At 35.3% G+C, this 72,089-nt stretch overlaps 2 protein-coding genes and 2 long non-coding RNA genes across 7 annotated transcripts; 1 reads left to right on the top strand and 3 right to left on the bottom strand.

Moving 5' to 3' along the window:
• The first annotated feature begins 245 nt into the window (after positions 1–245).
• LOC136211026 (uncharacterized) lies at positions 246–3,753 on the top strand. Of its 4 annotated transcripts, none has more exons than XR_010678282.1 (5): positions 246–451; positions 685–770; positions 2,283–2,355; positions 2,673–2,801; positions 3,622–3,750. It is a non-coding gene; the product is annotated as an uncharacterized lncRNA (long non-coding RNA). The 4 variants fall into 4 exon arrangements; XR_010678281.1 differs by having other exon boundaries at positions 3,616–3,744; XR_010678283.1 differs by lacking the exon at positions 2,673–2,801 and having other exon boundaries at positions 3,616–3,753.
• On the bottom strand, positions 1,648–3,769 carry LOC136211027 (uncharacterized). Its single transcript, XR_010678285.1, has 2 exons — positions 3,630–3,769; positions 1,648–1,793 (listed from the first exon to the last, which is right to left on the bottom strand). It is a non-coding gene; the product is annotated as an uncharacterized lncRNA (long non-coding RNA).
• A 49,346-nt stretch (positions 3,770–53,115) lies between these two features.
• On the bottom strand, positions 53,116–59,626 carry LOC136211025 (RING-H2 finger protein ATL20-like). Its single transcript, XM_066002522.1, has 2 exons — positions 58,814–59,626; positions 53,116–53,927 (listed from the first exon to the last, which is right to left on the bottom strand). Exons 1-2 carry the CDS (start codon positions 59,493–59,495, stop codon positions 53,383–53,385), a joined length of 1,227 nt encoding a protein of 408 aa, XP_065858594.1. The 5' UTR covers positions 59,496–59,626; the 3' UTR covers positions 53,116–53,382.
• Positions 59,627–61,246: 1,620 nt separating this feature from the next.
• On the bottom strand, positions 61,247–65,501 carry LOC136211024 (RING-H2 finger protein ATL20-like). Its single transcript, XM_066002520.1, has 2 exons — positions 64,765–65,501; positions 61,247–61,826 (listed from the first exon to the last, which is right to left on the bottom strand). Exons 1-2 carry the CDS (start codon positions 65,423–65,425, stop codon positions 61,318–61,320), a joined length of 1,170 nt encoding a protein of 389 aa, XP_065858592.1. The 5' UTR covers positions 65,426–65,501; the 3' UTR covers positions 61,247–61,317.
• Positions 65,502–72,089: the final 6,588 nt, after the last annotated feature.

The raw sequence follows: 72,089 nt of genomic DNA, 5'->3' as shown, positions 1-72,089 counted from the left end.
AGCTTGCCAGGGCGTAGCTCTCGAAAAGTTACCCGACTTCAAAAAAAAATTCACCCCGATTGGATAACCGAGCTAAAAGTTACGTACTTCTAAAGGTTTTTGTTGACAAATTTGACTTCCCTTGACCTTTGATCTACACTCTTTTCATCTACGGTGGAATTAGTTGTGAAATCCCTACTTTGCCCTTAAAAAATACTAATGTAAAACCCTGCCTATTCTTTCTAATTTAGACCGAAATCCCCAAATTCAAAACAGCTCTCCTTCTCTCTTCCACAAGGCTGGCCGAATAATTCTCCGATCTCCTGCTCCAAAAACTCCGACTCAATTTATTCTAAGAGATCTGACAATCCGACTCGTTAGATTCTTGTCTCCCCTTCTAAATTCGGATTTCTGTAAATGGCATTAAGCGTAATCGGTCATATAATCTGAAGAAATCTGAAGAACAACAGAGGTAAGATTTCTTCTACGATTTGTTTTGTAATTTCTTTTTATTTTTGTTATCTTTCGATTGAGGTTTCAATTCACAATTTCAAGTTTTAAAAGCAATTGGTGTTATCAATTGGAAAGGTTCATCCATCAGTTTCTATGTCCATGAGAATGTGCTTGACATGAATGTCATATACATGTATATGTACTTTGTGTTTTTGTTAAGTTAAGCTGCTAAGTATGGATTCAAAATTGCAGGAGGAGAAACGCCTAACATCAGTGGACAAACAGGATGAAAATGGCCTTAGGCGTTGCAAAAGGAATGGCATATTTGCACAAAGATTGTGAGTCTTCTTTCTTCTTCTTTTTATTTTTTAAAAAATTGGAGAAGGGGTGATTTTGGAATAGGTTAGTATTCAATTAAGAGTTTGCCTTGCTTGTAGGTAACTAGTTAGTAAACATTGCTAATACCACTGTTCAAAACCAAGTCTAGACCGTCATAGTCCCGTCTAAACGTTCGAAATCGAAAATCCACTCTCATGTTTTTCCGATTAGTTTCTGTAGACGTTTTTTTTAGCTCATAAGTGATTTTAAGCTGTCTAAACGCCGCCTAAACGACGATGATCAAAAGTACTTTTTGTTACTATTTTTTTTTTAGCTTTATTATAATTTATTTTTGAACATTATCGCATGGTTATTCGTGAATTTTGTTTATTATTTTCATATATTTTGGTTTAATTACGTTCTCTAATTATTTTCATGATATGCTTTAAGATTTTAAGGACATTGTTGCATAGCTTTTGGTGAATTGTATTATTTGTGTACATTATATTTAATTTTTTTTGAGTTGTTTCAGCGATATCGTTGTTGAAATTTTGATGTTTGCACATTTTCAAAGATATATATTATAAATATGCGTGTTTTTCTATATTAAATAATTTTATATTGTTATTTTTAGATAGTATAATATATATTTTTAATTGAATTTATATAAAAATTTATTGATTAACTTATAAAAAATACAAAAATAAAAAAATAAAAATCTTACTAATCCTTGAACTTGTGTGACGGTAATATAAAATCACGGTTCGATTTTTTCTTCTGTAAACACGTGAATAATCTATGCTACAAGAGGTAATCCGGTTACCCATTTAATTTATTCGAATTTATATATGAATAAATATACCAATTTTATTTATAGACACTGATTCATCTGTAAGGTTAAACAATATAATAGTATTTCTACTTTCATATATTATATCATGTAGAAAAACATAATTATTTGAACTTGAACATTTTATGGTATAATAAGCAAACATCTTTTTTGAAATTATATGTAAATTCCTTGTTTGTCTTCTTGTCATGCCCTGAAGAGAAGAAAAAAAAAACAAAAAAGTTAATCAACTACTGGCAAATTCAAAATCAATAGAAAAAAAAAACAAATTTCTATATTTTTCATACAATAATCCCATTTTTTTTAAATAAGATCGAGTTAAAATATTTTCATCATCAAGACAACTTATTGGAATCTTAGAGTGAAGATTCAAAATGTCTGTTAAAAAAAAATATACAAATTTAATGTTAGATTCTGACATTTAACACTATCGTTTGAAACACGTGTATCACGTGTTAGATGTCAAATGAATCATATATTGATATTTGACATCTGTCACTGAAATGTGTAATATGATCGTTATGTTCTTTCCGTTTGATTTTAAATATTGGTTTCGTGATCCACTAACACGATTAAGTGTAAGTTTGTTTTCAATTTTTGAAATCGGTTTTTTGCCTGTACATGAAAAATTCAAAACAACTACTTTTTACAGAAAATGTAACTAATATTTACTATGTATCAGTAACAGCAAACAACAAACAGCTAACAACAGCAACAAACAACAAAGAGCTAACAACAGCAGCAAAAAGGAACAGGTAAAACAAATGGTCCCTAAAATTAGTATTACAATCCCTTAGATTTGAAAATATTCGGGTAAATTAAACCGATGACGCTTCAATTTTGGTTTTACTTTTTTTTTTTTTATAGCTTTTAAACTTTAAAACCGGATATAAAAATCAATGTATTTTATCATTTACTAATAAGCTAAACACATGAGTAGCCTTTTGAATTTGGTCTAAAATGAAAATTGGTTATCTGAACTTGTTTAAAATGGCATGATTTGCTTTCTAACAATATTGGATTTAGATAAATTGAAATTTATTGCGCATTCTCCAATTCTGGATTTTGTCAGGCTCGTTAAACCTTTACCGAGTTCCACGAGGAAGGTCCGATCTCAGCAAAGAAAGACGAATTGGATGAAGTTTGGAGGCAAATCATAAGCAGATTCAGGGAGCCAATACACCACTTCAAATAAATTAAGGTGGTTAATATGTCACTTTAAGCAAGGTCGGAGTTAGGCGAGACACTCTGTCAACTTTTCTACGGAACCACCAATTTTATGAAAAAGTCCAAAAATTGAAGTTATTTAGAATCATATTTTCTATGGAATCACTAATTTTATGAAAGTAAACGATATCAAAATTACCGAGGACAACATCAAGATGAAAAAGTCCAAAAATTGAAGTTATTTAGAATTATATTTTCTATGGAACCGCCAATTTTCTTTTTCTAAATAACCAATTTTTCGTAAAATCTAAATAATTTCAAACATAAAAGTTCAAGAATTAAAATTGTCTAGATAATTATTTCCATCACCTTAATAATAGAAGGTTATTTACATGGGCGAAATTACAAAGGGTCACATAGGGTCCGGCAACCCCCAACTTGTCTAAGATTAAATTTCACAACAGAAATATTTGTGATAAACATAAATATTCCGTCAGTAATTTTATTGTCTACAGAATCTGCGACAATTTCCGCGGTAGTTAAGGATGGCCTATTCCGTCGTACCTCTTAAATCTAAAAAATATGCCTTTAGTCACTAAATTTTTGTACATTAACCCCGAGTTTTTGGTTCCAGTTCCGCCACTAGTTCCTTACTATTTGAGTGGTAAAAAGTTTAAGAGATTTCATGTTAATAGAAAACAGTTCAGGAATTTTTATATCCGATTTTGAAATTAATAGCAATGATAAAAAAAAAACAGAGAAAGAAATAGAGTTTGAATTAGACTCTGTTCTTTTTTACTAAAATTAAGTAAACCGAACTGAACGAAATGTTACTGAACTGAAATTAGTGATAGGGCCTTACTTGGAGCAGTTGAACGATACAGAATCAATAGGAGGAAGTTTCAATCCCAAACCACAGCTACGAGGAAGTTGAGAAACAAGAGAGATATCAAGTTGCGGAAACATTACTGCAGATCGCTCGAGGCAATGACAAACACTGACCCGATCCGCCTTAGTTTTCGTGTTATTCGCCAGAAATTTCACGCTGTTGCAGCACTGCTTGGACGGGCTAGTGGCTGTCCGCATCATGTAAGAAACGCAGACTAACAGCTGGGAGATAACTTGATTACAAGGTATTGATGATGATGGAGTTTGATTCTGTCTTGAAAATGTGGCTGTTGTTGTTATCATTAGCATCAGAATGGGAAGAACTAGAATTGCATACTTCATGTTTGATAAAATGTCTGACTGATTTTTTTGGTGAATTTATAGTAGGTGGGTGGGTGGGTAGATGATGATCAGCAATGTCGATGGAGATTTCATGCCCCTGAGAAGATGGGATTATTGTTGGTAATTGATTGATTTTTTAATTGAAATCATAATCTTGTTGTGTTTGCAGAAGATTTGAACAATTCTAGGCAGGAAAACATGTTTGTGGCGTTCTTAAAATTGGGTTCAAAACAATGGTGTCAAATTGGGGGAAATTATTAGCAACACTCGGTTCTGTATGTCAAACGGAGAATCTTCCATATATATTTTGACATGTGTAATATGGACCCTACACATATTATAAGAGACCCACGATTTTATTTATTCAATGGAGTCGTAATACACGTGTCCAAATGTGAATTGGAGATCTTCCAAGTGACATGAAAGACTAAGTGTTCAATATAAGAACTCGTCAAATTGACATTACTGGCTAATTATTGTGTCAAAATTATGTTATATATGTATATATAGAAAAATATAAAAATAAATCATGTGGTTTAATCCATTTATAAAGACAGTTCTCATAGTTTAAAAGTTTGCAAACTAGGATGTGTACTTTGTGCTGCTATAAATCTAGTCATTTCATTAAAAATTGTTATCATGATAGTTTACCATAAAATAGTGCAATTTGGATCAATTAAAAACACAAACTTTATAAATTACCCAAAATACAAGGTTCGACTTTGCAAATTAATTAAACTACGAATATTGTAAACTTCTTTTTTTTCCTTGATATCTCTGCATTTATGTTTAGTGTTATGTTGATGTTTATGAATTACAATTTTTCAATCAAATTAATATTCAAGTGTTATTCATTACTACATAAATTCAATTACAGAGTTTTCTTGTATGAATGTTTTCAATCTTTTCATATATTGATATTCTTAAGTTAGGAAACACATTGAGAGATTGATCCTAACTAAGATTATAAGGAATTAAGAGATCGGGTTTAATGAATGATTGATGTATGTTAACTTGTATACTTGTGATTTCATATGACAGTGAAATTAATTCTCTATATGAGAACTAGGAATTAATGTTTCATATGAACTTATAAAGGACTCTGATTTATGTCGCAAGAGTAAATTGGAAACTATAATTAACTTATCCTGTAATCTGAGAATAAATATTTATAAAAACATACTTTAAGCAAATCCATTCCATTTCATTTTGTTGGGCTTGGCCCAAATTTAATTTGTGAAAAGAGCCCATACACTTGTTTTTTTTTTTTTAAGATGGAAAGTATCTCACATTGCTTTCAAAGCACTTTGTGGAGATATTTATTAAGGAGGTCCTCACATGCTTGGGGTGTGCCCCAAGGGGTACCCACTTTTGTGAAAGGGTGAGGACCTACCTTCTTGGTTGACCACCATACACGCGCGCGCACCGCCCGTCCGACCGGGCCGAGTTGGTGTGGATCCTAATTTTTATTTAATTAAATACTCTGAATTAGTCAGTCTTTTCTGAACGTCTCTTTTTAGAACGTGTCTCTCTCACAAACCCAGTCTTTCCCCACCTTCCTGATTTTCCTCCCACCTTCTTCTCCTATAAATCAAAGCTCAACAGCTCTATTTTTCTGTATAAATAGGAGGTGTGAGACTGCCATTACACACAATTATTTTTTATTCATTCAGTCTGTATTTACGAAACTATTCATTATGCGTTTTTTGATACTGAGCAATTGAGAGTGTAGAAAGAAACGATTTTTGTACGGTGCAATACAACATCGTATTTACAGAGGGTTGTTTTATCCTAGAGGCGACCGGAGTTCATACTGTTTGTAATTTTCCGGCAGTTCCGCGAACGTCTTAAAGAAAGCGACATTGTCCGCGACTCTGCCCATTTATTTTTATTCGGTCTATTCCTGTTTTCTGAGTTCCAGTTACAACAATTTTAAGACGAATTCGATTACTGCTGAGATGGCTACCGAACAATCAAATGGGATTGCTGAAATCAACAAACCATTCCGGTTTGAATGAGCTCACTTCCGAAGATAGAGACAGAAGATGTTGTTCTACCTCACAACAAAGAAGGTAGCTTCTGTTCTGACTTCTGAAAAGACGATTGTTCCTGAAGATGGTGATGAGGCAAATGTTCGTGCTGGTGTTCGTGCTGTAGAAAGATGGACAGAAAATGATTTTTTGTGCAAAAACTATATTCTCAATGGGTTGACAGATGACCTATATGATTATTACAATGCTGAAGAAAAAACTGCCAAAGAAATTTGGGAAGCTCTGCAGAGGAAGTATGACACTGAGGAGGCTAGATCGAAAAAATATGATGTCAGCCGCTACCTCAAATTTCAAATGACGGATGACAAATCAGTGGAGATTCAATCTCATGAATTGCAAAAAATAGCACATGAAATCATTTCAGAAGGTATGCCTCTAAATGATCAATTTCAAGTTGTTGTCATTATTGACAAATTGCCTCCTTCGTGGAAAGATTTTAAAAATGTTTTGAGGCACAAAACAAAAGAATTTTCGATGGAAAGTCTGATTACACGCCTCCGAATTAAGGAGGAAGCTCGAAAACAAGATTTAAAAGAAGAAGTGCTTATTGTTTCTAATAGCACTAAAAGGTCCACTGCGGTTCTGAAACCTACTCAAAAAAAATTTAAGAATCAAAACCGCAAACCAATCCAAAATCGCAACACCCGAGTTAATTTGAATTGGAACCTTCAAAGGAACCAAAATAGGCCACAGCAACAACCACCTAGAAATGATGATGCTTTCCTATGCTTTAATTGTGGGAAACCAGGTCATATGGCACGTAAGTGCAGGAACAGGCCAAACACTACTCCTAGTGTTAACCTGACTGAAGAGCAACATAATTTTGTTGCTATGATTTCTGAGATCAACCTCATAGGTGGATCAGATGGGTGGTGGGTAGACACTGGTGCTTCCCGCCATGTTTGCTATGATACAAGTATGTTCAAAACATACACTGCTGTGACCGAAGATAAGAAAGTGTTATTGGGTGATTCCCATACCACTATTGTTGATGGAATTGAACTTCACATCTGGAAAAACCTTAACTTTGAAGGATGTGATGCATACTCCAGAAATGAGAAAAAATTTGGTTTCGGGCTATCTTCTCAACAAGGCTGGTTTCACTCAGACTATAGGAGCAGATTTATTTACTTTGACTAAGAACAATGTGTTTGTAGGAAAAGGCTATGCTACTGAAGGCATGTTTAAGTTGAATGTTGAGATTAATAAAGTGAATGATTCTGTTTACTCCTTGTGTACTTTTAATGTTTGGCATACTCGTTTTTGTCATGTTAATAAGCATATCATTAAAAATATGAGTAACTTAGGATTAATTCCAAAATTGAATTTGAATGAGTTTCTTAAATGTGATTATTGTAGTCAGGCAAAAATCACAAAAACACCTCATAAATCTGTTGTTAGGGATTCTGAACCTCTAGATTTAATTTATTCTGATATATGTGAATTAGATGGAAAGTTGACTAGAAATGACAAACGGTATTTTATAACCTTTATTGATGATTGTGCTGACGTACTTTTGTTTATTTGGTGAAAAATAAAAGTGAAGCGTTTGACATGTTTAAGTTGTTCATAGTTGAAATAGAAAATCAATACAATAGGAAAGTCAAGAGACTTCGTAGTGATAGAGGCACAGAATATATTTCTAGCCTGTTTATTGATTTCTATAAAACACATGGCATTATACATGAAACCACAGCACCTTATTCACCAGAAATGAACGGAAAGGTTGAAAGGAAAAATAGGACACTTACCGAATCTGTAGTAGCTATTATGCTTAGTTTAGGTGCTGCCTCACATTGGTGGGGAGAAATCCTTTTGACTGTTTGCTATGTGCTAAATAGGGTCCCTAAATCAAGAATCAAAATATCTCCTTATGAGATCTTGAAAAATAAAACACCTAGCCTATCATATTTTAGAACTTGGGGTTGTTTGGCTTATGTTAGGATTCCTGACCCAAAGAGAGTCAAACTTGCTAGTAGGGCTTATGAATGTGTGTTTATTGGATATGCTGTGAATAGCAAAGCATATAGGTTCTATGATTTGAATGCAAAAGTCATCTTGGAGTAAAATGATGCTGACTTTTATGAAGATAAATTTCCTTTTAAATTGAGAAATAGTGGGGGTGCATCATCTAGTAGCATACCTGCTGTTAGACCTATAGTGCAAAAACAGATTGAGGAATCTGAACCTAGGAGAAGTAAGAGACCTAGAGTATCTAAAGACTTTGGTTCTGACTTTTATGCTTTCATAGTAGAAGAGGATCCACTTACTATACAAGAAGCCTTAACCTCATTAGATGCTGATTTATGGCAAGAAGCCATTAATGATGAAATGGACTCACTTGAGTCAAACCAAACTTGGCACTTAGTAGACTTACCACCAGGTTGTAAACCAATAGGATGTAAATGGATCCTTAAGAAGAAACTGAAACCTAATGGTTCAGTAGATAAGTATAAGGCTCACCTTGTAGCTAAAGGCTTTAGATAAAGAGAAAATGTTGATTTCTTTGATACTTATTCACCTGTTACTAGGATTACGTCAATACGTGTTTTGATTGCTATTGCTTCCGTGCACAATCTAGTGGTGCACCAAATGGATGTTAAAACCACGTTTTTGAATGGTGAATTAGAAGAAGAGGTTTATATGGATCAACCTGAGGGCTTTGTAGTTTTTGATCAAGCCCACAAGGTATGTAAGTTAGATAAGTATTTATGTGGGCTAAAACAAGCACCTAAGCAATGGCATGCAAAATTTGATAACCTGATTATGTCAAATGGCTTTAAGGTGAATGAAAGTGATAAATGCATCTACTACAAATTCGAAAAAGGTCTTTGCACCATTATTTGCTTATATGTTGATGACTTGCTTATTTTTGGATCTAATATTCATGTTGCGAATGTTGTTAAGTCAATGATGTGTGAAAACTTTGACATGAAAGATCTAGGAGAAGCGAACGTCATTCTTGGCATAAAGATAACTAGGTCTGAAACTGGAATTTCTTTAGATCAATCTCACTACGTTGAGAAGATTCTAAAGAAATATAACTACTTTGATTGTAAACTTGCATGTACACCTTATGAACCTAGTATAAAACTTTTTAAGAACACTGGAGACAATGTAAGACAATCAGAGTATGCTAGCATAATTGGCAGCCTTCGTTATGCCACTGATTTTACTAGACCCGACATTGCATATGTCGTAGGATTGTTATGCAGATTTACTAGTAGACCTAGTGTGGAGCATTGGAATGCTATAGAAAGGGTCATGAGATACCTTAAAAGAACCATGAAACTTGGATTACATTATCAAAGGTTTCCAGCAGTCCTTTAGGATATAGTGATGCTGACTGGAATACCTTATCAGATGATTCCAAAGCTACTAGTGGCTATATTTTCAATATAGCTGGTGATGCTGTTTCATGGAAGTCTAAGAAACAGACTAGCCTAGCTCAATCAACCATGGAATCAGAACTGATTGCACTAGTTGTGGCTAGTGAAGAAGCAGGTTGGTTGATAAGTCTGTTAGCTGAGATTCCCCTATGGGAAAAACCGATACCAGCTGTATTGATCCACTGTGATAGTACCGCGGCTATTGCTAAGATTCAGAATCGTTATTACAACGATAAGAAACGACAGATATGTCGTAAGCATAGCACTATGAGAGAGCTACTCACTAAAGGAGCTGTTAGAGTGGATCACATACGCTCAGAAGAGAATTTAGCCGATCCTTTGACGAAAGGATTAGCTAGAGAGAAAGTCCATAATACGGCAAAGAGTATGGGACTTATGCCCCTACAGTGATGAGTTACACACAATGGTAACCCAACCTATAGACTGGAGATCCCAAGAAATAGGATCAATGGGTAATAACAAGTTGTGTTGTAATATGTGTCAGATCATGCAATTTGAAGCATGAATATCCTGAAGCGATTTGAGGTTGAGATAATAGAAACTCTTAATGAAGTCTGTACTCCATTTGGAGTGAAGTACATAGCTACAGGAGTACTTTTGATAGACTCACCTATATGAATGTGGAAGTGAGGCCGCTTCCTATGAGTTTAGGGCAAAACTCTAGAGCATTCATTAAACTGGGATAGACGTGCATGGCCATAAATGCACGGGCTACTAGAACTACACTCTGAAATGGTTATGGCGTGATATATATCAGAGATAGAGTTCAAGACTACGAGTCACTCTAGTAAAATCTGAACTATACTCACTACGCAAAGGTTCAAATCGAAAGATACCTCTGTTTATGTCTGATCCTATGTAACTGCTCAGTAACACGTTTTTCAAAAATTCTAGTGGGGGATTGTTGGGCTTGGCCCAAATTTAATTTGTGAAAAGAGTCCATACACTTGTTTTTTTTTTAAGATGGAAAGTATCCCACATTGCTTTCAAAGCACTTTGTGGAGATACTTATTAAGGAGGTCCTCACATGCTTGGGGTGTGCCCCAAGGGGTATCCACTTTTGTGAAAGGGTGAGGACCTACCTTCTTGGTTGACCACCACACACGCGCGCCGCCGCCGTCCGACCGAACCGAACTGGGTCGGGTTGGGTTGGGTTGGTGTGGTGTAAATCCTATATTTTTTTATTGAAAAAACTAATAATAATTTATTATTATTATTTTTATTAATTTCGGATTTAATTTTTATTTAATTAAATACTCTGAATTAGTTAGTCTTTTCTAAACGTTTTTTAACGTCTCTTTTTAGAACGTGTCTCTCTCACAAACCCAGTCTTTCCCCACCTTCCTGATTTTCCTCCCACCTTCTTCTCCTATAAATCAGAGCTCAACAACTCTATTTTTCTGTATAAATAGGAGGTGTGAGACTGCCATTACACACAATTAATTTTGATTCATTCAGTCTGTATTTACGAAACTATTCATTCTGTGTTTTTTGATACTGAGCAATTGAGAGTGTAGAAAGAAACGATTTTTGTACGGTGCAATACAAAATCGTATTTACAGAGGGCTGTTTTATCCTGGAGGCGACCGGAGTTCATACTGTTTGCAATTTTCCGGCAGTTCCGCGAATGTCTTAAAGAAAGCGACATTGTCCGCGACTCTGCCCATTTATTTTTGTTCGGTCTGTTCCTGTTTTCTGAGTTCCAGTTACAACACATTTCTATAAAAATAATTTATTCATCAAATTTGTTCTTAGTTTATTGTAGTTTAGTTTAGTTTATTAGAATCAGATGTTTTAATCCATTGAAATTCAGATTTACTATAAACAAAAGAAACGGATAAAAGTGATAGTGAGTAATAACTTTGTTCTTCATGGAATCGATATCTTTTATTACTACAAGAAAACCGTGCACTTGCGGAAATTCCTCATCATATAATAATAATAATAATAATAATAATATAACATCATTTATAATTGAAATAAACATCATTGTAAGTATAATATTTCAATATCTCTTTAATTATTTTCTTCAATATGTCTCCAACTTCAGTGAACAACTATTGTATTAAACTTTATATCTATTCATACTAAAATGTATTTGTTGGCGATATTTTTGAGTAACAAAAATATTCCCTTTACAACCTTGACTAGTGTGGAAAAATGCGGGCGTGCCAGAGAATTAGGTTCTCAACCTACGTTTAAGAAAACGGTTTTTTTATAGATATGCGCCTATATCTAATGGAAAAATGACTAATAATCAAACAATTGTGAAAATGTTTCCCTAGGTTCCTAGTTGCCGTCAACACAACTTTAACTAGAATTAGACCAATAGTTTTCAGTAATTAAAAATGTAAATATAACGAAGCAAACACCAGAGTTTTGGAATTTTTTCTTTTATATTTACTTTAAAATGAGAGTTTTGGGTTACAATCAACCGAATGGAAATAATTACAACTAAGACAATAGCAAATTAATATCCACGATGTCAAAAGCAATAATAATTGAAATTGAAATGAACAATTGAAATGAATTAATCGAAGCGGTGAGCCGTTGCGTTGAAGCGTCGCGTTGAAATGTTGTGTCTCCCTGAGGTCGTTATCCCAAGACCGATGCTTGACTTGAGTAAGATGCGTGTTTAGTGGGCTTAATTGATTGGACTTGAGTATAGGTAAATCAGAATTGACGTGATAAAACTAATATTTTGGCTAGGAAGTTGAGTCTTTGGATGTGAATCTGAGTAGAAAAATGAATTGGATTTGTGTTTGATCAGAAAAGAGCAAATTATACCGAATCAGGAACATAGAGGGACGATTTTAGTGGCTAAAATCGGACAAAGGGGGCTGCTGAAAATTGGTGTTCAAATTGATGAACAAGAGTTGGAAATTGTAGAGATTGTAGCTAAAATTGATGATAAGAATGAAGGATTAATGATTGGAATTAGCTCGGAAGCTTGAGAATTCTATTTAGTGATGAATTTGGACCGAAAAGGGACCGGATATGGCTAGAAAGATATGAATAGACTGAATATATTTGAGAATTGGATTGATATGTGTTGTGTATTTGTTGTATTTGATTTGTTGATTAATTATTTTTGTTGTTGATTTGGTTGGGGGGGCTTTGAATTAAGATGAAGAAGGTTATTTATAGGTGAGATTTGTGCCCACTAAGTACACACTTAACCACTACTCATGTCATGACTCCACCTTGAACAAAATGTAGTTGTGCTTCCTTGATTTTAAGCCTCAACTTGGTTTGTGTAGCTTTGACCCGAAATTGTATTGTGTTTCTGCAGCTGACTTTGCAAAATTCATGCTCTCTCTGTGTTCGTCCTATGATGATGCTGAAGATGGATCCAGAAAGCTGGGGACGTCTATTTTCTGGATCCGAGCTCACTTCTGATGTTCTTGAACGTTTAGCTCCCCGAATAATTCGATCAAAAGTGGCCAGTGGCCTATTTCGGATTTCTGCACATTGAAGTTAGTTTAATGCCATTTTCCACTTTTTCACCTACTAACTCATGTTCTCTTCTTCTTTTGACTATTTCTTTTTTATTTTTTATTCCTTTTCTTTTATATTCTTTTATTTCCTTTTTGTTTTTCTTTATTTTTTTACAACAAAAATAATAAACATAAAAACTATAGGTTATCATTATAACCTATGGTTTAAATGTGAATAAATGTAAAAATTGACAAATTTAGGTTATAATTATAACCTATGGTAAAATTGTAAATAAATGTAAAAATTACATTTACCCCCAATAGTATTAAAATAAAAAATACAATCTATATCAGTAAGATAAATTCAAATTAAAAAAAATATCCATATTAGTTAGATAAATTTAAATAAAAAAATAATGGACTTCACCATGTTCTGAATTTGAATTGAACCTAACAATTGAGTTCATATAAAGCCGAAAATCTAAATTTTAGTTAGAGTTAATAATCGAAACAATTCCATATATCATCATATACTAAAAAAGAATGCAAAGGTACAAAATCTTTATTTTAGTTATTTTGAAAAAAAAAACAGAAAAAAAAACATGGAAAAGGTAGCGAGAGGTATGGAACATGGGTAACGACAGAAATGGAATTTCATCTCTGAAAGATGAAGCTATAACAACTATTGTTTTATAGAAATAAAGCAACAACACAAATGAGAACAAAATAACTACAACATATGAAAAAAATCGAATAATTACCTTTAGAAACATGAGGATTTGGATAAGGTAGCGAGGGGTATGGAACTTGGGTAACGACAGAAATGGAATCTATCTCTGAAAGATGAACTATAACAACTATTGTTTTATAAAAATAAAACAACAACATAAATAAGAACAAAATAACTACAACATATGAAAAAAATTGAATAATTACCTTCAGAAACATCAGGATTTCTTGTAATTTTTTACACCTTTTGCATTCCCCGATTTTAGTTTTCCATGCATCTTCTATTTCTATCGAATTTCTTCAATCGGAGATATCATTTTGAAAGAAAAAAGACAAATAAAAAAAGAAAATATGGATAAGATAGCGAATGGTATGGAACCTGAGTAATGACAGAAATTGACTTCATCTTTGAAAGAAGAAACTATAATAACTATTGTTTTATAAAAAATAAAGCAATAACGCAATTGAGAACAAAATAACTACAACATATGGAAAAAAATCGAATAATTACCTTCAGATACATAAGGATTTTTTTGTAATTTTTACACCTTTGCGTTTCCCGATTTTGGTTGTCTATGTTAGAGATAATACTGCTATTATCTCTACAAATAATTATTAACACACTTAATAGAGTTGTACTTATTCTACAAGTTTAATTAGTGTTAGAGATAATATTCATATTATCTCTATGATCATTATCAACACTTAAATAGAGTTGTACTTATTCTATACGTCTAATTAGGTCACTGAAACCTAGTTAGTATATATATATGTATCTGTCATATATATACCTTTGATCAATGAAAAACCCTAATAAAGGGAATTATTCAATCATCTCTCCTCTCTTAATTTCGGCCTATCTCTCTAGGTTTTGGCCTTCTCTCTCTCTATTCACTACATCGATAGTTCAACATGGTATCACGAGCAGGAAACGATACTAATCCGTCTGGCTCAGCTTCCGCATCTGTTCCTCTTGATTCCCTTCATAGGACGGCGACTGTTTCACTCGAACAGCAAACATTGTCCATTTTTTCTGCTGAATTCACAGCTCCTGCAACCATTCGAACGCCTGCTACGGCGTTGACTACTGCCGTGTTCCTCAGTCCGGCTGCCGACGGTGCTAACAACTTTATAACACCGTCCCCATCTACTGTCATTGACCGGTCACCCACTCCACACTTCAGCTTTGCCTTCGAATTCACCATCAACATTGCATCGGCCTCCTCCCTGCAACCCTCGTACGACTGGAGGTTCGACTCGCCCTTTACGGCACCGGCACCGGCGTCTATTACATCGACGTATCTTTTTGACAAACATGATGGAAGAATGTTCCGGCGTGCCCGACAACAGAACCAACCGCATGCATCTGAACCGCAACAGTATCCACCGCCGTTTCCTCCTCCAGGTAATTTCTCTCAACCACCCATTCGGCCTGGTTTTGGGCCTCCTCCGTCCTATCATAGCTCTCAAGTGCCTTCCATGTTCACCAATCACTCTTCTGATTCTTTTCTTGCCAATCCAACTCATGATCATACCTCTAATTTTTACCGCAATCATGCTGCTCCCCCTAATTTTTCTACATATTCAACCCCTAATACAAATTCTGTTACTCAATCCTGACCCCCTCCAGCACATACACAAACTCACATCAAGCTAACCCCACATAACTAAAAAGCATGGAGGATGGCTATTGTGTCCACCCTCAAGTTTCATCATTATTTTGATCACATCACAAGTAATACCCCACCACCACCAAAATTTCTCTCCCGGGGCGGTTTCCTGACAAATAATGACAATCTGTTTCTCAATCCTGATTATTCTGTATGGGATGATTTAGAAAATGTTGTTATGACACTACTGTTGCACTCCATTACTGAAGAGGTCTATTCTCTCATTACCTGCTTTCATTATTCACATGACATATGGGTAGCTCTAGAGAAAGCATATGGTATCATCACTGATAGGAAACAATTTCAACTGAGCATTGAATTACACGAGTTTGAACAAAATGACTTGCCTATTAGTGAATATATGCAAAAGCTTAAAACTATTCTGGATGATTTGGCTGTGTCTGGTAATCCATACCCTATGCACCTCTTGCCTGCACTTTTGTATAAGAATGTCAGTGAAGTATTCAAATCTAGCATTCAGAATCTTGTAACTCAAAGAGGCATCCATATTGATTACTATGAACTGTTGAGCAAATTGAAAACTGTTGAAGGGATGGTCCAATCCACAAAAAAAACCTACCTTCATGCTTTCTACGCCTCACCCGAGCTCTCATGAGGCATATGTATCAACTATCTCTCCGCACATGGCTGCAAAATCGAAATCTAAGAAACGGAGAGGTGGGAAGTGCTTCAATTATGGTGATCTGGATCATTGGGTGGACAAATGCAAAAGGCTTAAGGGGTTTGCAACACAGTAATCTCGTCCTGGTGCTCAGGCACATGTTGCATGGCACACTCCGTCGGATCCTTTCAGTGGTCCGCCTCAGCCATGGTATCCGGACACAGGAGCCACCAATCATATGACAACTCGTCCAAGTCAGTTACATCACATGCACCCTTATCCTGGAAATGACACAGTTCACTTTGGCAATGGGCAAGGTTTGCATATTTCTCATCTTGGTCAAACTCATATCAATAATCTAAAAATTTCAGATGCTTTGTTAGTGCCCAAGCTTACCAAATCTTTGCTTTTTGTTCAAAAATTTACAAGTGATAATGCTTGTTTCTTTGAATTTTGGCCTAACCATTTTCTTGTGAAGGATCAAACTTCTGGGGAAATCCTGTTACGCGGTCCGAGTAAGGATGGGCTCTATGTGCTTCCACCCAACTTGAAAGAGGCGCTAGTCGGAGAGAAAGTGTCTTTTGAACGGTGGCATGCACGTCTAGGTCATTGTCAGAATCAGACAGTCAGTCGAATTTTGAAAGATAACAACTTATCATCATCAGCACCAGTTAGTGGTTGCTCTTTTTGTCCTCTAGGAAAATTAGCTCAATCTTCTTTACCTTCTATTGTTCGTTCTAGTACTTTTAAGTTTGAAAAATTACATTTGGATGTTTGGGGCCCTGCCCCTATTCTTTCTTTTAATGGACATCGTTATTTTCTAATTATCATTGATGAATTTACTTGCTTTAGTTGGTTATTCTGTTTGAAAAACAAAAGTGAAGTTGCTTTGACGTTTCAAAATTTCCTTGCCATGATTAGAAACCAATACAATGCTAAAGTAAAAACTTTTTATTCCGATCTTGGGGGTGAATTTCAAAAGTTGCAACCTTTTCTTCATGCCAATGGCATTGTCAACAAAATCGCTTGTCCTCATACTCATCCTCAGAATGGTATAGCTGAACAAAAAATTTGATATGTGGTAGACATGTGCTTAACAATCCTTGCTAATGCATCCTTACCTCTACAATTTTGGAACTATGCCATGATTCATAGTGTTCGTATGATCAACATTCTTCCTACCAAAACACTTCGCAATCGTTCTCCCTTCTTCTTATTTCATAAAAAAAAACCAATTATACACTACTTCGAATATTTGGTAGTGGCATTTATCCTTTACGTTGCCCTTATAACAAAAACAAATTTGACTTCTGCTCCAAATTGTGTGTATATCTAGGACCCTCCTCAAATCACTCTAGTGACTTATGCCAAGATTTTCCAACGGGTAGGATATATGTTTGCAAATTTGTGAGTATGACGAAGGAGTTTTTCCAGCAACACATTCAACTTTAGTACCTCTCTCCTCTAGCACAGGGTTGGAAGCAATGGTTCATGAACTGCCTTCGCTACTCGGGCCGTATCAGGTAATCCTCAAAATTACACTTCTCCCTCTCATATACCCCTAACTCCACTGTGTGTGCAACCCGTGGTCTCTATCATATTAAACAGCGAAGTTGTTGTTCCTGTTACGGCTGTTCCCGATACCTCTGCACTTGTCATTTCTGTTTCGTGGTCATCTGCCACAGGCAAAATCTCACCATCTATGGTGTCGTTTGGTCATGCGAACTTCCCGGATGAACGACTCGCTGATGGGCAAGTTCAGGGACCCCTGACCCGTGCTCACTCTCCTGCATAGCCTGTTAATTCAACGGAACATGGACATTTGCCCCTTGTGCGCTCGGCTCCCAGTGATGCGTTTGGCATCCAGCACAATGCGTCATCTGCTCATGACATTCTACAAGCGCAGCATGCTTACATTCCGCCGTTAACAATTCCAAAATCGGCAAACGTCAGCAGTTCATCGTCCGCTATTGAGACGAATCCTATTCGCACTGTGGCTATATCTTAGGGGTGGGCAAAAAAACCGGTCAAATCGGTAACCGAACCAAAAACTGATAAACCGAACCGGTAAAGGTGGTTAACCAAACCAACGGTTTTCCTTTAGGGTTGAAAAAATAGTATAGGTTCGTTTTGGTTTCGGTTTCGGTTTGATGTGTATAAAAACCATGGTTAACGGTTAACCGAATCGTTTAATATATATATTTAAAATATATATATTTACTGTATGTATATTAGATACATACAAAATACAATACATTCACCATTCATATAATACTTAACTTATTATTTTAATCTGTATATCTTTTATACCTAAAATCTGAAAACACAGAAACGACTAAACTAACCTAAAATCTAAAAGCACAGCAAAATCATCCAAACCCTCCTTTATTCTCTCCAGCGCCGAACGGCATCCAAACCTTCTTTTGTTCTCTCCACCGTGGAACGTAGCAGCTTCCGCACTCGCACCGCCGAACGCAGCACCTTGCTTCATTCAAACGCAGCACCTTTCTTCATCCAAACCCTCGTCTGTTCTCTCCACCGCCGAACGCAGAAGCTTTCGATCTCGCACTGCTGAGCGCAGCTTCCTATCTTGCTTCCATCTCACACCGTCTAACAAAGTCGCATTGCATCCTAGCGCATCGCCAAGGTAAACATTTATGGTTTTTCTTGTTTCTGGGAAAGTAAATTGTTCATGGCTTTTCTTGTTTCTGGTAAAATAAATTGTTTATGGCTTTCCTTGTTTCTGGAATAAATCTAAGTACTACTTTGATTTGAATGCATTAAGTATCATGTTTGAACAAGGAGGGTTTGAGCCTAGGGAGATGGGGAAATGGGAGAACCCAAATCATGCCTTGTGGGCTATATGTTTTTTTATTAGTAAAAAATGAATAGACAAAGGAAAATAAACCCAGAATCTCTGGGTACAAAAAACAGCTGGACCATGATGTAAGTGCAAAGAGAGTTATGGTTAAGAGAAGAACTGTATTTTAATTTCAATGGATGGGTGAGTTTAGTGGCTTTGTCTATACTTTTTTTTGTGTGAGCTTTTTATCTTTTCTTCTGCTCCATTTCTACAATATTTTTTTAACAAAAAAAAACCCATTTAAGTATCTTTTGTATCAACTTCTAATGCTAAATCTAAGTTATGTATCAGAAATCCAAAAGTAGTCCTCAATTTTGTCTTGTATGCATTCATAAACTACTTTGATTTGAATGCATTAGTGTATCTTTTGTCTTGTATCAGAAATCCAACAGTATATAAACCAGAGAAGAAAGTAATTTGGATTGAAATGTTGTGTTACAACTTAATCAGAAAAGGAACTAAAAGGTACCTATTTATACTAGTTTACAAGACTCACTTAACACCTTACTCTCAAAACCTAAAAGACACGTCGGCTTCTATATAAGCTGGACTTATTTCTACTTGACTTTCACAGCCCTCCCTCAAGTTGAAATAGGTACAGAATTCACAAACCCCATTTCCACTAGAGAAGGTACCATATGTACAACACTTAAATTCTTAGTAAAAACATATGCGAGCTGCTTTGATGACTGAACATATGGAGTTGTTATGAACCCTTCTTCAACCAAATCCCTCACAATATGACAATCAATCTCGACATGCTTCATTTTCTCGTGAAAAACTGGATTCTTTGCCACTGCTATAGCTGCTTGACTATCACAATTTAATTGAATTGGCAAACTCAACCCCAAACCAAAATCCTTCAACAAATATGTAATCCATTTTAATTCACAACATGTTGCAGCCATACTTCTGTACTCTGCTTCGGCAGAAGACTTACTATATGTTCCTTGCTTCTTACTTTTCCATGAGATCAAAGATGAGCCTAGGAAAATACAAAATCCAGTCAAATATCTTCTTGTTGTAAGACAGCCACCCCAATCAGAATCGCAATACCCCTTTAACTTCAAATCATTTGCTGCAGGATAGAACAAACCATAGGAAATTGTTCCTTTCAAATAGCATAATACATGTTTAGCGGCATCCAAATGATGAACACATGGAGCTTGCATATACTGGCTAAGTTGTTGTGTCGCATAAGTGATATCTGGTCTGGTAAAACCGAGATATAACAACCGCCTTACCATCCTTCTATAAACACCTAGATCCGGAATGACTTCTCCACCGATTGTCAAATCAATACCAGAAACAAATGGACTAGTAGCTATTTTATCATGTTCAAGACCAGCATCAGATAGAATGTCTGTAATGTATTTAGTCTGGGACAACAAAATACCATTATCTAATCTTGCTACTTCAACTCCAAGGAAGTATTTGACACTTCCTAAATCCTTGATTGTAAACAAGGAGTTGAAGTAATGTTTAACTTCCTCTATATGCTTGTCATTTGCCCCTGCAATTAAGATATCGTCCACATAAATCAATAAGACTAAGAAAGCTTCCTCTGTTTTCTTCACCCAAAGACAATAATCATTCTTTGATCTGACAAACCCAAAATTGAGAAGTTTGTTGGATAATTCAATATGCCACTGACGGCTAGCTTGTTTCAATCCGTATAAGGACTTCACAAGCTTGCATACTTGCCCTGGTCCTGCCCTGTTATAGCCCTGTGGAGGTACCAGGTAGACATCTTCATCAAGTACCCCATGTAAATAGGCGTTATTTACATCAATTTGATGTATAAACCAACCTAAAGACGCACCAATTGCTAGAAACATTCGAACAGTAACTGCTTTTGCTACAGGACTAAAGGTTTCATGAAAATCCACCCCATATGTTTGATTGTAACCTTTGGCTACAAACCTAGCTTTATACCTCTCGACCTCACCTGTAGGCTTATATTTAATTTTGAAAACCCCAAGAGATACAGGGGGCTTTTTGTGTTTAGGAAGGGGTACAATTTCCCAGGTATTATTTGCTTCCAAAGCATCTAACTCTGCCTGCATAGCTTTAACCCACTCCGGCCTTGTGCTCGCTTCCTCATAATTTTTAGGTTCTGAAACCTGCAAAAGTTTTGTCAAAAAGGTTGAATGCTCAGCACTGAAACTTTTAACAGATGGTAAAACCATTATTGATTGTATTGTTTGTGAATTCAGGACAAAATCTTGCATCCATATGGGTGATTTAGCAGCCCGAGCAGACCTGCAGAAAGGAGGTTGATCTTCAACTGCCCTTGTTGAAGAGGGAACTGTAACGGATTTGTTTGAAGATACAAATGGTGCATTAATGTCTTCTTGTGTATTAGTGTCTTCTTGTGCATTAGTGTCTTTTTGTATAGTTGAAAGCTCAACTTCATTGGCACTCTGTGTATTTGAAGAACGCAACTTCTCTTGATCCGTGAATGTGACTGCAGAAGTGAGTGACTTATAAGGAAATACATTCTCTTGGGAAACGACCTCCCGAGACACTATAACTTTGTGACTAGAGATATCATAGACCTTAAAGCCTTTCTGCCCTGTAAGATTGCCCAAATAAATGCCTTTGCAAGCCCTACTATTAAACTTCTTCCCAACTGGTGACACCTTATAAAAACATTGACACCCAAAAGTGTACATTCTAGCATAATCAGGAAGTTTACCATGAAATTTCTCAAATGGTGACTTCCAACCCAAAAGTTTACTAGGTAAAACATTAATAACTGAGGCAGCATGTAAAACCGCTTCCCCCCAAAACTGAGTGGGTAAAGACGCCTGAAAAATGGAAGCCCTGGCAACTTCTAGCAGATGACGATGTTTCCACTCCACCATTCCATTTTGTTGAGGGGTGTGAACACAAGTGCGTTGATGCACTATGCCGTGTTTTTTAAACAATTGAAAACATTGGTGATTCAAAAAATCGCCTCCATTATCAGTTCGAACAATCTGAATAATTGCATCATACTGCCTAGTAACCATAGCAAGAAAAATAGTGATAGCTTCGCAAACTTGTGATTTATATTTCAGCAGGATTATCCAAGTAACACGTGTAAAATCATCCACAGTCGTAAGAAACAATCTACCACCAGTAAGAGAAGACACTGAATACGGTCCCCAAACATCCATATGAAGTAGATTAAAACGAGCATTTGAAGAAATAGCACTTCTATGAAACACTAATCTGTGTTGTTTAGCATATTGGCAAACTTCACAACAAGAAGGATGTTGTTTAACATCTATAACAGATATATGACTTAAGGCATCTGATAACATAGAGATATTATCCTGAGGACCAAAAGGGATATTCACCTTGAGAACGCCGCGTATTAATCCCCAAAGGAGAGCCGGCAGGCGGATCTCCACGGTTCTGCTCAGAGAGATTCGCTGGCGAATCTATGAGGCGAATCTCCTCATTCACCTGATTCGCCACTATAACGGCTGGCCGCCGACTCGGCCATAAAGACCATTAATGAGTTATCAATTAGCTAACCGCCAGGTTAAAGATAACCTGTAACCGCCATTAATGGAGCATTAATGGAGGCTTTCTAGTTGCCTGAAGGTTACGACTTCCTAGCTATATATAGCTTGCATCCCTAGGCTATCAAGGTACACATTCTTACAACCTTTGTCAATTCAGTTTGTTTCCTTGATTCACCTTACTGACTTTGGCATCGGAGCTTCCCCCCATCGAACCCAACGATGCCCCCACAGGGACGGAAGTTGATCAGAATTTCTCTACTTGTTATCAATTGGTGCGGTGATCGTGGAATCCTTAATCAAACAAAGGGTTTTTCGTTCACATTAAGAAACTATGACAACTGGAGATCAGAATCCCTCTTCAGGGATTGAAACACCATTAGTTACACCGTCTAGTACTGGCCGCACAGATTCAACTGCTCCTACAATGCACGTTGAAAGTAGTATGAACCCTGATGCTTTCATCAACATGTGTGCACAAGCAATCGGAGAACGGTTTGGACCCGAGACAGGGAATCGCCTGCGGTCGTTTATGACCCTTCCTCCGCATTGGAGCATGGCGTCCACATCGACGGTATCATCTTGGCCCTTGTTAAACTTTAGACCGGGCGCCCAGAGTTCTTCATTTCTCCAAGCTCACAACACGGATTCTATGGTAACTACTACGACGGCAGATGGAGAACGACAAATCAATCGGGAGTTATTCCCTGATGGCGCAGAAAGAAGTCAAAGGAATGATTCAACCCTTTTGGGCGGATCTACGGGTCTTGGATTAAATCTAGGTGGGTCCGAAATCCCGAGGCGCCCACGGACAAATCTCTCCCTTGGCGGATCCGAAGGGCGAACACACAAAAAACATAGGAAGGAGAAAGGTAGGCGGTCTAAATCACCCTCGCCTCGATGACCGAAATCCTCCCGTCGTGGCCGATCGCCCCCATCTACTGGTCGTAGACGGAGTAAAAGGCCAAGGGAGACACCCCATTTGAGTGGACCACCGCCGCCGCCACCCCCAGGAGCTGTTGGTCACATCCCATCGGGAAACCACGGAGGGGGTAGTGGGCAAGCTCCCCCAGGTGGGGGAGGCGGAGGAGGTAGTAGCGGAGGAGGAGGCGGACGTGGAAGCGGAGGAGGGCGTTCGCCATCAGATCCATCATCTGGGTCAAGCTCTTCTTCCTCTCCAAGCAGATCTCCACGAAGGGGTCGCCCAAGGGCGGATCCGGAGAATTTTGATGATAGAGTTAGAGCTCTGGTACTCCGTATGAATGAGGAAAATGCCAGGCATAATCCGTTCGCCAATAGAGATTCGCCTTTCGCGGCTTGGATTGAGGCGGAGGAAACTGATAGAGCTTTTAAAATACCTAATCTCGCTATCTACACAGGTGTTGACAATCCGGAAGCTCACGTCAGAAAATACCGAAGCTGTTAAGCCCAAAATATACCTAAAATATCATATATAAATACGTTAAATTTACATTGAAATCGTGCTAATTATATTCATTTAGAATACTTTTACGTCTTTATTTACTTCTTTGATGCAAGGTACCTAAATATTTGGTAAAATCCAAATAGGAGCGAAAACGGAGCTAAAACGGAGCTAAAATGGACGAAAAACCTTAAAACGTACCGAGAATGCATATCAGTCAGAAGAACGCTCGAGGAGGACGAAAAGCAGTCGAACGCCAGGGAGAAATCTCTCTGTCGCGACTGAGATTCTCAAAATCTCAGTCGCGACTTGCGGAGGCCAGACCGGGGGAAAATAAAGTTTTCAAGCTTGCCCCTATATCCCCTGTCGCGACTGAGATTTTCAGAATCTCAGTCGCGACAGCAAGTCTTCCTGCACACAAAACACATGTTTAATACGGAAAAACGCGTCTGTTCGTTCGGATAAAAGCAACCCTTCACCAGCAGACACGACCCGTCATTTACAACCCTTCACCAACTATAAATAAGTGATTCATTTCAGAAATCAAGGTTGGTTAAGTTGGAAAAGTTAGAGAAATTAGAGAAGAAAGTTGTTATGTTGAGTTTCTGATTCAGAAAAGAATCAGAAAGTTAGATTTCATTTCTGTAAGCAATCGTGTTGTACACGAATTGTATTTAGATTAGTTATAAACACAGTATTAGTTTAGTTTTCATTCTGATAGTGGATGAGACCAGTCTCTATTCCGAAGATCCAGCGAGAAGAATTGACGGCTGAAGCGCATGAGGTTTGACGAGCCTACGGAGTTTGAGAGAAAGATTGACGACCCGGATCTCAAAGTTTTCGTTGCAATGCTATCCAAGTTTCTACTTCTCTGTTAACTTGTGGAAATTCACATTTCATTAATGATATACTCATTTATTCAATACATTCTTACTGTTGTTATTTTGATGTTGTTCTGACAAAATGATTTTCAAAATGATAAACTGGTGTTTTTATTAAAACGTTCTATTCCATCTTATTCATATAAGAACTTTGTTGAACACTTAACAAATTTAGTTTTTATGGATGACATGATCGCTGATCGCGGCTTATCGGAAGTAAAACACTAGTTTGATTAAGGTAGGAATCATCTCTACGCTAGAGGGATTTCTATGGTTCGAAGCCATTTAATTGAGTAAATTACTATATTGTTACATGTCCATAATCTTACAAAGTTAAAGTTTTTTACTTTGCTTTATGAAAATAAAGATCTATTTTATTCCAATTACGGAAGTATCTGTTTTGTAATCAAAATTCCAAAACGGAATTGTTCTCTAAACTCGATATAATCTTTCTATCTAATCCTAATTTACCAAAACCTATTCTATCAACTAAACATATTTCTTTTATTAAACCTAATCACGTGATTAAAACCGAATTAGATAAAGTTTTAGTTAAAAAGCGTTCCCTGTGGGTTCGATATCTTTTATTACTACAAGCGTATACCGTGCACTTGCGGAAATCGCTCAACAGAAGCTTTTTGAGTTAAAGCAGAAGGCGAATGAATCCCTTCGGGAGTACGTAGACACTTTTAACCAATTGTGCATACAAATCGTTGATGTGGATATCTCCGTAGCAGTGGAATGTTTTGTGAGAAACACCACTTGTAAGAGCTTGCAAGAAGATCTAATTCGAAAGAAACCCACCAGTATGGCAGAGTTGATGGAGCATTGTAAAGACTTTATCGAGGTGGATGACATTCGCCGAGGATCACTGTCATCGCCTAAAAGGGACAAGGGCGAATCTCGCAATCGAGATAGAGACAAGGAAAAGCATCAGGATTCTTCCTCTAGAAGCAGGCAAAGAGGTTCTAAGAACAAATCAACGTTTGTCACCTCTTTCACACCTCTCAACGCTTCTAAAAGTGAAGTCCTTATGTGGATCGAGAACAGCCAACACAAACGGAGCATTTCATACCCCGAACCAAAGGGGGGGGAGTACACCAATACTGGTAAAAATCCTAAAAATTATTGTAAATATCACAGGAAAAATGGCCATGACACGGATGCATGTTGGGAGTTAGCTCGGGAAATCGAGCATCTCATTGAGAGAGGCAAATTGGATCGGTTCATCCAAAGTGATGGCAAGAAAGGAGATGGCGATAGATCCAAAGATGACCCAAAGAAGAAGGGAAAGGGTACCATTAATGTCATAGCAGGCGGACCTGGATACCAACCAATGCTGAAAAAGGCAAAGACCGCCACTCTTGACAGAACATCGTTAAATCGTCCCTTTGCCGATGCAGGTCCTGAAATCTCTCCCCATGCGGATGCATTGGTCGTCACTATGGTGGTGGAAGGCTGGGAGATGAAAAGAGTGATGATTGATACTGGAAGTTCGTGCAATGTCCTCACCAGAGGAGCTTTCGCCAAACTCATGATTGATCCAGTCCAGGTAGAGCCAACTGTGGTTGATATCCTAGGAGTGACGGGACACACTATCCAAACAAAAGGCCAAGTCACTCTGGATTGCGAACTTACGGACGATGATCAGGTCTGGAAAGGTGATCTGGAATTCTCTGTCTTGGATGGTCAGTTAGCTTATAATATCATCCTCGGACGACCCTTTATCTCCGAAGTTGCAGCCCTTATCTCCATACGCCACTTAACGCTTTACATCCCCACGGCCAGGAGAGGTGTAATGATCAGAGGTAGCCAAAAGGTGGCCCAAGAAACATATTCGGCATCACTAATGATTCGCCCCCAATCTAAAGAAGAGGATGAGGAGGAGCTCGTCACAATGGCCTTGGGCGAGACAGAAATGTACCTTATAGCGGATGAAAAGCAGGTGCGAATGGCTAAAGGGCTCAAGGGCGAAATTAAAAATGCAATCACCAAGGTACTCCGTGAGGCGGAGGATGTCTTCGCATGGAAGGATGAAATTCTCCCTGGAATCAGTCCAGACGTGATCACTCACAAGCTCAACATTGATAAAGATGCAGTTCCTGTGGCTCAGAAGCGGAGAAACCATGGCCCCGAAAGGCAGAAGGTGATAGAAGAAGAGATCGCCAAGCTCCAACGGGCGGATGCCATTGAGGAAGTGCTTTATACTCAATGGCTGGCGAACATCGTTCTGGTAAAGAAGGCGGGTGGATCTTACCGCATGTGTATTGACTTTACGGATCTCAACAAAGCATGTCCCAAAGACAACTATCCTCTGCCATGTATTGACATGCTCGTGGACGGAACCGCCGGTCACGCTATGTACTCCTTTACGGATGTGAAGTCAAGTTATCATCAGATCCCCATGGAGCCCTCAGATAGAATCAAGACCTCGTTCGTAACACATCAAGCCACTTATTGCTTCAAAGTTATGCCCTTTGGGCTTAAGAACGCGGGTGCAACTTATCAGAGGATGATGAACAAGATATTCGCAGATAATAAAGGGGATAACTATTCTGTCTATGTGGATGACATGATCATCAAAAGCACAACCATAGAAAGGCATGCAGATGATATAAAGGAGGTACTGGGCGTACTCCGACGCCACAACATTAAGCTGAACCCAGAGAAGTGTACTTTTGGGGCGACGTATGGAAAATTCTTAGGGTTCATGATCAGCGAAAAAGGAGTTAGCCCAAATCCTGACAAAGTTAAGGTTGTCCTAGAAATGCAAGCACCACGGAACATCAGAGAAGTACAACGCCTTAATGGGCGGATCGTAGCCTTGGGCAGGTTTATCTCCTGTTCAGCTCGCAGATGTCAGCCCTTTTACGAGGTCATCAAGAAGCAAAAGGCGTTCGAGTGGAATGAGGATTGTGAAAAGGCCTTCGAAGGAATCAAGCGGTTTTTCACGGAGCCGCCCATGATGAGTCGGCCAATGAAAGGTGAGGACCTCTACATGTATGTATCAGAATTTCTCTACTTGTTATCAGCATCTAATGAGGCATGTCCTAACCTCTTATACCAAGGGTCTATAGATTCTGAAACTGAACAAGCAAAATTCTCTACATCCTTATACTGCTTTATTTTAGCTATTGCATCCAAAGAAAAAGAAGCTTTATCTAACAAATATAAACCATTTGTCTTCCAAGCAATAGCAACTATCTCATGCGTCTTCAAGTCCTGTAAACAACAATGTGTAGCACAGAAAACCACTTCAATACTAGATTGCTCCATCAGCTGACCAACAGATAAGAGTTTAAATTGGAAGTTTGGCACATAGAGAATGATGTGATATTGGTTATGAAAGAGAAATAATAACCAAATCAACAAGTTTTCCTGATCTATCTTAAGGAATTAACACCATCAAATAACAAGCATAAACTGGTGATAACAAACCAATCCCAAAGAATTAAAGACAATGAAAGGAGATTTAACCTTACACCTTCGAATAATTAAATTGGAACCTGAGTGTTTGGCGATTCACAAGTACCTTACCAAAATACTTGTTCACGATCAAGATAATATTGCAAGAATGATGACCCGGTCTCTCAAGCTCACAATAAAGAATTCAATCCCGGATTGAAAATAATTCCCAAAGGAAAAGAAGAACTTTTGTTCATAAAAATATTGATGTCTGATTGATGAAAATAATGAAGAATACAAGCCTTTATATAGGCTACAAAATAAACCTAAACCTAAACTAAAAAGGAAGTTGAATCCTAGTGCACCAAGGTAAAAGAAATCCTAATTAGACAAGGAAAAACATTAAATTCGTTTTTGTCCTTTAGAGCCCAATTTCAGCCCACTAATTAACATTATTTGGGCCTTTTAATTAGCTAGAAATAAGCCCAATCAAACCTATAAGGTTATAGCATTAATTTTAATGAGTCCCAATGGGTTTTGCACATGCCAAACACATGCAAGTCCAAAGCTTCTCTTAAAACATGATCAACCTTTTTACATATCACTATTATGGGCTTGGGCTTGGATACAACACAAAAACACACCATCTTTAATGACTTCGCTAGAATTCATTCCTTGCTTAAAGAAGCTCAAGATGAGTCCATTAAGCATTTGTTGGTCTTTCTTTGCACGATTCTTCGTCATAGGTCCAATTGACAGCTCCAATGGATCCCTCATGCTTCTACTGGGCTCCTTAACTCCAAGCTCATTTGTTCCATGCTTTTGTGCTTTTGATATCACATCATTCCCTCTCTCTTGAAAAGGATTTGTCCTCAAATCTTCATCTCCTACATCAAACAAAGATAAATCAGCCACATTAAAAGTTGCATGCACACTATACTCACCTGGCAAGTCGAGCTTGTAGGCATTATCCCCAATTCATGCGACTACTTGAAATGGACCATCGCCTCTAGGATGTAGCTTTGATTTTCTCTGAGCGGGGAACCTTTCCTTGCGCATAAGCAACCACACCCAATCACCAGGTTCAAATAGAACACATTGTCGACCCTTGTTAGCTTGCTTTGCATAATGCTCATTCTTCTTCTCCAGTTGTTGTTTCACTTGTTCATGTAACTTAAGCACCATTTCTGCCTTTTTCTTTCCATCTAAACTTTTCCTTTCATCAACAGGCAAAGGGATCAAGTCTAACGGTGTCAAAGGATTAAAACCATAAACAATTTCAAATGGTGAGAAGTTAGTAGATGAATGTATAGCCCTATTATAAGCGAACTCAATAAATGGTAGGCATTCTTCCCATGACTTAAGATTCTTTTGAATGACTGCCCTAAGAAGTTGTCCTAAAGTTCTATTTACTACTTCGGTTTGACCATCAGTTTGAGGGTGACAAGAAGTAGAAAACAACAGTTTAGTCCCCAATTTATTCCACAAAGTCTTCCAAAAATAGCTTAAAAACTTAGGATCTCTATCACTAACTATACTCTTTGGTATCCCATGCAGACGAATAACCTCTCTAAAGAACAAGTTAGCAATATTAATAGCATCATCAGTTTTATGGCATGGTATGAAATGTGCCATCTTAGAAAAGCGATCTACAACCACAAATATGGAATCATTACCTCTCTTAGACCTAGGTAAAGCCATCACAAAATCCATGGATATAGCAGTCCAAGGTTCATTCGGCACAGGTAATGGAGTGTATAAACCATGAGGCATAACTCTAGACTTAGCTTTCTTACAATTAATACAACTAGCACATATTCTTTCCACATCACGTTTCATATGAGGCCAAAAGAAATGTTCAGAAATCATGTCCAAAGTCTTAGCAACCCCAAAATGCCCCATCAAGCCTCCACCGTGGGCTTCCCTCACAAGAAATTCTCTATGTGAACATTTAGGCATGCATAATCGATTATCTCTAAATAAGTAGCCATCATGTCTATAAAATTTTCCAAAAGCAGTAAGTTCACAAGCTTTATAAATAGATGCAAAGTCTAGATCATCAACATATAATTCTTTGATATACTCAAATCCTAAACACTTAGCATGCATCACATTCAATAAGCTAACTCTCCTACTTAATGCATCAGCAACTACGTTTTCCTTCCCTTGCTTATACTTAATCACATAAGGAAACGTCTCTATAAATTCCACCCACTTGGCATGTCTTCGGTTCAATTTTTGTTGACCCTTAAGATGTTTCAAGGATTCATGATCGGTGTGGATCACAAACTCTTTAGGCCATAAATAATGTTGCCACATTTGCAAAGCCCTAACTAATGCATAGAGTTCTTTATCATAAGTGGGATAGTTTAAGGTTGCACCACTAAGTTTTTCACTAAAGAAGGCTATAGGTCGACCCTCTTGCATTAAAACAGCACCAATCCCTACTCCTGACGCATCACACTCAATTTCAAACGATTTATCAAAGTTTGGAAGTGCTAAAACGGGGGCAGAAGTTAGTCTTGCCTTAAGCATCTCAAAAGCATCCTCTTGTGCTTTGCCCCACTTAAAGCCAACATTATTTTTTATTACCTCGGTTAGTGGTGCGGCAATGGTACTGAAGTTCTTCACAAACCTCCTATAGAAACTCGCCAAGCCATGAAAGCTCCTCACCTCGGTAACTGAATTTGGCGTTGGCCACTCTTGAATGGCTTTCACCTTTTCAATATCAACAGAAACTCCTTGTGCTAAAACAATAAAACCCAAAAACACAACTTTCTCCATGCAAAATGAGCACTTAGAAAGGTTAGCGTATAATTCTTGTTCTCTCAAAACATCTAATACAGCCTTAACATGTTCTATGTGTTCTGCCTCAGATTTAGAATAGATAAGAATGTCATCGAAATAAACAACAACAAATTTACCTATAAACTCTCTCAAAACATGATTCATTAATCTCATGAAAGTACTAGGTGCATTTGTTAAACCGAAAGGCATAACTAACCACTCATATAAACCATGCTTAGTCTTAAAAGCCGTTTTCCATTCATCTCCTAATGACATGCGAATCTGATGGTACCCACTCTTAAGATCTATTTTAGTGAAAATAACAGCCCCATTTAGTTCATCCAACATATCATCTAACCTAGGGATAGGATGACGATACTTTACCGTGATTTTATTGACGGCTCTACAATCGATGCACATCCGCCAAGTTCCATCTTTCTTTGGTACTAGGATGACTGGTACAGCACACGGACTCATAGATTCACGAATCAACCCTTTTGCCATTAGTTCCTCGACTTGCCTTTGTAGTTCTTTTGTCTCCTCAGGGTTACTTCTATAGGCTGGTCGATTTGGAATTTGTGCTCCGGGAACAAAGTCAATTTGATGCTCAATTCCTCGAATCGGGGGTAACTTATTAGGCATCTCTTCGGGGAATAAATCCTTGAATTCCTACAAAAGAGGGGAAATACTAGAAGGAAGGTTAGACTGACTTACAGAAGATAAACAAAAACTCTTACAATAAAATAATAATAAATTTTTGTTTTCAAAATCAGCTTGCTTTACATCCCTCAATTTAGCATATAAAGATAGATTTTGGCTTTTGTTAATGCTCCTCTCTTTTTCTCTCCTCTGACCCTCATTTCTCGACCTCACTAATGCCTTTTCACTCACCTCTTCTCTCTTCACACCCTCACTGATTTTATCACTCTTATTTTCTCTCGCCTTAACCTTTTCCCTTCTCACAGATTGTTCTTGTAACATTCTTTGCATGTAGAGCTGATCTTCAAACACTTCAGCAGGTGATAAAGGTGGCAAAATATACTTCTTCCCATCCTTAGCAATAGTAAATTTATTTGTTCGACCATGATGTAGTGCTGATCGATCGAATTGCCAAGGCCTCCCCAATAACACATGACATGCTTGCATAGGTACTACATCACATAATACCTCATCAGAAAAAGAACCAATAGAAAAGTTCAGAAGCACCTGTTAAGTAACTTTGAGTTCGTTACTATCATTCAACCATTGTAACCGATAAGGATTGGGATGTGGAATTGTTGATATCCCTAATCGGCTTGCTAATACATTGCTTACCACGTTGCAACAACTTCCTCCATCAATAATTAGTAAGCATGTTTTTCCAAGTACGTTGCAATGAGCATGAAAGATGTGCTCTCGTTGCTCAATGTCACCACTCACTCCCATCTTCAATGTTCTACGAGTGACTAAGTTAACTCCATGTCCTCCTTTACTATCCACCTCTTCTATATCACTACAATCTTCTAAGGTGGGCATATCATCTGATTCATGTTCGGACTCACTTTCGGATATTAACTCACCATGCTTCATAACCATCGCTTTTTGATTCGAACACTCTCTTGCATAGTGCCCTCTCCCTTGGCACTTAAAACACACAATTTCACGAGTTCTTGTGGGTTTTTCAGTAGTTTTGTATTTTGGAGTAGTTCCACCAATTTGCAACTTCCCAAATGCTTTTGAATCAACCTGAGGCTTTTGGTCACTTTTAGAGCTAAATTCAGATTTAGTTTTGAAATTACCTCTTAGATCTGACTTCCATGGAGTGGAAGTAGTGCCTTTGAACTTTGATCTCCCTTTCTCAACCTCTTGAAGTTGTCTCTCAATTTTTATCGCTTTATGGAGCATCTCGTCCATGTGGAAATAAGTTTGTAGCTCAAGAGGGTTGCGAATCTCCCTCTTCATTCCCATGAGAAATCTAACCATGGTAGCTTCCTCATCTTCTTGTATATCAGCTCGGATTAGTGCCATCTCTAATTGTTTGTGATAATCTTCAACAGATTGGTTACCTTGAGACATGGATTGGAGTTCTTTCAACAACTCCTTATAATAGTGAGCCGGCACAAATCTCTTTTTCATGACCTTCTTTAATTCACCCCATGTTCTTATGGGTTCATCACCATCTCTTTTTCTTGTGCGCTTTAATTGGTCCCACCAAACAGTCGCATATTCAGTTAGTTCGGATACTACAAGTTTCACCTTCTTCTCCTCAGAATACTCATGTATGTCAAAGATTGTTTCAACCTTTCGTACCCAATCAAGATACGCCTCTGGGTCACTAGCTCCTCGAAAAGTAGGCATTTTAAGTTTGATAGCATTAAGATTATTATCTTTTCGATCGTTACCCCTTTTTCGGTATCCAAACTGCTCCTCCTCTTCAGACTCGGATAGTTCATCATCAAAATTCAATCTCCCCCGCCCTCCTTTCTTTTGGCTTGATTTCTTTTGGTTTGAAACCAAATCGGCCACAATAGCCCCTAACCTCCTCATCTCACCTACAATAGCTTGTTGCCATTCTTTAGAATCAACGTTGTTAACGTTGTCCTCTTTAGGTCCGTTAGACATAACAAAATATATAAAGAATGAAAGAGAAATGAAATCTAGTCTAAAGCAAGAAAAGAAGAAAAAGAAAGTAAAAGAAGTACCTCACAATCAGTTCAATCACTCTTTTATATTATCTTGATAGATCACAAGGATTATCTCGGGTAATATAAATGCCAATGAAGCAAAAGAATGACAAAATAAAGTAGGGCAGAAACTAGAAGCAAAGAAGACCAATATTGTAACGATAACCAAAGTTTAGCACACTAAGAATAGAATAAAAGACGATTTTCGAAGAAGAGACAAAGGTTTGAAAGAAATTTTAAGAATGTGTGTTTAGCATGCAAATTCTAGAAAACTTGTAACTTTAGTACAAACAATGAGCCGATTTTTTTTTCTTTTTTTTTCTCTTTTTTTTCCTTTTTTTTCTTTTTTTTTTCTTTTTTTCTTCTTTTTTTTTTCCTTTTTTTTTCTTTTTTTTTTCTTTTTTTTAAACTAGACTGAAACTAATTAACAAATTAAATTTGCACTAATGATATAGCATGCAAAAACTTGAAGAAATTCACACACACATGAATAGGGTTGGCTAGTAAAAATAGAATCCAAAAATCAATTCGCTACAACTAAGAACCTAAATAACTAGATGCAAAGGTATGAGGAAATCGATCAAGAATTAAAGACACTAGATTGAGGTTTTTTTTTTAATTTGACAAATTAAACAAAAACAACAAATTCCTTAAGAGCCAAAGCTCTGATACCAATTGATGTGATATTGGTTATGAAAGAGAAATAATAACCAAATCAACAAGTTTTCCTGATCTATCTTAAGGAATTAACACCATCAAATAACAAGCATAAACTGGTGATAACAAACCAATCCCAAAGAATTAAAGACAATGAAAGGAGATTTAACCTTACACCTTCGAATAATTAAATTGGAACCTGAGTGTTTGGCGATTCACAAGTACCTTACCAAAATACTTGTTCACGATCAAGATAATATTGCAAGAATGATGACCCGGTCTCTCAAGCTCACAATAAAGAATTCAATCCCGGATTGAAAATAATTCCCAAAGGAAAAGAAGAACTTTTGTTCATAAAAATATTGATGTCTGATTGATGAAAATAATGAAGAATACAAGCCTTTATATAGGCTACAAAATAAACCTAAATCTAAACTAAAAAGGAAGTTGAATCCTAGTGCACCAAGGTAAAAGAAATCCTAATTAGACAAGGAAAAACATTAAATTCGTTTTTGTCCTTTAGAGCCCAATTTCAGCCCACTAATTAACATTATTTGGGCCTTTTAATTAGCTAGAAATAAGCCCAATCAAACCTATAAGGTTATAGCATTAATTTTAATGAGTCCCAATGGGTTTTGCACATGCCAAACACATGCAAGTCCAAAGCTTCTCTTAAAACATGATCAACCTTTTTACATATCACTATTATGGGCTTGGGCTTGGATACAACACAAAAACACACCATCTTTAATGACTTCGCTAGAATTCATTCCTTGCTTAAAGAAGCTCAAGATGAGTCCATTAAGCATTTGTTGGTCTTTCTTTGCACGATTCTTCGTCATAGGTCCAATTGACAGCTCCAATGGATCCCTCATGCTTCTACTGGGCTCCTTAACTCCAAGCTCATTTGTTCCATGCTTTTGTGCTTTTGATATCACATCAGAGAATGTTCAAAAAAAACAAGCTACTTGATAGCTTCACATTCCCTATATGACTCACAATTTGTGTAGAACCATCAGGCATCACAATTGTTTGTTTCCTAAATACTGATTTACATCTAGTAAACCAATTTTTCTGTGAACACATATGCGATGTAGCACCGCTATCTACAATCCAGCACACATTCTTAGGAATATAACAATCAAACTGACCTATAAAACCAGCGAAAGCAGTGAAATCGCGATGTTGAAGTGGTGATTCAGACGTCTTTGACTTCTTTTGTTTCATCATCATATAAACCTCCTTAATCATGTGAGCCATATCTTCACCCTCATAGCCAGAATGCTCTTCGATATGTCGGACCTGTCCAGAATCATTCTTCACAGACAAATTAGCAGAGTGAGAAGATATGGCTGAAGTTGAAGGTTGCTTACCACTATTATTAGCACCAGACCCTGGAACTTTACCCTTCCACCACTCCGGATAGCCAATCAATTTGAAACAACCAGATTTAAGATGTCCTGGTGACTTGCAATGATCACAAAATTTGTCACTCTGATCTTTCTTTTTGCCTTTGTAACTTGAATCTCCCTTGGAGACCTGAGAATAACTACCAATCTCAATCGATTGTTCCATAGCAATCTCTGTTTGCTTCTCAATGCGCAGCACCATAGAATATCCTTTGTTAACATCAGGCAAGGGATCTAATATGAAGATCTGATTTTTCACATGATCGTAATGTGAATTGAGTCCCATAAGAAATTGAATAAGTTTGTCTTCCTTATCACTCTCTGTAATATGCCTAAAAGCGTTGCAAGCACAATTTCGTGCGATTCCGCACTTACAATTTGGTACAGGCCTCAATTGTAGTAATTCATCCCAATAACGTTTGAGTTTGTTAAAATATTGCATCAAAGTGGAATTACCTTGAGTGCATAAGCTCAAATCGAGTTTGATTTTGTATAACAGAGGTCCGTTGTTATCTCCGAAGCGATGCTCCAGTTCTATCCATAACTCCCGCGCAGTTGAGATGTATTCGAATCCTTCAGCTACTTCCTTCGAAATCGTGTTGAGAATCCATGAAACAACTAAACAATCATTTTTCCTCCATCGTCGGTATTCACCCGTTCCTTCTGCGGGAATTTCTTCAGATCCGAGAATGAAATGAAGTTTCTCCTTGACTGTTAGAACACGAATCATAGAATTTCGCCAGGACAGGCAATTGTTTCCGGTGAGATGATTGGAGAATAGTATAAGACCTGGATTATCAAATCCAGATGTACGAGATCCTCTCGATCCTTCACCTTCTTCTAGAGACGCAAACGGATTCGTCATGTGTCTTTCTTCTTCATCTGAGAATAATTCATCTCTGTGAACTTCCTTCCCTTTCTGTTTTCTCAACATAGCTCTGATACCATATAAACCAGAGAAGAAAGTAATTTGGATTGAAATGTTGTGTTACAACTTAATCAGAAAAGGAACTAAAATGTACCTATTTATACTAGTTTACAAGACTCACTTAACACCTTACTCTAAAAACCTAAAAGACACGTCAGCTTCTTGATAGGGGTATTTTACCCCTATCTTTTAGCATGATTTACGGGTTGATTTTGGATAAAATAAATAAGTTTAACCACAAAAATAAAGCGTTTTAATAAAATAAAGAAATGAAAATAAATTTCGTACTTTCAGCTAATTTTTTGTGTTTTTGAAATAAAAACGGCAAGCTAACTCGGCTAGCAAGATTTGTATTTCAGGTACGAGCAAGGAGCAAAAATCCACTCAAATACGCAGGGCGTATCACCCCTTACGCGGGGCGTGAAACATGGTGTCAGCAATAATTGCCTTATCCACGGACGCCATATGGAATTGACTCAGCATACGCGGGGCGTATGCCACCCTACGCGAGGCGTATGACACATGTCGGAAATGATTGGCCTAATCCTGAAAGTCAGATTGCATTGTCTCCTTGAGTCAACTCTTGGTACGCGAAGCGAACCACCATATACGCGAGGCGTATCAGGCAGTTCTTCAATGATAAAAGCTCAGAGATTCATTTACGCGGGGCGTGTTTCAACCACGCACGGCGTAAAAGCTCCAATTCAAGCAATAAAACTTCAGAGACTCAAACACACGGGGCGTACTCCAGCTACGCAAGGCGTGTTTGAGACAATTAGACATGGAATTGGTCCACATGCAGGAGATTTCTGAAAGAATGGGCATTTACGCGGGGCGTAGACAACCTTACGCGGGGCGTGTCATTGGATTTCTGCACCAAATAATGTTGCTCCATACTTGTTCCTTGTGAAGTTACAACTTTGCCTTTGCTTGATGTTTATAAATAGGAAGCTCTTGAACCCCATTCAAAACACACAACTAGAGAGAGCAAAACTATACTTGTTTTTATTATTGTAGTTTAGGTTTGTTTTAGGCTTTGTGTAACTAAACTCTTCCATCTCGAGAGCTTGTCCGTTGTTACCGGCATTTCACCAAAGTTCCGCTCCATCTCCGCACACCAAGCTCGAGAGCTCCACCATTCAAGACCTTAGAGACGGCTTTTGAGTTCGGTTAGCTAGTTCCGAGGGTGGATTCTTCCCTTTACACTTGCTAATTAGCTTGATCTCATCCTATGTACTAGGCTTGTTTGTAATTCATATTTACACTTTCCATATTTATAATTTATGATTCATAATCTTCTTTTCTATATATGTGTTGATGTTTGTTACTTGTTTTGACATTCATAATTGACTATTGTGTAGGAGAACACGATTTCCAACGCCATTCGGGCTATCCTTAGGGATTCATATAGGTGTTGCCTTACCGGAAGTGACAAACCAGAAACCATAGGAATTGACAAGCCACGGAACTTACGGGCCCTAATTTCTGGTCCCAAGCATTAGACACGCCTTGACTAGGAACCACGTAGTCTAATTACTTCACAGGTCGGTTATACTACACGTAGTCGTCTTTGCACGAGCAAACCTTCAACCGTATAAACATTAGAAGTTATTATTTGTCATAGTTATAACTTATCGCATTCACATCACTCCATAGAGTTTCGTTATATAAATTCGCCTCACACATAGTTAGTAGTAGCTTGTAGTTGTGTCTCACACCAACCTTAAAGTATTCACCGCTTAAATAACATATAAAACCGAGTCGTTTAATACTTGCAGTTATAAATCCCGTGGATTCGATACCCGGTCTTAACCGGATTATTACTTGATACGATGGGGTACACTTGCCCCTACGTAGTGGTATCTAGTAGATACAAAGCACTTAGAAAGACCATATCCATAATCATAGCACAATCATCGCAATATACATATTTCGTCGTAGAAAACGACGCTACTAGGTGACACGCATCACTTCTATATAAGCTGGACTTATTTCTACTTGACTTTCACAAAGTAGTCCTCAATTTTAAAAATGCGGCTGGTGTTATCTTTTATATGAAATACTTGCATGAACCAATATGTTGTTTTCGTTTATTTGGCAGTAGTCAGTATGTTATCTTTTATATCAAATGAATAATATTTGTTTCCAATTGTTTGTGAGCATAATTAAGTCAATATATTTTCTCTGTTTAGCCTACTTTGTTTCCTGTTTTCCAATTGTTTGTCAGCATACTGGATTTTATTACGATTTCCCAATATTACGAAGATGCAGATGATCCTAGATTTGTTGGTCACTACTGATTCAATTTTTTCCATATAATTTTCAGATGTCTAGCACCGGAGACTAAAACAACTGATGGTACTTCAAGTACTCCTTTGAACGTGGAAAGATGTAAACTTAATGGATTATCGGTTTAATTAGATACTTATGTTTGAATTCTGAATTTTGATGTGAATTCATTTCATTTGAATTATGTATATTTTAATATTATTTAAAAAATTTGGTTAACCTATGAGAATTGGTTAAAAACCGTTAACTGAAAAACCTAACCGAAATTAATGGTTAACCGTTCGTACGGTTAACCGATATGCATGGACCGGTTTCGGTTTGTATGGTTAAAAAACCGATAGTTTCGATTCGGTTAATTTTATTACCCTATGGACCGGTTAACCGAACCGTGCCCACCCCTACTATATCTGACATGACGGCATCCGCTCCTTGTCACGCAGGCTCGTTGGTTGCTCTTACTCAAATCCTCGAGCAAGAATCCTCTCAACGTCACACAATGCAACTATGCCACTTGACATTACACTCATGAGGAAAATTTGAAGCACTTTTGGCGTCCCATGAAAATGGTGTGATTGATCCGACCTATTTCAGTTAGGCACACAAACTACCTGAATGGTGGCAAGCCATGTCCGATGAAATTAAAGCCCTTATCGATAATGGAACTTGGAAACTCGTCCCACGCCCTATCGAAAGACATTTCATCACCTCCCGCTGGCTTTTTCGCACAAAAAGGAAATCTGATGGCTCAATAGCAGACACAATGCTCGTCTGGTTGCACGGGGATTCACTCAAAAATCCATAATTGATTACAAAGAGAAGTTTAGCCCAGTAGTCAAAGCCACCACAATTCGCACGGTTTTGACCCAACAAATTGTTGAAGCATGTAAAATAGATAAAATTAAGGAAAAGTTTTATTCGGAATAAACTGTAAGAAATCCCGCTTCTACCCAAGAATTAAGGTTTCTCAGAATAATGTTTTACATTTTTCAGAATTTTTGAAGAATTTTTTAGGCACATTTTTTCCGTTAACCAGAAGCCTCCTGCTATACTAAATTTCTTTTTCCCGTTAACCAGGAGCGTCCTTCTTGAGACTAAATAAGCTATCTTGAAATTTTTTTGTTCTGTTGATATGGCACACTCTGTTTTGTGGAATTTCACTGGTGAATATCGAAAGGAGGACGGTAGCTCTAATCCAAGATATGTGGTATGTAATTTCTATCATTTGAAGTTCTATAGGAACGCTACCCGTCTTATGTTCCATCTTGCAATGAAAATTCGTATATGTCCCGCTCCTTCCAGAAATGCTTTCGAAATTGCCTGCACAATGGCATGAAAACCAATACATGCAGCGAAAAATGTAACAGAGGAAGTTGCGGATACAGCCCCGACTACACTAATACCGAAACCTACAACAGACAACGTAACAGAGAAACCTGCAGATATAGCCCCGGCTGGTGTGGCCCAAAATAGGGTAAACGTGGAGGATAGGGCCTTCCTGGAAATTGTTGAAGCACTGTTTCACTTCAAGATTCTAATGACGTTGTTGATCCGGCAGAGACACCCACATCCCCAACTTCCCCTATTGCTTGATATTCCATTATTTTTTTCATAGGAATTTGATTCTTTCTTTGTAAATTCACTATGTACTTTCTTTTTCATTTTTGTTTAACACATTTCTTCTATTGATTGGTTGTCTAAAATTGGACTACTAGGTTAAAGGGCTAACTGAATATTTTATGCAAGTTGAAGGAGTGTCAGAATATTTTAACAATTCAGGGTCAATTGAATTTTTTGAACAAATTCAAGAGGCAAATGATGTATGAAGCCTTTTTTTTAATATTATAAATTAGCAATCTCTAGCACTAACCAGCTAACTCCACGCTTCCTCAGATTCGGCTCGAAAGCTCGCGAGCAGATTCAATTATATATATATATATATATATATATCATTGGTTATTATTAGTTTTCATCACAATTCACGGCTCAAATAAGATTTAACCCATAAAAAATGATACAAAAAAGCTTAGACATGTGAGTCTTTAACTAGACAATTAGGTTTTGATAAAGAAAAAAATACATCATAAACTTTAATACATATTTCATTGTTTGAAATTTTTATTCGAGTTTGTGTTTTCCGACCACACGTATCATCTACTATTCCAGAATCTCGACAACAACATGATTGTTTTTCTTTATAAATATTTTAAACTCATATAGAGTATGTTATAAGGCTTTTTTATTTTCTACACTACTTATTCTATGCATGTATGATGAATTTGGTTAAATCTCGATAAAAGCTCGAATCGATCAAAGTTCGGTCAGATTCGGTCAAAGCTCCTCAAAACTCGGTTCAGATTGTTTATGGGTTCATCATCTCTATGTTACTGCTACTGCTCATACTCATACTAATACTAGTAATAATGATAATACCAATTCAATTCACTCTCAGCCTGGAAGAATTACCCAGGGACAGACAATCCTATATTGATTCTAAAGAGGGTTATGAGTCGAGGTATTAATTCTTTTTTTATTATTTTTATGTCTCACTGTAATGGTTTGTTTTGGTGATGATTATTTTTTGTAATATCAAACAATAAATAAATTAAATCAAACTTGCAGGAGAATGAAACGTAAACATCTGAACAAGAGCCTTCATATAATAATGTTTGCAAATTCATACAACAGAAAAATGAAAAAACCCCGAGATTGGAGGAGGAGATAAATGTTTCCTAATGTTGTAATTGAAATGTAAATTAGTTCCATTTAGAACCAATAATTATCACCTCTAATGTAATATGATATTTCACTATCATCCTTTTTTATCTTTCTACTTTTAGAATTTGATAAATATAATAAAAGGATTTAGAAGTAATTTCACCTCTAATATACTTGGAGAATATTAATTTTATTTTTAATTGTATAATAGGCCACCTCAAGGTTAGAGTTGTAATGGAAAAAGCAACCAAATTTATCAAAGGGTTTAATTTTAATAATTAAAAAAAAAATCAATTTTATACCTAAGTGACTTAAAATTTGAAAAAACTGATTTGATTGTATTTAACTATCGTATCTGGCATTCTAAACTCAATTATATTTAGTTTGTACTAATACAGTTACAGAAAAACCAATTAAACTTCTAACAATTAACTCCTCTACGTATAAGTTGCTTTTTACTCTAAATAATCAAAAAAAAATGTATGAAACTGCTTAAGTTTATTAATAAACTTGTTTGAAAGATCCGCTATAACAGCGAAGTAACCGTCAAACTAGTTCGTTCAAACTTTCAGGGTAAAATTGATATTTACAAATTTGTCACCTTGCCATTTTCAATTATCATCAAAACTACGTAGTTTTCTTATGTCACACAATAAGCTTCTTGCCACATCTAGATCCATTGTCGCAACCCTTATATATATATATATATATATATTGGTTATTATTAGTTTTCATCACAATTCACGGCTCAAATAAGATTTAACCCATAAAAAAATGACACAAAAAAGCTTAGACATGTGAGTCTTTAACTAGACAATTAGGTTGTGATAAGGAACAAAATACATCATAAACTTTAATACATATTTTATTGTTTGAAATTTTTCTTCCGACCACAAGTATCATCTACTATTCCAGAATCTTGACAACAACATGATTGTTTTTCTTTATAAATATTTTAAACTCATATGGAGTATGTGTTGGGCTTGGCCCATTTATAATTTCTGAAATTGGCCCATGCATGTGTCTTTAAGTTTTTTCAAGTGAAAAACATCCCACATTGCTTTCAAAGCACTTGGTGGAGATGTTTATAAGGAAGGTCCTCACATGCTTGGGGTGTGCCCCAAGGGGTACCCACTTTTGTGAAAGGGTGAGGACCTATCTCTTTGGTTGACCACCACACACGCGCGCGCGCGCTGTCCGACCGACCGAACCGGGCCGGGCCGGGCCGGGTTGGTGTGGTGTGGTGTAAAATGATTAATTTTTTATTAAAAAATTATTATTATTAATAATATTATTTAATTTCGGAAATAATTTTTTATTTAATTATTTACATTTTGATTCAGTCTTTGTGAACGTTATTCACAACGTCTACTTTGCTCTGAACGTGTCTTCACCAACCCAGTCTTCCTGATTTTCCTCCTCCACCTTCTCCATGAAATCAGAGCTCTCAACAGCTCTTTTTTCTTGTATAAGTAGGTGATCAGAGACTGCCTTCAAACACAATTTACTTTTCATTCATTCTTTATCTTTTCGAAAACTGAGCAAGTTAAACAGAGAGTGTATACAGAATGATTTTCGTACGGTGCAATACGAAAATCGTATTTAAGAGGGCTGTTTTATCCTGGAGGCGACCGGAGTTCATACTGTTTGCTAAATTCCGGCAGTTCCGCGAACGTCTTAAAGAAAGCGACATTGTCCGCGACTCTGCCCATTTAATTTTGTTCGGTTTGTTTCTATTTTCTGAGTTCGAGCTACAACAATTTTAAGACGTTTCAATTACTGCTGATGGCTACCGAACAATCAAATGGGATTGCTGAGATTAACAAACCATTCCGGTTTGAAGGAGCTCATTTTCGAAGATGGAGACAAAAGATGTTGTTCTACCTCACAACAAAGAAGGTAGCTTCTGTTCTGACTTCGGAAAAACCAATTGTTCCTGAAGATGGAGACGAGGCAGATGTTCGTGCTGCTGTTCGTGCTGCTGAGAGATGGACATAAAATGATTTTGTGCAAAAATTATATACTCAATGGACTAACTGACGATCTGTATGATTACTACACTGCTGAAGAAAAAACAGCAAAAGAAATTTGGGAAGCTCTGCAGAGGAAGTATGACACTGAGGAGGCCGGATCGAAAAAATACGCTGTAAGTCACTACCTCAAATTCCAGATGACTGATGACAAGTCAGTGGAAATTCAATCTCATGAATTACAGAAGATAGCACATGAAATTATTTCAGAAGGTATGCCTTTAAACGATCAATTTCAAGTTGCTGTCATAATTGACAAATTGCCTCCTTCGTGGAAAGATTTTAAAAATATTTTGAGGCACAAAACAAAAGAATTTTCGATGGAAAGTTTGATTACTCGCCTCCGAATTGAGGAGGAAGCTCGAAAACAAGATTTAAAAGAGGAAGTGCTTATTGTTTCTAATAGCACTAAAAGGTCCACTGCGGTTCTGAAACCCACTCAAAAGAATTTTAAGAATCAGAACCGCAAACCAATCCAAAACCGCAACACTCGAGTTAATTTGAATTGGAACCTTCAAAGGAACCAAAATAGGCCACAGCAACAACCACCTAGAAATGATGCTGCTTTCCTATGTTTTAACTGTGGGAAACCAGGTCATATGGCACGTAAGTGCAGGAACAGGCCAAACACTACTCCTAGTGTTAACCTGACTGAAGAGCAACATAATTTTGTTGCTATGATTTCTGAGATCAACCTCATAGGTGGATCAGATGGGTGGTGGGTAGACACTAGTGCTTCTCGCCATGTCTGCTATGATAGAAGTATGTTCAAAACATACAGTGCTGTGACCGAAGATAAGAAAGTGTTATTGGATGATTCCCATACCACTATTGTTGCTGGAATTGGTAGTGTGGAATTGAACTTCACATCTGGAAAAACCTTAACTTTGAAGGATGTGATGCATACTCCAGAAATGAGAAAAATTTTGGTTTCGGGCTATCTACTCAACAAGGCTAGTTTTACTCAAACTATAGGAGCAGATTTATTTACTTTGACTAAGAACAATGTATTTGTAGGAAAAGGTTATGCTACTGAAGGCATGTTTAAGTTGAATGTTGAGATTAATAAAGTGAATGCTTTTGTTTACTCCTTGTGTACTTTTAATGTTTGGCATGACCGTTTTTGTCATGTTAATAAGCGTATCATTAAAAATATGAGTAACTTAGGATTAATTCCAAAATTGAATCTGAATGAATTTCTTAAATGTGATTATTGTAGTCAGGCAAAAATCACAAAAACACCTCATAAATCTGTTGTTAGGGATTCTGAACCTCTAGATTTAATTCATTCAGATATATGTGAATTAGATGGAAAGTTGACTAGAAATGACAAACGGTACTTTATAACCTTTATAGATGATTGTTCTGACTTTACTTTTGTTTATCTTATGAAAAATAAAAGTGAAGCGTTTGACATGTTTAAGTTGTTCATAGTTGAAATAGAAAATCAATACAATAGGAAAGTCAAGAGACTTCGTAGCGATAGAGGCACAGAATATGGTTCTATCCTGTTTATTGATTTCTATAAAACACATGGTATTATACATGAAACCACAGCACCTTATTCACCAGAAATGAACGGAAAGGCTGAAAGGAAAAATAGGACACTTACCGAATCTGTAATAGCTATTATGCTTAGTTCAGGTGCCGCCTCACATTGGTGGGGAGAAATCCTTTTGACTGTTTGTTATGTGCTAAATAGGGTCCCTAAATCAAGGAGCAAAATCTCCCCTTATGAGATCTTGAAAAATAAAACACCTAGTCTATCATATTTTAGAACTTGGGATTGTTTGGCTTATGTTAGGATTCCTGACCCTAAGAGAGTCAAACTTGCTAGTAGGGCTTATGAATGTGTGTTTATTGGATATGGTGTGAATAGCAAAGCATATAGGTTCTATGATTTGAATGCAAAAGTCATATTGGAGTCGAACGATGCTGACTTTTATGAAGATAGATTTCCTTTTAAGTTGAGAAATAGTGGGGGTGCATCATCTAGTAGCATACCTGCTACTAGACCTATAGTACAAAAAGAGATTGAGGAATCTGAACCTAGGAGAAGTAAGAGACCTAGAGTATCTAAAGACTTTGGTTCTGACTTTTACGCTTTCACAGTAGAAGAGGATCCACTTACTATACAAGAAGCCTTAACCTCATTAGATGCTGATTTATGGCAAGAAGCCATTAATGATGAAATGGACTCACTTGAGTCAAACCAAACTTGGCACTTAGTAGACTTACCACTAGGTTGTAAACCAATAGGTTGTAAATGGATCCTTAAGAAGAAACTGAAACTTGATGGTTCAGTAGATAAGTTTAAGGCTCGCCTTGTAGCTAAAGGCTTTAGACAAAGAGAAAATGTTGATTTCTTTGATACTTATTCACCTGTCACTAGGATTACATCCATACGTGTTTTGATTGCTATTGCTTCTGTGCACAATCTAGTAGTGCACCAAATGGATGTTAAAACTGCGTTTTTGAATGGTGAACTAGAAGAAGAGGTTTATATGGATCAACCCGAGGGCTTTGTAGTCTTTGGTCAAGCCCATAAGGTATGTAAGTTAGATAAGTCTTTATATGGGCTGAAACAAGCACCTAAGCAATGGCATGCAAAATTTGACAACTTGATTATTTCAAATGGCTATAAGGTGAATGAAAGTGATAAGTGTATCTACTATAAATATGAAAATGGTCTTTGCACCATTATATGCCTATATGTCGATGACTTGCTTATTTTTGGATCTAATATTCATGTTGTAAATGTTGTTAAGTCAATGTTGTGTGAGACTTTGACATGAAAGATCTAGGAGAAGCGAACGTCATTCTTGGCATAAAGATAACTAGGTCTGAAACTGGAATTTCTTTAGATCAATCTCACTACGTTGAGAAGATACTAAAGAAATATAACTACTTTGACTGTAAACCTGCATGTACACCTTATGACCCTAGTATAAAACTTTTTAAGAACACTGGAGACAGTGTAAGATAATCAGAGTATGCTAGCATAATTGGCAGTCTTCGTTATGCCACTGATTGTACTAGACCCGACATCGCGTATGCCGTAGGACTGCTATGCAGATTTACTAGTAGACCTAGTGTGGAGCATTGGAATGCTATAGAAAGGGTCATGAGATACCTTAAAAGAACCATGAAACTTGGATTACATTATCAAAGGTTTCCAGCAGTCCTTGAAGGATATAGTGATGCTGACTGGAATACCTTATCAGATGATTCCAAGGCTACTAGTGGCTATATTTTCAATATAGCTGGTGGTGCAGTTTCATGGAAGTCTAAGAAACAGACTATTCTAGCTCAATCAACCATGGAATCAGAACTGATTGCACTAGCTGTGGCTAGTGAAGAAGCGGGTTGGTTGAGAAGTCTGTTAGCTGAGATTCCCCTATGGGAAAAACCGATTCCAGCTGTATTGATCCACTGCGATAGTACCGCGGCTATTGCTAAGATTCAGAATCGTTATTACAATGATAAGAAACGACAGATACATCGTAAGCATAGCACTGTGAGAGAGCTACTCACTAAAGGAGCTGTTAGAGTGGATCACATACGCTCAGAAGAGAATTTAGCCGATCCTTTGACGAAAGGATTAGCTAGAGAGAAAGTCCATAATACGGCAAAGAGTATGGGACTTATGCCCCTACAGTGATGAGTTACACACAATGGTAACCCAACCTATAGACTGGAGATCCCAAGAAATAGGTTCAAAGGGTAATAACAAGTTGTGTTGTAATATGAGTCAAATCATGCAATTAGAAGCATGAATATCCTGAAGCGATTTGAGGTTGAGATAATAGAAACTCTTAATGAAGTCTATACTCCATTTGGAGTGAAGTACATAGCTACAGGAGTACTTTTGATAGACTCACCTATATGAATGTGGAAGTGAGGCCGCTTCCTATGAGTTTAGGGCAAAACTCTAGAGCATTCATTAAACCGGGATAGACGTGCAAGGCCATAAACGCACGGGCTACTAGAACTACACTCTGAAAAGGTTATGGCGTGATATACGTCAGAGATAGAGTTCAAGACTACGAGTCACTCTAGTAAAATCTGAACTATACTCACTACGCAAAGGTTCAAATCGAAAGATACCTCTGCTTATGTCTGACCTTATGTAACTGCTCAGTAAAACGATTTCAAAAATTCTAGTGGGGGATTGTTGGGCTTGGCCCATTTATAATTTATGAAATTGGCCCATGCATGTGTCTTTAAGTTTTTTCAAGTGAAAAACATCCCACATTGCTTTCAAAGCACTTGGTGGAGATGTTTATAAGGAAGGTCCTCACATGCTTGGGGTGTGCCCCAAGGGGTACCCACTTTTGTGAAAGGGTGAGGACCTATCTCTTTGGTTGACCACCACACACACGCGCGCGCGCCGTCCGTCCGACCGAACCGGGCCGGGTTGGGTTGGTGTGGTGTGGTGTAAAATGATTAATTTTTTATTAAAAAATTGTTATTATTAATAATATTATTTAATTTCGGAAATAATTTTTTATTTAATTATTTACATTTTGATTCAGTCTTTGTGAACGTTATTCACAACGTCTACTTTGCTCTGAACGTGTCTTCACCAACCCAGTCTTCCTGATTTTCCTCCTCCACCTTCTCCATGAAATCAGAGCTCTCAACAGCTCTTTTTTCTTGTATAAATAGGTGATCAGAGACTGCCTTCAAACACAATTTACTTTTCATTCATTCTTTATCTTTTCGAAAACTGAGCAAGTTAAACAGAGAGTGTATACAGAACGATTTTCATACGGTGCAATACGAAAATCGTATTTAAGAGGGCTGTTTTATCCTGGAGGCGACCGGAGTTCATACTGTTTGCTAAATTCCGGCAGTTCCACGAACGTCTTAAAGAAAGCGACATTGTCCGCGACTCTGCCCATTTAATTTTGTTCGGTCTGTTCCTATTTTCTGAGTTCGAGCTACAACAGTATGTTATAAGGCTTTTTTATTTTCTACACTACTTATTCTATGCATGTATGATGAATTTGGTTAAATCTCGATAAAAGCTCGAATCGGTCAAAGCTCGGTTAGATTCGGTCAAAACTCGTCAAAACTCGGTCAGATTCGGTCAAAGCTCATCAAAACTCGGTCCGAGAGGGCTTGGCTCGAGATATTTACGAGCCAATACCGAGCCTACCTAGGGTTCGACTCGGTTCCACCCCTATGGATCAAGCCTTTGATCAATTATTTTTCACATTGAGCCCTTGTCATTGATTCTGTTATGGATTTAGCCCTTATTTAATTTTTTCGTCGAGTTTGGAAAATGAAAAGATCGATTTGGCGATTCTAATACTGAGAAATGCAAAATGGTAGAAGAGAAGATCGAGCTTCGAAGAACCTACTGGAAATTGATTTCCGTAATTTCTTTTTACCTTGTACTCTCTATCTATCCTAGTCAATTAATTCTTATTTTTATTTATCCATGCAAAATGGCATGAAAACCGATACATGCAGCGAAAAATGTAACAGAGGAACCTACGGATATAGCCCCGGCTACACTAATACTGAAACCTACAACAGACAATCTAACAGAGAAACCTACAGATATAGCCCCGGCTGGTGTGGCCCAAAATGGGGTAAACCTAGAGGATAGGGCCTTGCTGGAAATTGCTGAAACACTGTTTCACTTCAAGATTCTAATGACGTTGTTGATCGGGCAGAGACACCCACATCCACAACTTCCTCTATTGCTTGATATTCCATTATTTTTTTCATAGGAATTTGATTCTATCTTTGTAAATTCACTATGTACTTTCTTTTTCATGTTTGTTTAACACATTTCTTCTATTGATTGGTTGTCTAAAATCGGACTACCAGATTAAAGGGCTAACTGAATATTTTATGCAAGTTGAAGGAGTGTCAAAATATTTTAACAATTCAGGGTCAATTAAATTTTTTGAACAAATTCAAGAGGCAAATGATGTATGAAGCCTTTTTTTAATATTATAAATTAGCAATCTCTAGCACTAACCAGCTAAGTCCGTGCTTCCTCAGATTCGGCTCGAAAGCTCACGAGCAGGTTCGATTATATATATATATATATATATATATATATATATATATATATCATTGGTTATTATTAGTTTTCATCACAATTCACGACTCAAATAAGATTTAACCCATAAAAAAATGACACAAAAAAGCTTGAATATGTGAGTCTTTAACTAGACAATTAGGTTTTGATAAAGAACAAAATACATCATAAACTTTAATACATATTTCATTGTTTGAAATTTTTCTTCGAGTTTGTGTTTTCCGACCACACGTATCATCTACTATTCCAGAATCTCGACAACAACATGATTGTTTTTCTTTATAAATATTTTAAACTCATACGGAGTATGTTATAAGGCTTTTTTATTTTCTACACTACTTATTCTATGCATATATGATGAATTTGGTTAAATCACGATAAAAGCTCGAATCGGTCAAAGCTCGGTCAGATTCGGTCAAAGCTCCTCAAAACTCGGTTCGAATTGTTTATGGATTCATCATCTCTATGTTACTGCTACTGCTCATACTCATACTAACACTAGTAATAATGATAATACCAATTCAATTCACTCCCAGCCTGGAAGAATTACTCAAGGACAGACAATCCTATATTGATTCTAAAGAGGGTTATGAGTCGAGGTATTAATTCTTTTTTTATTTTTATGTCTTACTGTAATGGTTTGTTTTGGTGATGATTATTTTCTGTAATATCAAACAATAAATAAATTAAATCAAACTTGCAGGAGAATAAAACGTAAACATCTGAACAAGAGCCTTCATATAATATATAATGTTTGCATTTCATACAACAGAAAAATGAAAAAACCCCGAGATCGGAGAAGGAGATAAATGTTTCCTAATGTTGTAATTGAAATGTAAATTAGTTCCATTTAGAACCAATAATTATCACCTCTAATGTGATATGATATTTCACTATCATCGTTTTTTAACTTTCTACTTTTAGAATTTGATAAATATAATAAAGGGATTTAGAAGTAATTTCACCTCTAGTATACTTGGAGAATATTAATTTTATTTTTAATTGTATAATAGGCCAGCTCATGGTTAGAGTTGTAATGGAAAAAGCAACCAAATTTATCAAAGGGTTTAATTTTAATAATTAAAAAAAATCAATTTTATACCTAAGTGACTTAAAATTTGAAAAAACTGATTTAACTATCGTATCTGGCATTCTAAACTCAATTATATTTAGTTTGTACTAATACAGTTACAGAAAAACCAATTAAAATTCTAACAACTAACTCCTCTACGTATAAGTTGCTTTTTACTCTAAATAATCAACAAAAAAAAATATATGAAACTGCTTAAGTTTATTAATAAACTTGTTTGAAAGGTCCGCTATAACAGTGAAGTAACCGTCAAACTAGTTCGTTCAAACTTTCAGGGTAAAATTGATATTTACAAATTTACCACCTTGTCGTTTTCAATTATCATCAAAACTGCGTAGTTTTCTTATGTCACACAATAAGCTTCTTGCCACATCTAGATTCCTTGTCACAACCCCTATATATATATATATATATCATTGGTTATTATTAGTTTTCATCACAATTCACAGCTCAAATAAAATTTAACCCATAAAAAAATGACACAAAAAAGCTTAGACATGTGAGTCTTTAACTAGACAATTAGGTTTTGATAAGGAACAAAATACATCATAAACTTTAATACATATTTTATTGTTTGAAATTTTTCTTCCGACCACAAGTATCATCTACTATTCCAGAATCTTGACAACAACATGATTGTTTTTCTTTATAAATATTTTAAACTCATATGGAGTATGTTATAATGCTTTTTTATTTTCTACACTACTTATTCTATGCATGTATGATGAATTTGGTTAAATCTCGATAAAAGCTCGAATCGGTCAAAGCTCGGTTAGATTCGGTCAAAACTCGTCAAAACTCGGTCAGATTCGGTCAAAGCTCATCAAAACTCGGTTCGAGATGGCTTGGCTCGAGATATTTACGAGCCAATACCGAGCCTACTTAGGGTTCGACTCGGTTCCACCCTATGGATCAAGCCTTTGATCAATTATTTTTTCACATTGAGCCCTTGTCATTGATTCTGTTATGGATTTAGCCCTTATTTAATTTTTCCGTCGAGTTTGGAAAATGAGAAGATCGATTTGGCGATTCTAATGCTGAAAAATGCAAAATGGTAGAGGAGAAGATCGAGCTTCGAAGAACCTACTGGAAATTGATTTCCGTAATTTCTTTTTACCTTTTACTCTTTATCTATCCTAGTCAATTAATTCTTATTTTTAGTTATCCATGCCAATAGGCTGAATCGTCCGAACGATGTGTGTTACGTAAAAAGATGATGACTAATACATTATCTACCCATTATTTTTCCAATGGAAATAGGATTGAGAATCTTTTATGCGTCAAACTCCTATTGCTCTACAGAATTGGAGAGCCTTGGTAGTTTGTAAATTATTCGAGCTCGACTCAGTGAAAGCTCGATCAAGACTCGGTTTGATCGGGCTAAAAATACCGAAACCTACAGCAGACAATGTAACAGAGGAACCTATGGATATAGCCCCAGCTAGTGTGGCCCAAAATGGGGAAAACCTGGAGGATAGAGCCTTGCTAGAAATTGCTGAAGCACTTGTTTCACTTCAAGATTCTAATGATGTTGTTGATCGGGCAGAGACACCCATATCCCCAACTTCCCCTATTGCTTGATATTCCATTATTTTTTCCTAGGAATTTGATTGTTTCTTTGTAAATTCAGTCTGTACTTTCTTTTTCATGTTTATTTAACACATTTCTTCTACTGATTGGTTGTCTAAAATCGGACTACCAGGTTAAAGGGCTAACTGAATATTTTATGCAAGTTGATGGGACTATCAGAATATTTTAACAATTTAAGGGTGAATTAAATTTTTTTAACAAATTCAGAAGGCAAATGATGTATTATGCCTTTTTTTTAATATTATAAATTAGCAATATCTCTTTGAACTCTTCTCGCGTCCTCCTACTTTTTCTTCTTCTCCTTCACCCCAGGAGCCTCCTTCTTCTTGATAGTAAATAAACTATCTTGAATTCCTTTTTTTCCATTAACTAGGAGCCTCCTTCTTCAAGGTAAACAAACTATACTGAATTTCTTTTTTTCGTTAACCAGAAGCCTCCTGCTATACTGAATTTCTCTCAAAAGCAAAGTTAATCGACGTTTGATTAGGAGCGAACTGAGTGAAGATAGAAAAGAGGAATGAGGCGAGGAACGAAGCGACATCAGTTTTCGAGTTCTAGAGAGTCGCGACACTTGATATAAAAAAAAACACACTGTTTTTGTTAAAACACAACCCCTAATTGTTGACATGGACTGCAATTGAAGAAACACGGGAAATACAAAATCTGCAATGCTCGTGGAGTATGATAATCAGATCTTTGGCGTGATACGAATTCGGGGAAACTTTTTTACGGTTGCTTCAAATACGGGGTAAAAAATTCCCACTTTGGGGTTATGTTTTACAATTGGACAAGTTTAAGGGATAAGTTATTACAATTGAAAGTTGAGGGGGGCAGCTGCAACATTTGGACAAGTTCAGGGGGTTATTTGTGTATTAGGCCTTCTTTTAAAACATAGAACATGTCTAATTTGGTAATAACCCTTTCTATAAATTCATATTTACATAAACAAAATCATTCTGAAAAATACGACAACAACAGTATTTTAAAATGGCGGATCTAAGATCGAAACTCTGGAGCACCTCCAGACTAAACCATCGATATAGTCCAGAAGGAACGCCTCCCTAAGCTCCCTTTGAATTATTAATTCTAACATATCTTCAGAAACAACGAAGACATGCAAAGCTCGGGACGGAGTACACCTTAATTTTACCCAATTTATAAATAATCTATCTTCCCGAAAATAACGAGGATGATGAAGCAGACAATGAGGAAGAAGGCGTAACTAACGAGGAAGAAGACAATGAAGAAGAAGGCGTAACTAAAGAGGAAGAAGACAATGAAGAAGAAGGTGTGGCTATAGAGGAAACATCCGGTGAGTTTCGACACAACGGACACGTCGCTTTCATTTTAAGCCATTCGTCAATGCATTCGGCATGAAAATAATGGTTGCATTCAGGTATAGTTCTTAAGGTCTCTTTCGGCTGATATTCAGATAAGCATATTGGGCAAGTGTTGTCATTAGGCTTGGGCAACCGTCGACTTTCCCCTAGTAGAGTTTTTGGATATAATTCTATGGTTGGTCCATCGAGACCAATGGCTGACATAGATGGCGGATGAGGAAATGTGGTGGAGATACCGGTGGAAGAGCCGCGACTCCGATTGTAAGCCTTGAGTCTACCGCATAAGTAACAACCAAGGCCGATTATGCACAAGAGCCCTGGTATTCCAGCTCCAATTATCAAGCCATATTTTGCACCCCTGGGTAGTAGACCTGAATTAGCATTTTGAAAAAAATACAAAATGGATAGTTATTAAATAATTTTAGAGGTGGAATGTTGTGGGTTATAATCCGAGAAGTTCTACTATTGATCGGGACCAATAATGATCCCGGCCTATTGTAGAAGTTTTCGTTCTAACCCATCCTTTTAAAAATAAAGATAAAAAGGATAATTATTTATTAAATAATGATATAAGATGCAAAAATGTCTTTAGTGTTGACAGTCACGAGCAATTTACCTCTAACGTCTAAAATGATACAATTTTATCCTAACGTTGGCAGCCAAGAGCAATTTCACCCGTAAAATTGGCAAGGTCTATCAATTTATGACATCATTATAAGACATAAATATTTTATTCTTTATTCTGCACCAGTTGTGTATCAGTTGGTTCTAAAAAATATTCTCATTTTTGTGATTTAATAATAGAATTTGAGTTTAATATTTTTAAATTCAACGAAATATTTGGAGTTTTTTATACAACTTGATAAAAAATTTTATTTTTTTAAATTCTTTCACGTCTATTGATATGATTGTGATTTGTTACGAATAAGTGATAAAATGGCGCACATATGATGTGTAGATGACAAGATTTATGAATGAGAAGACAGTTTGATGAATTATTTCTAAAATTAGCCAAATTTGTCAATATTATGAGTAAAATTGCACCATTTTAGAGGTTATGGTAAAATTGTTCATGGATGTCAACGTTCGGTGTATTTTTACACCTTATCTCTTAAATAATTAAATATTTCTCATTTTTTTGGAAGTAAATACAACAACAACAACAACAACAACAAAGCCTTAGTCCCGAAATGATTCGGGGTCGGCTAACATGAACCATCATATAAAACCGTGAAAATCAAGTCGTGTCAGCGACACAGATTCGCTCCCTCCACTCCGTCCTATCCACTACCATATTTTCCTCAATTCCCAATAAACTCATATCACTCTCGATCACCCTCCTCCAAGTTTGCTTAGGTCTTCCCCTACCCCTCACCACTACATCCCTTTGCCACTCTTCGGTTCTCCTAACCGGCGCATCAAGCGCTCTACGTCTCACATGGCCAAACCACCTTAGTTTTGGAAGTAAATATTCGATATAAAAATGTTTAAAATTCTTAATAAATTATTTAAGTAGAAGAAAAAAGGAAAGGAATTATTATGTTCACAAAATAATTAATTTCTTAACAAATGGCTCCAAATAATGTAATAGAAGAAAAAAAATATTATTAATGAATTAGACTAGTCTCCAAATAAAAGTTCAAAGATTCTAAATTTGGTAGAATGATAAGCTTTCTAGTAAAAAGAAAAACAACTATTTTAAGCATTAATGAATTAAATTCAACTTCCATTTATGACTTTTGAGGTAGAGGATGCAAAATTTCCTAAAAAAAATAAACATTGACAAAGCATTTGAGTTAAGAAATATCTAATCACATCATTAAACCCTGGAATATTTATGGGTTTGAGGATTGAACCTTTGCTTATTTATTTTTCTAAATTAGACCCTTGAACTTTAATTTTCACACATATTGAATTCTTTATTAACAGTTCTGTTATCGAAACAGTTAATAAAAGACTCAATGTATATGAAAATTAAAGTTCAGAGGTTTAATGCTTAAAATCTACAAAATTCAAGGACTTAATAATGGTTTTGACATTTTTTATTTACCATCTTATTAAGATCTTATCGTTTTTAAGAGAGAAGAAATAATTAATTTTTCCAATTTGTTTTCTTAATAAATAATATCAAAGTTAGAGGTTTAAATATGATTTTTATCTATAATAAAAAAAAAAATAACATGAATCGAAGAGGTTCATTTTGTTTTTTTATTTCAACTCTTTTAATTGTTTGACATATAAATTTATTGTTAACCACAGTGTCTACCAGATTTATTAGTTGGAAAACTTAACTAATTATTTTTTAAAAAAAATAATAGAAATGTCAAGTACAACAAGTGGAAAAATACATAATTATAAAAATACACAACAAAATACATGATTAAACCCTAAACTTTAAAGATTTTAAGAATCAATTTGATCTTTAATTTCCACACATATTTAAGCCATTTACTAATAGCTTAGATTACAGAACTGGCTCAATATGAGTGAAAATTAAAATTCAAATGGCTAATCTCAAAAAATAAATGGTCAAGGCTTGAGCCTTGGTAAAATAATATATAGAGGAAATTATATCAGTTTTGTAATTTTTATTATACTTTTATCAAATATATAGTTATTTTTTTGGGATTAAAAAAAAACAGTTTCACCATTTGATTGTACTCTAAAACCACCTTTTTTTTCTTTTGAAATATGCTAAAACTACGTAGTTTTTAAGGAGAGAAAATCTATTGTTCCTATTTCGGTGTCCCCTTTCATATCCCTTTCACAAAAAAAGACAACTTTTAATTAAAATAATATATTTTATGAGCTAAGGGGACCCACATAATTAAAATGGGTCATTTTTTATGAAAATGAGTTTCTCCGGTTTTTTTAAGTACTTGACATTTTAAAGTAATTATTTATAAATATTAAATAGTTGCAAATAATTAACCTAATCAAGACTAATAGATAACTTCCCAAAAGTATAAAGTGAGTAATTTAATAAGATTTTTAAAGTTAATTAAACTACATTCCAAAAATTAAATATTCAATCCCCATACGTATTAGAATATTTTAGTTAAAATCAAAATCATGCACTAATCACCTCGAAAAAAAATTAATTATTTTATTATGCTACTAATAAATTAATATTAAGCGACGTGTCATGTCATTATCAACAATGCACCATCCTCCACGATTCGTCGTTTGAGAAAGTGATGCCCTAGCTTATACTACTATATATTTAGCTATAGATTTTAGTCAAACTTTGACTTTTACGCACTATTCATCTTCTTCATTCTTCTTTTGGCCATATTATATCCTAGAGGAAATTATAATGGAAAGTTCTCGCGTTTGAGATAATTTCCAAATTTAAAATTAACTCAAGTTTTGTATTAATTTTCAGAAATGAGAATTTAATATTTTGGTGGTTTTTATGGAAAGGTAAAATATAGAGTATATCTTTCTTAAAAAAAACATAGAGTATATCTAGGGACCAATCTAGAAAATTTAGGGATAAAGTAAAAAACTAGCCATAATAAATTTAGACGTCACCATTGTTTAAAATTAATACCGTCTGGACTGTCTAGATCACATTTAAAATCAAGATGCATTCTGATATTCTCCGTTTAGTTCCTTTAGACATATTTTTGGCTCCTAAGTCATATGAGCTTCACCTAGGTTGTCTTGATGCTGCCTAGGCGACATCTAAGTGATGATTAACTTTGTAAATTTATTTTTTATTTTATTATAATTTACTTTTAAGTTGTTTCTATTTTTGAAATGTTCTTTAAAGATCTTTCCCTAGGAGTCACTCAAATTCTAATATTTATAATTCTTTCATGAATAGAAAGATCTCCGCTTTACACATTTTTAAAGATATATATTACAAATATATGTGTTTTTTCACATTAAATAATTTTATATTATTATTTTTAGATAATATAATACATGTTTTAGTTGAATTTATATAATAATTTGTTGACTAATAAATAAAAAATATAAAAATACAAATCTGATTAACCCCAATTAATCCTCGAGAACCTTATCCGTCCAACTAGCGCCTAAAGTTTTTTACAATATTGGACGTCACGTATAAAAATGTGTAATGTTAGGCACCATTTATTGACCGAAAAATATTGTGTTTTGAAAAATATTAGATAAGAAAAAAATTTATGTTAGAAAAATAAAATATTTCACAGTGTTTGGTTACAACATTCAAAAAATGAGACGAAGTGATAGATGTTTATTGTTTTAGTACATATAAATTTAATTCATATAATTGTAATTTAATATTTAAATGTGAAATACACATTACTGTAATTTAATTATAATTAAAATTCATCCAATTAGTAAGTAAAATTAATCAAACATATCCATATTTAAACAAAATATGTTTTTTTTAATCAAAACAAAATATGTTAAAAATTATGATTTTATAATATAAACATATCAAACTAATAATATAAAAACAAAAAACTTGGCTGCATTTTTGCAGCTAGAAGGTATGTTACCGAACTGTAATAATAGACCGAATTAGTGAATTTCATTTTTTCAGTTCGATTTTTTCTATCTATTAGGTTACTTTATGAAATATATCGCTAACATTAAGTAAGTTCAATTTTTGTGACAAAATAATCGAATTAACCGAACCAACCGAAATAGATTAAATAATAGTTTATATAGACTATCTTTTTTCAAGATTTGAATTTAGTAAATTATGTAAAAATTATTTATTAGTTACTTATTCGCATAAATTATATATAAAATTTTCTAATAGTTACTTATATGATAGTTGATATAAACTATTTTTTTCCGGATTTGAATTTACTAATTATGTTTTTTATTTTGAATTTTCAATAACTTTAGTTCATTCTAAATAATATAATAACGTAACTAGATAAGTTAATATATAATAATTAGATTTAATAAGTTGATATAATAATTTATTAAGTTTTTAAGGAATAATTTACTAATTCTAAATAGTATAGACATTACCACATATATTATGATTATATAACATAAAACAATAAATGAAAATAAATTATTTAATATGTGTTGAAACTGAAAATCGAACCGAACGAACTGAAGTATTCGATTCGGTTCGATTTATCAATATTGTTCGGTTAAGTTTTGTTCGATTTATTAATATTGTTCGATCAGGTTCGATTCTCATTTTAAATGTTATTCGATTTTCAGACCGAAACCGACTGTCGAACAGAAATTTAGAGTATGATGTTAATATTGAAATTAATTTATAGAAATTTTTAAAAAATACCTCGTCTAGGTTTGTCATGGCATCCGATATCATAACCCGACCCATCATTGTACCCGCAAGTCCCACCGGCTTGTTCACAGCCGAAGCAATCCGGCTCACTCCAAAACAACGTCGTATCACCTTCAGCCACGTTACTCCATGAAACTGGAACTTCAACTCCACTCGCCAAAACCCCACACCCCGAGAATACACGCGCATACTCTTCATACTCCGCCGGCAGAGCCACAACGGTGTCGTTTTCATTGCTCATGCAACCAACCAATCTCGGATAAGGCAACGGCGGAATCGTAGACATATTCTTCGTCGAACAATTCAGAAAAACAAAGCTCCGATCGAATCCTCCGAAGAAGAACGGCGATTCCGATAAGCTAAAATTACCTAACAATCGCCGGGCGAGGCAGTTTCCGGGATCTTTGATGTGAATTTTTTGAGCTTCGTAATAGATGTGACGGACGATGAAGGTGCCGGCGTGTGGGAGAGTGAGGATTGTTTGGTTTTTGTTGTTGCATGAGAGACCGAACCCCGGGTAACTGCATCGGCGGTCGGCGGAGTTTAGTCCGAACGGGAATCGGATTTGTTGGTTAGTCCGAGAGCAGGAAGTTTGGGTGCAGAGATCGAGAGTGGCTGCTGATTTATTGAGAAAAGATAGGAAGATGAAGAGAGATGTAATTAGAAGAGCCATTAATGTGTTAATTTGAGGTAATTAATGAATTTGGGATTTGGGAATTGGGAATCAAGGAGGAAGATGAGTGTGTAAAATGGGTTTTTGACAAGGTTTTGATTTGTTTAAGTGGTCTAAGTCAAACACTATGTTGAATGGAATTAAAGCAAACCAAAGTAAAAAGTTGGAAAAATAAAATCTGGTGGTCTATCTAATCGTTTCATACGTTTTGACAGAATAGATAAATTTAGCTAGTTCGTGAGCTACACCATTTACAGAACGATTAATAAACTTGACACTAACATCATTAAAAGAAGAAAGTAAAAATTTATAATCCTCCGAACAATTATTCAATTCATAATTTTTTAGTCAACTAAGAGTCTGTCTAATCATTACAGTCTCTTTATCTCTAGTCAAATAATTATGCAACAATAACTTCGAAAAAAGCATGCAGAATGCACTATTACTATCACGTAACACAGCCTTGAAAACAAGTAAACCAAATAAACCATACGTCAATCTTACGATTTAGGAACATTATATGAGGCTTAGTCCAACGCAAAACAGAACCAGCCTTGTAATCAGACATTTGTTGACATAAATTGTGAGACTTGAGTTGACCGTCTTGCCACTCCTTCACACTCGAACAAACAAGATGAACACAACTTTCCAGACAAAACCATTTCTTCCTGATTAGATACCGCGCACAATCATGGTCCAGACACAAAATTGATCAGAACTTAAGGAAGAAAAAAAATGATACATCTAATAAAAAAAGTTAACTGCATTCATATCGAACACTCTTCCCAAACTCGCGGCCTACCAAATACTAATAGAATGTATATACCCACAAACATATGCAAAAGACTTTTAACTTCCACACCACATAAAGCACGCAGAGAATTAATAGCAACATACCTCTTAACAAGAACTTCAGCTGTAGGGATAACTATAGATACCAAAGTTTATTATAAATTTTGAATAGACTAAAATTACAAAAGAAAGTATATATTTAGAGATAGAAATTTATGTCTTAATTTTGAATTTTTTTTTTAGTTAAGAAGGGTTAATGGACTCTCCATGACCGCCTATCTTAACCACTTGTTCTATATAATTTCTCTCTATTTTATACGAGAAATTACGAGTTTGGATAGACCTTTAAAACGTGACTTCCGTTTTATGTAAATTGTGTAAAAAAAAATCAGTATTGATATTTCAAAATTTGATTTTGTAATTTATAAATAAAAAATTCATTTGTTAAGGTTTAAACATTAGCGTCACAATGGATAACATTGCAAATGATAATATCCTTTGAGACGCACTTTTCATGCACGTATGTGCGATGCATGTTCTCACTTGCGTCGCAAATGAGAACACATGTCGCAATTGTAAAGTCATTTGCAACCTTCGTGAGTTATTGTGACGCTATATGTGCATCGTTAATGGTTCTAAAAGTGTGTTGCTAATGATCATTTTTCCATGAGTAACACTATTTCATATTCAAAAGAAGTAACACTATTTCATATTCAAAAGGAAAATGTTATATTTCTTGAAAAGATAAACTTCCTCAAATTAAGCTTTCAATCGAGGGTATGCATTTATTAATTATAAGCTTGGAAATAAAAGGTATAAGTTTCTCGATTAATCTTATAGCTATGAATGTTTCTCAATTCGTTTGGAGATTGACTTACTTTGGTAGATTTAAGTTGTAATTACGTTTGACTCTTGACTCTAAAAGAATATCAAATAAATTATCATGGGAAGAAAACGTAAGTTCAATACTTGTAAAATCATTAAAAATCTAATACATTATATCTCTTTAAACTCTATCTATTTACTATTACTATATATGATTGATAGTGCTCGATAATAGTAAAGATGATGAAGCATGCAAGGGGGAAGAAGGGGTAACTGAGGAGGAAGAAAACAATGTAGATGTAGACGTAGCTATGGAGGAAATATCTGGAGAGTTACGACACAATGGACATGCTGAATTCTTTATAAGCCATCCATCGATGCATTCAACATGGAAATAATGGTTGCATTCGGGTATAGTTCTTAAGGTCTCTTTAGGCTGATATTCAGACAAGCATATAGGGCAAATGTTGTCATTAGGCTTAGGCAACCGTCTACTTTCCCCGAGTATGGTTTTTGGATATAATTCTATTGATGCTCCATCGAGACCGGTGGTTGGCATAAATGGTGGATGGGGAAATGCAACGGAGGAATGGCGGTTTCGACTATAAATTGTAAGTTTTCCACATAAGTAAAAACCAAGAACTATTATGCTTAAGAGCAATGGTATTCCAATAGCTCCTATAAGTATGCCATACTTTCCACTCCTTGATAGACCTGAATACACATGTCAACAAAACAACTAGTTATATATGGTTAATCAAATAAAACCATTAAAAATATGTAAATTTCAATAATTATTATAGACCATGCTTTTTTTATAATAATTAGTTCAGCTAATTGATTCGAATTTGAGATTATTCAGACACTTTATAGAGATCCTATTTTTAGGTACGAACAAGATTATAATTCAAGTTTTCTATTAAAATTATAATATCTGATATCATTCTAAACCGTTTTAGGAAAATCCCAATTGCTCTTCTATAGTCCTCACCGCCTTCAATTCAATTCATAGTCAACATATTCTTCACCCTCGCACACACTCCCACACGTCACCCACGCACTGGGAGTGTGTGGCGCACGTGCAACACATGTCGTGTTGTGATAGGGTGCGATGGCTGAATGTGGCATGCGACATGTGGCGCAATGCATCAAACCATTGGTGTGGCACGTCGAGCTTGTTGACAGCACATGGAAGCCACATCCTACCTTCCTATATCCAAATAGACTCAAAATTTGGTTTTGTATAGGGGTTTTGGGGTCTTCGATCTCGTTGGTATGGCCTGATTGCCCATATGACAAACAAAGATGAGAGTTTGTGCATCACATAACCTTTGGTGAGAACGGTACAAATAATAAATAATACCATAAAAGATTAAATTGGAATTGACAGTCTTTACCCACAATTCCAGTGCCTTTTACACCAAAATCAGACCCAAAATAGTCTTAAAAAATTATTTCAACGCACAGAGAAATCAAAAACAATTTTCTAATTAATATCATGTATCAAAAAAACTATTTTACTCATTCAAACGTATCAAAAGGACAAAACTCACAACCTTAAGGCTTTGATACAATGTCGGGATTAAACCATAATAATCCGAATAAATAAGTGGATTTATGGGTTACCTCTTGAAGTGGAAAACCCCTCTTATATTGGTTGCATCGGAAGAATGAACCTTAATCGCGTATCATCGTTCACGACTCAACTATATCAAGACACATCAGGAGGAGAGACGTTGATCTATGAACTAACAACAAGAAAGCGAGATTGAGAAGGGTAGGGGGCGATGTCGGGTAAAGAGAAGCGGGAGAGAAAGCTTTCTAATTTAATGTAATTAAATTTAGCTTATGTTCATTCTTGTTGTGTTGGAGTTTTTATATGCATGCTTGCTTATAAAAACTTTGTAAGATATTTGTTCTAACTTTAATCCAGATAATCATTTCATTACTATTTACAAGATATTTGTTCAACTTGAATGTTACAATAGCTTATTTTATGAAACCTTTAAAATATGGATTTTTTTCATCTATATCAGTCTTATTGTAGGCTTAATACATTAAGCCCAAAATAGTTGATTAGCTCAGTTAATTTATAAAGTGTCTTGTTAGCCTTTTAAATTTATTTAATCACACATGATTAACTCTCGAAGTCCAATAGCACAACAAGATTAGATTTGGATATATTGAAATGTCTACTACAGGGAATTAATAGTTTACTGTAAGAAAATTAAAAAGAAAAACACTATCATTTTCAAAAAACTTGTCAATAAGTCACATTATTTAAGCAAGTTTAGAGGATATATCGGGGTTTTGTATCAAATGTTATTAAACCTGTTCAAGAGCTTGTTGACTTGTCCAAGTCTGCGTTCTACGAGTTGGGTTTGAATATATATATTTAAGATATTGTGGGGGTTAGCTTTTTTAGGCTAATCTCGGATTAATTTGTTGTGGTGTTTGTTTTATCTTTACTTTCTTTTTCCTACCCAAAAAAAAAAGACTTGACCTGATTTTGACCCGCTCATAGAATAGATTGGATTTGGGATTTGCCTTAAAAGTACCTGGCTCGCCCTTATATTATATATATTTTTTATATTTTTTATTATCTTTATTTTAGTTTTATTATTTGTTAAATATTTTTTAGTTATATAAAATTATCTTATTGAATTTTATTAAATTAATTAAATATGTTATATTTTTATTATTTATATTTTATATTATTTTTAATTAATATTTAGTATAAATATATATTAATCCAGTTGGTTTGGGTTTGGGCTGGATTTGGGAATCAATTTTCCTACTTTAACAGTTTAACAGTTCGATTCAAACCCAAAATAAATAGGGAAAATTACACAGAAATTCAACTTTTAAAAACTATTTACAACTATATCAAGTCATAATTTTAGATTATGGTCTTGTTTGGTAAAGAGCGTTTTGGGATAAAACGAGCGGTTTTGACAAATTTTAGAGGTTTGACCACTGAAACCGCTGATTGGAGTGTTTGGTGGAGAGAGGTTTGGAAGAGAATTTTGGGATGAAAACGCTAATTTAGAAAAAGCTCTTAAAATGAGCTTTTTCAATTAGCGTTTTGGAATATTAAAATTAATGGACTTCTTTAACCCTAATAGATAGACTCCCTTTTTTTCTGCGCCAAAATTAATGCCCTTATTCGTCTTTTTGCACAAACCGTTAAATAGATAGACTCCATCTTTTTCTGCGTCAAAATTAATGCCCTTATTCGTCTTTTTGCACAAACCGCTATTATCAATCAGCTAATTTTAACAAACAGGTCTATACAAACAGCTAGTCAAATCAGTTAATGTAATCAGCTAACAGCTAACGACTAATGTAATCAGCTAACAGCTAATTCCTAAACAGGGCCTATATCAAACTAGTAAAATCAATACTTTTAATATATTTTAAAGATTGAAATTTATAAATGATATTTTGTACTTAATTATGATATTTATGTATTTATGTATTTATCCCTAAATAAATATAATGCAAAATGGGTTTCGACACTATAGTTTAATGTAAAATCCGATTAGTTCCGACATTATCAGTTCTAAATGCTATTAATGTATTAATCCCCTGTTTTATGACAGAATCTTATTTTAGGATAGCATTAAAGAAAAAAGACAAAACATATACGTGCCTCGACTCGGTTGATGGCATACGGTCGAACCATCTTTGAACCCACAAGTCCCACCGGTTCGTTCACAGAACCAACAATCCGGTTCATCCCAAAACAACGTCGTATCACCTTCCGCCAGAAGATCCCACACCACCGGCACTTCAACTCTATCCGAAACAACTCTACACCCCGGCACCGGAGGCCCGTACGCCTCATACGTGGGGAAAGCAAAAACGGTATCGTTTTCATTGCTCAAGCAATCGACTCTCCTCGCAGAAGTCAACGGAATCCTAGACACATTCTGCGCCGAACAATTCAGAAATATGAAGCTCAGATTGTAGTCTCCCATAAAAGGCGATTCCGAGAGGCTAAAATTATCCAGGAATCGCCGGGGGAGGCAGTTCCCGGGGTCTGAGATGTAGATTTTTTGGAGTTCGTAGTAGATGCGTCGGACGATGAAGGTTCCGGCGTGTGGGAGAGTGAGGATTGTTTGGTTTTTGTTGTTGCAGGAGAGACCGAAACCGGAGTAACTGCATCGGCGGTTGTCGGAGTTTAGTCCGAAGGGGAATCGGATTTGTTGGCTCGTCGGAGAGCAGGAAGTTTGGGAGCAGAGTTCGAGAGGGGTTACTGATTTATTGAGAAAGGATAGGAAGATGAAGAGAGATGTAATTAGAAGAGCCATTAATGTGTTTTTGAGGTTTAATTAATGAGATGGGATTAGTGAATTAAGGAAGAAAACAAGTCTATTTGTGAATTGTTTGGTTTGGACATCGGTCACCGTCTTTAAGTCAACACTAAATGTTAGCTGTAATATTTATTAATTTAGATATTAATTAATCAATTGATCAAAAAATTAATCGATAAATTATTAATCTATACAGTAAAACCTCTATATAAGAATACTCTATATAAGAATAACCTCCAATTTGTTATAAAAAAATTTCGGTCCCAACTTGGGCCGGTTATAAATAAGAATAACCTCCTAAATGTTAATTGTTATACATAATCCAAGTCCCACCTTTAGAAACTATACCTCTATATAGGAGTAATTATGTAAATAGTGTATATATGTATTAAGGATTTAAACAAAATTTATTAAAAAATTTAAAAATTATTAAGATTAAATATGAGTTGGCACACAAATTCCAACTTTAACTATAAATTCTTACCATTTTCCCATAAAACTCTTTTCTTTATGTATTGGAAACTAAACTCAAAACTCTTCCAATTCTTTAGGTATTGGAAATAAAACTCGTAGACTTGATATGCTAAACATTAAATTTATAAACTTTAAGTGTTGTTTTTTTTTTTTTTGTACCAAACTCTATATAAGAATAACCTCCCAATTGTTATACAAATTGTCCGGTCCCAAACGTATTCCTATATAGAGGTTTTACTGTATATAATATAAAACAGTAACGATGGAACTGATGATTCACTTCCTCCTTTTTTACTGATAAATAATATAATATATAATATATTAATTTTAATTATATTATTAAATTTATTTATAAAAAGATTATTTTATCCGTACTATTTCTAAGAGTTCTACAGAATTTAAATTAATCCCTAAAATCTCTCTAATTCTCTGCATATATATATATATATATATATATATATATATATATATATATAATATAAAACAGTAACAATGGAGCTGAGGTGTCACTTCCTCCTTTTTTTTACTCATAAAATATAGAATATAATTTATAATATGTTAATTTTAATTATATTATTATATTTATCTATAAAAAGATTATTTTATCTGTACTATATCTAAGAGTTCTACAGAATTTAATTAATCCCTAAAATCTCTCTAATTCTCTGCATATCTATATCTAAAAGTTCTACAGAATTTAAATTAATCCCTAAAATCTCTCTAATTCTCTACATATCTTTATATAATATAAAACAATAACGATGGAGCTGATGTGTCACTTCTTTCTTTTTTACTGATAAAAAATAATATCTTAATTTTAATTATATTATTATATTTATCTATAAAAAGATTATTTAAATTAAATGTGAAAATAAAATAATAATATTTGATTTATATAGCACCTTTATATCATTAATTGTAATTATTAGTTTATATTTTTTGTTAATATTTATATGTTAAGATGAATCTGTGCATCGCACGGGTCAAAAACTAGTTATTAACTATAGAGTAACGAAACTAGATTTGTTTATGGGTTGGGATCAGATCGGGTCTAATTGGATTTATCACATAATTATTTTGTTCAAGTCCAATCAAACACGTACTATATTTATAGTGGGCTCGGGCCGAGCTGGGCCAGGCTAAGGGAACTAATTCTCAAGCCCAATCCGGCCCGGCTTAATTAATATCTTTGTATTTTTTAAAAATTAAAATTAAACTAAAAATTATACTATAATTATACAATACAATAAACTAAACTTTAAAGGATTGTTTCAATAATAATCAATTAACTCAATCCTAAATAAAAAAAATATTCATTTCATACCAATAAATAAATCAGTAACATAAATATATACATGTAAAATTAATTGCATATAAAGTGTTTTTTGACTTGTTTTGTATTTGATTGGTTTGAAAATTTGGAAGTTTAAGAAATTTAATTTTTTTTATTCTTGAAATATGAAGTTTATTAAATTAAAATTATTATTAAAATTTTGGGGCGGGGCGGGGTTTTTGAGGTAAATCCCAAATCTAACCCACTATATATTCGGGTCTAATCGGACTTGGGTTAGGTCGGACCTATTACAAAATATATATATCCAAGTTCAATCTTTGAAGAGTGGGCTTGGACGAGCTGAGCGGGCCAGTGGGTTCTTAAATATGTCTAAACGAAACTAAGGATGATTCGAACTTTTGAAACCAATCACAAAAAGAAAGTAATTATAGCATCAATCATTTTTTATAAAAAAAATTACAATTTACAAGAATACTAGATTTAAATTAAAAAAAACAAAATACTATAAAGACATATTTTACTGAATTATCCTAAGTATATATCCATATATATTTGAGAAATTATTAGTTTACAGATATAATAAACCAATGTATTTATAAATGGTTGTTCCAAAAAATTATTATCTTATTAATTTATTAAAATTGATCATTTTTTGAACTGATCCAATCGGGACCATCAGACATTATTATTTTAAAGAGATTATTAATTTATCGAATATTAAGTTATGAATGTTTTACTAAAAGATTACCATATGATGTGGTATTGGGTCTAACAACTTTCAAAGAGTGCTTACTATTGGAGTGATAGTAGGTATCAAGCAATGTTGCCATTTTTTGACAACCTTCTTTTAAGATTGTAAAACTTTTTTTAATATAAAAAAATGCTTACTTGATTATTATTAGTGTATATTTTTTGTAAGTTTATCTCTCATTTTACTATTGGTTGACAACAGTAGTGCTCACCTGGACCCTGAACGACCAAATGAATTTGGTCATTCACCGTTAGATCCATGCTTGTTAAATCTAAGCCTTAGGATGGTTTGAATCTCCACCACATGATTCTAATAAGCATAGATTTAACGGTGAGTGACCAAATTCATTTGATCATTTAGGGTCCAGGTGAGCATTACTGTGGTTGACAATATTTATAATTAGCTTATCAAGTAGTTAAACATTATCTTATTACCCTCTTGCAATTAATGCTTAAATTTCTCTGCAAATTTTTTTCCTCTTATTATATTATGAGGACAAAATTGAAAAAAACACATTTAATGCTTATTAAAAAGTGTAAAACGTCAAATAATTTGAAACAATTTTTTTTTCCTCAAAACGATAATTATTATGAAACAGATGGAGTATAATATAATTATTTATAGGCCATTGTAGCAACTTTTAAAGTTGCTTACTATTGAAATATTTTTTTAATAAAAATTGTCAAGAGTGATATGAATGATTAAATTAAGAGTAAATTCCAAAAAAAACTCATGTGGTTTGGCCGATTTCTAAAAAAAAAACCATGTGGTTTGTTAATACAAAAAAAGGACTGTGGTTTGCGCCGTTACCTGAAAAACGGAAAATGGCTTAACTGTGTTAAAGTGCTGACGTGGCACAGGGGTAAAATTGGAAATTCGATTTTTTTTTATTTTTTTCTCTCTCTCGATCCTCTTCTTCTTCTTCTTCCTTCTTCTTCTTCTTCCTTCTTTTTTTTTCTTTTTTTTTAAGTTTCGGAAATTTCCAGATTTCTGGAAAATTTCCAGAAATCTGGAAATCGAAAATAAAAAAAAAAGAATAGAAGAAAAAAAGAAGAAGAAGAAGAATGAGGAAGGAGAAGGAGAAGGAGAAGGAGAAGGAGAGAAGTAATAAGAAGTAGGAGGAGGAGGAGGAAGAGGAAGAAGAAGAAGGAGGAGGAGAAGAGAGGAAAAAAAAAATAATAAAAAAATCAAATTTCCAATCTTACCCCTTGCCACGTCAGTACTTTTAACACCGTTAAGACATTTTCCGTTTTTCGGGTAACGACGCAAACCACAGTCCTTTTTTTGTATTAACAAACCACAAGGGTTTTTTAGAAATCGGCCAAACCACATGGTTTTTTTTTTGGAATTTACCCTTAAATTAATAAGGGAAAAGTACAAAAATAAACCTTGTGGTTTGGCCCATTTTCGAAGTGCACCCTTGTGGTTTAAAAGTTTGCAAGTCGGTGCCTTGAACTTCATTCCGTTAGCAAAGAGAGGTAAAATTGACTAACGGTGTTAAAAGTCAAAGGGAAAATAGTTAATTTGGTCCTTATATTTAATAATTTTATAAATTAAGCATCCTTATTATCTAACTATCACAAACAAACCCCAAAATAAAAATTCAATTATACCATCTTCTCCATTACTCTTTAATTTTTTTCTTTCTCTCTCATCTTTTTTAATTTTTCTCTCTCTAAAATCAAGTTTCTCTCTCTAGAATCACAGTTCAAAATAATCTTCATGAGATGATAAATCCTCTTCATTCGGTTCGCAATTCCATACATGTTCTAACTGTTCATCTCTATACTTCTGTAGCTCGATTTGGTACTTCGCTTTAAGCCATCTTAGTTCTTGCTGTGTATTATTCTCATTACTGTCCGAGAGGTCACTGTACAATGAAGGAAGTCCGGTTAATGATGTCCTTGAATCCGGTTCAATCTCATTTTGAACTGTGATTCTAGAGAGAGAAACTTGATTTTAGAGAGAGAAAAATTAAAAAAGATGAGAGAGAAAGAAAAAAAATTAAAGAGTAATGGAGAAGATGGTATAATTGAATTTTTATTTTTTATTTTGGGGTTTGTTTGTGATAGTTAGATAATAAGGATGCTTAATTTATAAAATTATTAAATATAAGGACCAAATTAACTATTTTCCCTTTAACTTTTAACACCGTTAGTCAATTTTACCCCTCTTTGCTAACTGAATGAAGTTCAAGGCACCGACTTACAAACTTTTAAACCACAGGGGTGCACTTCGAAAATGGGCCAAACCACAAAGTTTATTTTTATACTTTTTCCAATTAATAAGGGAAAGAGAGAAGATTATTTGCTATTGAATGTGTGTTAATTATGTGTGCGAAGTCTTTATATAAAGAAAGATAAGGCTAATCCTAATCAAATTAAGATTGGTAAAACTTTAATTAGCTATCAATTATAACTTTTAGTTAGATGTAATTTTTATTTGTTTTTAATTATTTAATTAGATAAATCAAGATCCATATTTATTCACTTGATTCAAAATTATTAGAATTATTTAGTAACGAATAGTTTCTACGGTCGTAAATGAATGATGTGCTATTAATTAAATTTAAAGAAAATAATTGTACATGAAAAGTTATTTCCTATGTTTTATTAGGGAGTAGAGAAAAATAGAAAAAAAATTAGGTAAAGAATGATTCATGGAAACAGTAATTTCATTATTGAGGTACATTATTTATTTATTTTTAGCTTAATACCTACCCAACCTCCCATAAGTTACACCTTTTAGTCACTTTACCCCTTCAAGATGAGGGACGTCCTCTTTACCCCTTTAATATATAATATTGCATCTCATTTGCCTTTTTTTTCTCATATCAACAGACAACTTTTAAGAGTGAGAGCCACGCGCAGAAAAGTTGAAAATTCAAATGACACATGGTACGTCAAAATAATGAAAAAGCCATTAATGACTATTCACTATCTTGTTTACTTCCCTTCTCCAAATTCATCAACGAGTAATCAGTATCCTTGTTTACATTCCTTCTCCAAAATCGTCAACAATTTCTCGTAATCCATCAACGATTTCTTCAAATCAGCAAACTCCAAAATCATCAACGATTTCTTGTAATCCATCAACGATTTCTTCAAATCAGCAAACGGTTCTCACACACAAATTGAAGAAATGGGAATGGTTTCCGTTCAGACTTGAACGAACTGGTTAGGGTTTGGGTGCGTATGAAGTTTTGAAGTGTTAAGATTTTGCTACTGCATGCAATCTGACTTCGAAAAGGAGATTTTTTCGTTGAGGTTAGTGTTAAATGCCTGTATTTTATTTGTTTGGTTGATATATATGATTATAGTGTGTTGGTATTTTCGTTATATTGATATAATATGGATGTCAAAATTTAGTTTGATAAAGAAAGTGAGTTGTCAATATTCATACCATGTGAAGCACTTTAATTTTTTTTCTGTCAATATTCCTAGCGTGAGAATCTTATTACTCTATATGCACTTTTGTGAATTTGATAGTTAATTAGCAATGGGTAATTCCAAAGTTACAATTACAATACATTATGGTGGACAAATTGTGAATACAGTAGATGGACTGAAATATAATGGGGGTGAATTATATGAGAAAGAAGATATTGATATTGATGAATTGAGTTGGATTGACATTTTGTGGATGATTAGGGGATTAGGGTACATGAATTGTGGGTCAATGGCATTTAGAAATTGGAATTTGGGTGAATTAGTGGGTATAAGGAATGACCAGGATGTATTAAGTATGGGTGCTGGTAGGAGGGAAGATAAATTTGTGGATTTATTTGTTGATAAAACATAAGATGCAAAAGAAAGTGGGTCCCAAATGCAGGATGTTGCCAGTGTGGCAAATATGTCCATAAATACATTACCTACTTCCACTGATGGTGTAAATGAAGAAGGAAAAGTGGATCTTGTAGAGGCCACCACAGTCATCTCAAAACTACTGCAAGAACCTCCAAGAGATGCTCCTGAATGTATTGTAGATGAGGGTGAGGCTGAGGAAAAGGCAATTGAAAGTGATAATTAGCAAAATGCAGGGGAGGATGAAAATAAAGTTGATGATGAAGGTGAGCTGAGATCTGAATCGAGTTCAGAAGATGATTCGGGGGAGGATGAAATTATATTGAGCCTAATGATGAT

This window comes from Euphorbia lathyris, chromosome 1, assembly GCF_963576675.1.
Source record: "Euphorbia lathyris chromosome 1, ddEupLath1.1, whole genome shotgun sequence".
In the NCBI taxonomy this organism is placed as follows: domain Eukaryota; kingdom Viridiplantae; phylum Streptophyta; class Magnoliopsida; order Malpighiales; family Euphorbiaceae; genus Euphorbia; species Euphorbia lathyris.
Note: the sequence above shows the minus strand (reverse complement) of the source record. Positions and strands in the feature narration are given on the sequence as shown.

Bases quoted from the DNA above. Each gene is read 5' to 3' on its own strand.
- LOC136211025 (XM_066002522.1), bottom strand. From the start codon at position 59,495: ATGGCTCTTCTAATTACATCTCTCTTCATCTTCCTATCTTTTCTCAAT. The intron at 53,928-58,813 runs GTATTTTTTAAA...ATGCTAATTCAG, and splicing joins CCATGACAAACCTAGACGAG to GTCTACTACCCAGGGGTGCA.
- LOC136211024 (XM_066002520.1), bottom strand. From the start codon at position 65,425: ATGGCTCTTCTAATTACATCTCTCTTCATCTTCCTATCCTTTCTCAAT. The intron at 61,827-64,764 runs GCACGTATATGT...ATGTGTATTCAG, and splicing joins ATGCCATCAACCGAGTCGAG to GTCTATCAAGGAGTGGAAAG.